Source organism: Furipterus horrens, unplaced genomic scaffold, assembly GCF_987537825.1.
Source record: "Furipterus horrens unplaced genomic scaffold, mFurHor1.1.pri manual_scaffold_33, whole genome shotgun sequence".
In the NCBI taxonomy this organism is placed as follows: domain Eukaryota; kingdom Metazoa; phylum Chordata; class Mammalia; order Chiroptera; family Furipteridae; genus Furipterus; species Furipterus horrens.
The window spans coordinates 304,752-375,115 of NW_028327203.1; the positions used below are offsets into that span (position 1 = coordinate 304,752).

Genomic DNA, 70,364 nt, shown 5'->3' on the forward strand with positions numbered 1-70,364 from the left:
TTCTTTGTGAGCCAGAACTGGACACCCAGGGCCCGGTGCTCCTTCTGTGATGCCCACGGCCCGAGCGCTTAATAAATATCCGATGAATGGATGATTAAGTGGAAAAATACGGTAGAGAAGGGTAAAAATGAAGCCAAATTTTCCGGTCATTGGGGCAACTCTTCCCCAAGAATGGCCCGAGGTTGATGTTGCTGGGCTCATCCTCCCACCACTGTCCCCGCCCCTGAGGCTGAGATGAGGGCTCCAGGAAGGGCGCCCCTGGCCTGAGCTGACTGCAGTGATCACAACAGCAGACATGTAACGTACTTTACAAACTTAATATGATATTTAAAACCGAAAAATAACAAAGAAAGTCACGAAGGAAAAAAATAAATTGAGCCATAACCCCACAATGTCAATACAATCAATTACAGTTATTTTCAATTTCCCTTCCAGTCTTTTCCCTTTGTCTTGTGAAGGCCAATTTTATGTGTCAACCTGACCAGCTAAGAGAGGAAGAGATCGCTGATGAAGCATTCTTCGGGGTGTGTCTCTGAGGGTGTTCCCGAAAGAGTTTAGCATGTAAATCAGCAAATTGAGTAAAGAGGGCCCGTCCACTAAGGGCCTGGAGAGAACAAGAGGCCGAGGAAGGGTGAATGCTCTCTCTGTCCTTGAGCTAGGACGTCCACCTTCTCCCGCGGCCATCAGCCCCCGCACCTGCCCCACGCCGGGCTCTCAGGCCCCGGGGCTGGATGCCGATGTACGGCTCTCCTGTGCAGCTTCTCCATCGTCCCACGAGCCAGTTCCTTGTAGCAAATCTCTTTCTCCAGCCACCTTAAACGTGCTGTACACTGTCAACGGACACAGTGTTATTTATAAATAATCTCTCTTTCTATGCATCTGTATATTTCCTACTGGTCCCGTTTCTCTGGAGAACCTGAATAAATGTCTGGAGGTGCAAACATGGTTTTTTAAATATAGCACATGAGTGGAAAATAGAAATTCTTGAGGTGTCGTCTTTTATTTGCTTCCTAGCATTCTGCATACAATGGGCGCTTAGTAAGTAAGTTTAGGCAGACTGACAGGTCACCCCAGCATTGACCCCTCAAGAAGGAAGCTGGTAACAATGTCTCTCCATCACTTTTCCCACCTCGACCGCATCTCCCTTTCTTTAAATCGCATCTTTCATCCCTTCAATCAGTTCTTCAGTCAACGAGCATTCGGCGAGTGCTGTCATGGTGCCCACTGGCCTGTAGCCTGTGTGTCCCGCCCCCACCGGGACCCCCCAGAGGCAAACACTGTCCGGCTGTCCCCAGAACAGCATCAGTTGTGATTGTGTCAGCCAGCCTGTGCTCAGTTCCTGTGAAGAACGGCCAGTTGGGTAACAATCCATCCCAAGTGGAAAACAGGCCTTTCGCAAGGCCCAAAGCAAACTATTACCACACCCCCCGTGAAGCCCACGAACAGTTCTTAACTGCGAAAGAACCAGCTTAACTCACTAAAATGAGTCTACAAATGTCTTTTGTAGTTTAAAAAAAATGGGGGCCACGGCCTCCAGGACGCCCAAAAGAGAACCGGGTGTGTGCAGAGCCTGAGAGCAGAGTCAGGCGGTGGGAGCAGGACCGGCGCTGTCCTCAGAGCGGAGCCAGCTGCCCAAATGGCCTGTCTCCCGCTGCCGCGAGGGTGGGCTTGGGAAGGCGATGCCGTCCCAGGCCGGTGCTCCGAGGAGGGCCCGCTGGGACGGAGGTTCGGCCACATGGAGGCAGGAGCTTCACCTCCAGCCCGGAGCCCTGAAGGACCGAGGGAGCCTGTGGCAGGCTGGGCCTCCTCAGAGACTCACAGGCCCAGGGTGGGGCAAGAAAGAAAGGCCTCCTGCGCACCACGCTGCGACAGGGCTCAGACGCGCCCCTCACCCTCCTGTGTTGAAGCCCTAACCCCCAACACCGCAGAACGTGACTCTGTTTGGAGAAAAAGCCTTTAAAGGGTTGATTGAGGTGACATGAAGGCCATATGGGTGGGGTCCTCATGAGAAAAGGAGCTGGGACACAGACACGCACAGCGGGGGCACCGTGTGAGGACACAGGGAGAGACACGCCAAGGAGACAGGCTCAGAAGGAGCCAAGACACTATGGGCGCCTTGGTCCTGGACTCTTGGCCTCTGAAATGGGAGAAACTTATTTTCTGTGGTCTGAGCCGCCCCGTCTGGGCGCTTTGTTCTGGCAGCCGAGCTGGCTGACATGCACACTCACACACACACACTCCCACACTGTCACACTCGCACCCACAAATGCTCGCACTCACTCGCTCTGACGCCCACACACTGCTCCCCTCGCACGCCTGCATAAACTTCATGAGCCCAGAGGCTTGGGCTGCAGGGGCTCGGGCCCACAGAGGTCTGTCCCTTCCTTGAACTGGGGGGCCTTTGCTCTCTGTCAAGCTGCGTCCCCTCGCCAGATCCTTGGGTCCCCCTGGCCTTTGCTTGGAGTCTGGCTTCTTGCCTGGGCACCCGGCACTTTGTTCTCCCGCCTCCCGGCCTTGGTCTGGCTGTGGGCAAGGACCAAGCCCTCCGGCCTCAGGACGCTGCTCTCTGAAATCCAGTTTAGGTCAGCACAGCAGTTCTGAGGCAGGTGCCCAGCCCAAGGCCTCAGGCTCCCCTGGAACTTGTTAGAAACACGCTCTCAGGCCCCACCCAGACCCATTAAACCAGAGCTTCTGGCGGGTGGAGCCCAGAAACCTGCGTCTGAATGTGACCTCTGGATAGTTCGGATGCAGACTCAAGCTGGAGAACCACTGAACTGGACGGTGACGACAATTCCTCCCCGACTTGCTGGAGACACTCAGTGTGATAATTATGACGGGTATTATTTATAAAATGCCTCCAATGTGCCCAGCCCTTTCCAAACATTATCTCTACGACAACCATCTAGAGCAGCTGTAATTAAAAGTGTGTTCCAGGTGAGGAAACTGAGGCCCAGTGAGATTCTGTAACTCAGCGGGGAACAAATGGCTGGAGGTGAGTGGCAGAGGATTTGAACCAGGTGCCTCACTGTGCTGTCTCTGCTGCCCCACCTGGGCTACCACAGTGACAGGCATGTGGCCCGCTGCCAGCCCTCAGTCAACGTTCCTTTCTGGTGGTCCCTCAGTTTTCCCCACACCCACCCCAGCCCTGCCTTCCTTTGATTCCAACGTTGTGAACAGGGAGGCATCACAACCATCCCACAGATGGACACAAATATCTGAGTCAGCTGAGCTACTGAAGGACAGGCCAGCCTCATGCTGAAGAGCTGTGGCAGCCTGGACAATGTCCCCTCTCCCCTCAGACTTCCCCTGAAGGAGAAACCTGCAGGCGGTGAGACTTGGAGGCACTGACGCTCACAGATGCAGATGGAAACTCCCCTAGAGTTTCCACAGGTGAAGCCTCGGGAACGTGTCCCGGGAAGCAGAGCCCTCCACAGGCTGTGCGAGGTGGGGAGCCAGACCACCCGGGGTGCGCCCTGCCTCTGTGCAGTTTGGGAGGGCTGGCCTGCCTGGCCCCTGACCCCTCACCCCATGCCCCACCAGGAGGACAGAGGTTTGTCTGTCTGTCTTTTCACTGCTATGTCCCTGGTCCACACGCGAGGAAGTGCCTCATCAGTATTTGCTGATTGAATGGGTGAATTCTGATCCCATTTACCAGCTTCTGTCCTGGGGCAGCTTTGCATACACACTTGCACAGGCACACGTGTGCTCCTGCTCTGGGTCTACAGAGATTGGGGTGGGGGGGTGTGCAGCTGGGCAGAGAGGGTGCAGCGGCAATCATGGGTGAGAGCGATGCCCAGAGGGGCAGAGGTTAAGAGTGATCCTCTCACTGCTGGGGCCCATCAGAAAGAAACAAAGCGAAGGCTAAATGAAAAGCAACATAAATTGGAAATTGGGCCTGAGACCTGATAATGGATGCTTTTCAAATCCCGAATGAGGCCTGTCTACAAAAGCTACCATATTATTGGTGTTGAGTGCAGAAAGGGCACTGATGTGGCCAGAGATGGTCCCCAGCCCTGACTGTTCCTGTGAGTCTGGACGTGACCCAGCTGTGGGGCTGCCTTGCAGACAGAGCCACCCAGGCAGTCCCCACAGGCACACCACAGGGGCTTGGGGGGCTGGACTTGCACTGACATGATGCCGGGTTTGGTTCCATTTCTGTTGTTAGGGAAGTCCTTCAAGCTCTCGGGGAACACCTTCTGCACAATGTCACACACAGTGTGCCTCGCACAAGATTTCACTGCAACACGAGCAGGCTGGGGACTCCATGCCTTCTATGCCCAGGTGCAGGTGGAGTCCTCCTACCCCCACCTCCGCCTCTCCGCCTGGGCTTGGCCCTCGTTTGCTTCAATGGGTCGCCTGGTCACTCCTGGGAATTCCCTGGCCTGGCCCAGCCCAGCAGTCTGTGGACTGGGCCTGGTTCTCGATGGCTGTGCCGCTGTCACTGTGCTCTGACTGCCTGCAGTTCTGGGCCATGGCCACAACTGCCCTCGAGGCCACTACTGCCCACTTCGACCAGGTGCCCCCAGACAGGAGCACGGCTAACAAACCTCTCAGGCAAGCACAGAAACAGCCTGTCAGTTCCTGTGTGGGTGAGGATGATGACCGACGTCCGTCGAGGCTGGGCTACAGGCCCTGCGCCCGCCAGAGGCCTGCCCGCTTTCGGGGAGGTCCAACAGCGCAGCTCCGGTTCACAGCGGAGGAGGAGGCTGGAGTGACAGCGGGGGAGCTGCTGGAACCTGTCCCTGACTCCTCTTCCCTTCCTGAAAACCCAGTTACAGAGACAGCCCTGGGTCCTGGACAGACTGCCCCAGGGGAACTCAGTCCCGCAATGGGTCTTCTGGGCGCTGGCAAAAGCCACGTGGCCAGTTCGACTCAGCTTCCTGAGCTGCGTCCCCTGCTGAGGGGCACACGTGGTACAGCTGGGGCTCTCGGCTGAGCAGTGTGTCCCCCCACGGGGAGTACAACACGGGAGTTCGGTGCTCCCTGCTCTGCAGCCGGGCACGGGGGTGCCGCCTCCTCTTCTTGTAAAGCCAACAAGACATTTCACTGGGAAAATTTTAAAAGATGTTATTTATTTATTTATTTATTTAGAGAGAGGGGAAGGGGGGAAGAAAGAGAGGGAGAGAAACAGCAATGTGTGGTTGCCTCTCGCACGCCCCCAACTGGGGGCCTGGCCTACAACGCAGGCATGTGTTCCAACTAGGAATCAGACCTGCGACTTGTTGGTTCACAGGCCGGCACTCAATCTGCTGAGTCCCACCAGCCAGGGCTACTGGGAATTTAATAGCTGTGAAGGGATGAGGGGGTCAAAAGGTACAAACTTCAGCGGTGAAATAAATCAGTTCTAGTGAGGTATCATATAGCAAGGTGACTATAGTTAGTAATACTGTATTGTGTGTTGGAAAGTTGCGAAGAGAGCTTGAAAGTTCTTATCACAAGAGAAACATATTTGTAACTATGTGGTGACGGGTGTTAACTAGACAACTAGACTCATTGCGGCGATCGTTTCACAAGATATAAAAAGATCAGATCATTATGGTATATAGCTGAAACTGATATAATGTTATATGTCAGTCATATCTCAATGAAGAAAAAAGTTTTAAATAGCTGTGAAGTGTTGACAGTAATATATAAGCACTGAGTGAGTATTTGTGTAGTAAACGAGTAAAATACTGTGGCAAAGTGAGTCTAATCACTGTAATCACTAAACCCACGTTATCATTCCTAATTCCCTGAGATGGTTTCTTTTACACTTTTCAAAGGAATTGTTAATAAAGCTGATGCTAAACTGCCCTGAAGGAGGGGGAGGTCAGTTTCATCTTTGCTTAAACTCTAGATGTGAAAGTCAGTTTTATAAAAATTAAATCTGTGATCAATAACTTCTAGCTTTGAAAAACAGAGGAAGTATTCCTCCACCGTGGCAGGAAATCAAATATTGAAGGACTGAGCTCATAGCTGGGATGATCATAAAATCCAGCTGAAAACTTGACTAAAATATAGACTCTAACCACAGGAACCTGCTTCTGCCCGTTGAAGGGGGAGTCAATGATCTGAACTCCCCCTCCCAGGTCAGGCCCTGGGCAGAGATAACCCAGGTAGCCCCCTATCCCAGCCCTGCAGGCACCCACCTTGTCTCTGAGACCGTCTGCTCTGCATACGGCTGTTCTGTTTCATTTTCCACTGCCCCTTTCAGCCAGGGTCAAGGGCGCTGAATACGATCTCTACTAAGCCTTTTCAACAAAGCCTTCCAGAACACCGCTCTCCTTACCATACAGAACATCGATTTCCCTTAGGGTATGGGCAACTGTCCCCATTTCTTTTTGGAAAGAGATGAAATATAAAATATGTACATTCATTAAATACAGTTACTTGTCCAAGAAACGCATAAGTCAGCTCCCCTCTGGGCAGATGGTCTCATTTGCAGGTGGTGACCAGTCTGTGTGTACTTAGAGCCCTGACGTCTGCCAAGCAAGATGCGCCCTTGGTGAGCACACCAGTCTCTCAGCCCCTGCCAGCTTTCTTCTAGGCCCTCTGCTGCATTTAGTCTATTGAGCGCAGTCAGGTGGGATTCGGCAGCCCGACAGCCTTGGCGGCCTCCGCGGAGCCGGGTGGGCAGGGGAGCCAGACCTGTGGCCGGTCTGTTTTCCATTTAGTGATGCCTTGTACGTAGTGGCCGATGGCTCTCCGGACCCTGGATCCCCATCAGCTGGTCAGCAGTTGCAGGACTGGGAGGCTGTTCCCTCTGGGTCTGGGAAGGTCTGGAGCAGCCAGCACCCCCGCACAACCTCGAGAGATGGGGTTTCCCTGGAGACCTGCACCCAGCCCTAAAAGAGCAAAGTGGCCTCTTCTACGATGGCTTTTCGGTGGCAGGTGTTCTCGCCACCCACTGGGGTCCTGCTGCCCAGCACAGTCATGCTTTGTCACACCCGACCTTCCTCCTGCTGCATTCCCCTGCCCCAGCCAGGCTGCTCAAAGCAGGGGTGAGCCGCAGCTGCCCTGCCCGAGGAGTGAGGTGAGGCCCGGGACAGGGAGCAGGTGGGAGCCACAGCAAGGCTGGGAGGGAGGAGGGCTGAGCGGCCGAGACAGAGAGCTGCTGACTGAAGGAGCTTCTTCCAGAGCCTGCCCTGGCAGCCTTCCCTGGGGCCACGGAAGAGTCTCTGCACTTCGCATTTTCTTCACCGTAAAGACACAAGTCAGACCCTAGTGGTTTTTCCCCTAGTTTTCAGTGCCTTTTAGGAGATAACAGCAGGCCTCCTTCGCAGTGCCCCAGAGACCAACAGACCAGGCTGGATCAGATGTTCCCAGGGGCTCACTCAGGCCCAGACAGCCAACAAATGAATCCAGCTGACCCCATGGGTGGCCAGAACCCAGATTCATCTCTGGCAGGACCTTTGTGCAGGCCCAGTCCTCACGTTCAGTATTCAGAAGCAAGGATGCCGGGCACCTAGATCTCAGCTAACCGAGCCGGCCGACCTGGAATTCCTTTCTGCTTTCTCTCGCCTTCCCCATTCCTACCTTAGATGGCTTGGTTCCAGGACTATCCACTCACGACTCCCAAGTCAGAATACATAAATACGTAGTTTCTCTTTCCCCATACCTTGAAATTCACTCCAAGTCTTTATTCAGGGAGACTGATCTGAGCCTTGTCTCCAGTCGTGTGTGGCTGCCTGATGGATAAACCTTATTCTCTGTGGAAGACCTGTTGCCTCAGACATTGCTGCTCCGTTCCTGACCCACTGATTTGTTCGGTAACAAACCTCTGCTAGTGGCTGTTGGTGTTCTGCTATTACGAGTTGAATTGTGAAGTCCTAGCCCTAGTACTTAGAAAGGAAACTTATTTGGAGACAGGGTCTTTACAAAAGAGAACACATAAAAATGAGGTCATTAGGGCCAAAACCTGGACACAGACGTGCACACGCGTGCCAGAGAATGCCCCGTGAAACTAAAGGTCCGTTAGCCCAGGAGGGAGGCCTGGAGCAGATTCTCTCTGGCCACCGCAGAAGGAACCAGCCCTGCCCACGCCTTGGTCTTGGACTTCTAGGCTCCAGAGCCGGAAGGAAACCCATTTCTGATTCAACCCCTCATGTTGTGGTGGCTTGTTCTGGCCGCCCCAGGACTCACACGCACCCCTTGTGGGCCTCTGCCTGGCCTGGGGCTCTCTTGACAGGACAGCACAGTCCTGTGTCTTCAGTGACAATTCCAGCACTTTAAGCTCCAGTCCTGCAATGAAACCTTGAACTTTGTGTTTTATTTTATTTCCTTTCTGACATTTCAGGACAGGCATACGTGCACAACTGTGTAAGTCGGTTCCCCTGTTATCATTGAGTTAGTGTGGGACATTAATGACAATGGATTAGGTGGTACTGTACATTGTTCCTAAGTCCACAGTCCGCATTAGGGTCCACTCTTGGTGCTAAATATTCGATGGGTTCTGTCCAGTGTTTAAAAACACCATTACAGTATCATACACAATAGCTCCACTGCTCCAAAAACCCTCTGTGCTCCACTTATTCGTTCCTCTTTTCCCCCAAACGGCTTTTGTTTATTTGTTTGTTTTGTTTACTGTCTTCATGGCTTTTCCTTCCCAGAATGTCAGGGAGTTGGAATCATACAGTATGCAACCTTTCCAGGATGGCTTCTTTCACTTGGTAATACGCGTTTTTTTTTCCCTCCATGTCTCTTCATGGCTTGATAGCTCATTTCTTGTTAGTGCTGAATAATATTCCTTTGCCTAGATGTACCATCATTTACCAGTCACCTACTGAAGGACATCTTGGTGGCTTCCAATTCTTGGCAACTATGAATAAATCTGCTATAACACCTGTGTGCGGGTTTTGTGTGAACTTCTTTTCAACTCCTATGGGTAAATACCAAGGAGTGTGATTGCTGGACTGTATGGTAAGGTATTTTGTAAGAAACTGGCAAATCTTCTTCCAAAGTAACTGCACTGTTTTGCATCTACACCAGCAATGAATGGGAGTTCTTGTTGCTCCATGTCCTTGTCAGCATTTGATGTTGTCAGGGTTCTGGCTTTTGGCCATTTTCATGTGTGTATAGTGGTATCTCAAACCCTGGCTGGTTTGGCTCAGTGGATTGAGCGTCGGCCTGCGAGCTAAGTGTCGCTGGTTCGATCTTCCAGTCAGGGCACATCAGAGAAGGAAAACTCTGACTCCAAAAAACCTCCGCTGCCTTGCGGCATACCTCTTCAGGGGAAAGGCTAAGGGAGTAAACCCCGACAGAAAATCCGGAGCCGTAGTCCCTAAGGCGGTTTGATGTTGTAGTCAACACTGGCAACTCCTGCGGCGCACCTGAAGCCAAGCTGTATTGACTCCGTCTTTCCCTTGGACCCTTCAGCTGCGAAGAGAGGGGGGGTCTGCTGCATGGGCAACAGCAGACCCTCCATATCACCCTGCCCAGGCTCTGTAGTTTCAGCTTCACTGGAGAGGACACTCCAGCGTCATCGCAAGATGTCGATTCAACACGGGAGGAGACAGATACCATGTCACTCCCGAGTCGGACTGCACAGCCATTCTCGGCGGTGCAGATGGACTCTTAAGAAGCTACACCATCGTCTCTCGAGACGGACGGCTGCCGATCGAGTGGTATCTCACCATTGCTTTAATTTAAAATTCTCTAATTATATATGATGTTGACCATTTTTTCATATGTTATCTTCCATCTGTGTATCTTCTTTGGTGAGGTGTCTGTTTAGATTTTTGTCCCACATTTAAAGTTGGGTTATTTGTTTTCTTACTGTTGAGTTTTAAGAGTTCTTTGTGTATTTTGGATACCAGTGCTTTATCAGATGTGTGTTTTGCAAACATTTTCTGCCCACCTGTGGCACGTTTCTCATTTTTGTAAGCCTGCTCTGTTTTTACACACTCAGGAGGGCCAATGGGGGCAGACACCAGTGTCTTCAGGATGTGCTGTGTGTGCGCGGTGAGACATGTCACTGGGCAGCAGGCTGATTGTGGGGCCACTCCCAGGCAGTGGGAGAGATTCAGCTAGAGGAACGTTTCTGTTGGGTGGGAATATGTTATCTTCTGTTATATTTGCACCATCTGTCCATCCATCAACATTTAAGTGGACTCGGTATACGCTGTATGATTCTAGGCATTAGGAAAGCAAAGATGAGTGGAACAGAATTCTTGACTTCAAAAAACTCGCAGCCCAGTCTGGGAAGCGCACAAAGAAACAGGTCATTTCAGTGCAGTGTGAGAAGTGCCCAGTGGAGGGAAGGGTGGGTGAGTGGGGACAGGGGTGGCTGGTTGTTGGGTGGGCAGTGATGACAGAAGGAAGGAGACTCAGAGTGAAGGCCTCTCTTATTCCGTGGTCTCCAGGGGCCCCCGAGGCAGCACCAGGGAGCAGCCCGTGGCCTGCTGAGCTGTTGCAGGGAGCCCAGGAGCCTCCCATCCCCAAAGGGCAAAGGGAAAATGGCCCTCCCGCTTCCCCACTCTTACTGTGACAGCCACAGCTTCCTCTTTGTCACTTTCATTGGGTGCCTTGGTCCCCAAACAGGGACTGCTGCGGGGCCCAGGGATGAAGCCACTCTGGGGATGTGGTGAGTGGCCTACATGGGCAGAGGGACAGCCTATAGTGTGATCTTGAGGGCGGCAGCTCCATGCCACTACTGTCAGCCTAGCAGAGTGCTGGGGAGTGGCAGGTGCACACCTGCTCCTTTAGCTGCGCATCTTCCTCCCCTGCCCCCACCCGGCAAGGTGCAGCATGTTTGGTGACCGCTGAAGGGCGGAATGACTCCACAGTCACCACAGTTGTGAAGGGGAACCAAGGAACCTCCCATCTGCAAGGTTGTGTAATCAGCAGTATGGGGACAATCTTTCCCCACTCTCTCTCTCAGCCTGAAACTCTTTTAATGGGAAAGGGGCTGAGTCCTAATGACAGAGAGGGGAGTCCTTGACGAAAGGTTATAGCCCTTCTTACTAACCCCCTCCACATCACCATCCGCAGAGAGAGCCACGCTGAAGAAACAGTGCCTCCTTCCAGGGCTCCCCTAGGTGCAGACACATCTGTCTCAGTTGGTTCAAGAATAGGCTGCAGGGCAGTTCCTGTGGCGTCCTCATCCCCTTGTCTCTGCATTTTGGACAAACTTCCAAGTTACTATAGATAACCTGGTCACCCTTTGGTCTTTATCACCCGTCTCTTTTTGAAGGCAACGGATTTGGTGAAGGACCTGCCTGAAGCTTAGAAAAGGCTGGGGCTGCCAGCGCCTTCCTAGTGAGATGGGGAAACAGAGGGGAAGGAAGCCGCAGGAGACAGACAGGCCAAAGTCCAGCGTGCTCCCGCCAGCTGTCCGCTTCCCCGGTTTCCTTACCTGTCTTGACTCAGATACCACGTCAGTAAAGTGCAGATCATACATGATTTAGGCTGTGAGCCAGATCATAACAGTTGCTCAAGAAATGTATCTATCTCTCTCTTTTTTGGTACTTCTATACTTTTATTAGTTTCTTTTAATTATTATTTTTTCAATTACAGTTTACATTCAATACTACTTTGTATTCATTTCAGGTGTACAGCACAGTGGTTAGACAATCATATACTTTATACAGTGACCCCCCTGATATCTCCAGTACCCACCTGGCAAAAAGCTGTGGCACATATATACAATGGAATATGACTCAGCCCTACAAAAGAATGAAATCTTACTATTTGTCACAACATGGATGGACCTAGAGGGTATTGTGCTATGTGAAATAAGTCAGCCAGAGAAAGACAAGTATCATATCATGTCACTTATAAGTGGAATCTAAACCACAAAATAAAGGGAAAAACAGAACAGAAACAGACTCATAGATACAGAGAACAGACGGTTGCCAGAGGGGAGGGGTTTGGGGAGGCTGGGTCATAAAGGTGAAGGGATTAAAAGTACAGATTGGTAGTTACAAAACAGTTACAGGGATATAAAGTACAGCACAGGGAATGTCGTCAAGAATACTGTAACGTAGCTCTTAAATAAATGGGGAGAGTGTCTGTGTTGGTGACGGGAAGCCTCAATGTTACTAAGAGGGCAATTCTACAGATGCAACCCAGTCCCTATCAAAACCCCATCATGAATTTTTATTTTTCCGGATTTTCCCTGATGGTTCTCACTTTGCTGCACACTGGAGTCACGTGTGGGGAAAACTACGCCCAGCCTCAGAGGCTCTGGTTGAATATAGGGCTGACACTGCCTAACTCAACTGGAGGGGGAGAGGGCGGTTCTGAGTTCTGACAAAGCGGGGGTGGGGTGGGGGCTCCGAGTAGGCAGCTAACACTTACAGCTAACGTAGGTTTCCTTCTGAAACCCATGTGCTCTTTGATCCCAGGAATTCAGACTGCTAAGAACTGGGGTGGAACGTGTCAGGTGTGTATTAGTAAACATGTCACAGGTGGATCGGTTTCCTGAGGCTGTTGTAACCAAGTACCACAAGTTTAAACAGAAATGTGCAGTCTGCCAGCTCTGGAGGCCAGGAGTCCAAGATCAAGGTGTCCTCAGGGGCGGTTCCTCCTGAGGCTGTGAGGACGACTCTGCTCCTGGCTTCTGGTCCCTGAAGAAAGGAACACACGCCGAGGACTGCTGTGGGCTGAGTGCCACCCGATGTCCTAAATGTTTGCTGAGTAAAGAGATGACATTGGAAGGCAAAGTGCTGGGCCCTTTGGGAGAGAATCTGCGTTGAAATGGAGACGCTTGAAGACATTTGGGAAGCTGGCGTCTGGACTTCCTTCGGTAACAGGTTAGGCAACTGACCAATATTAAGAAAGTCCTTGAGCAGGATGATAAGAAAGAGCATTGCTGCTTTGGGGGAAGTTATTGTACCTGTGCCTGCTGAAGCCTCGCCCCTCAACCCTCCCCCCGCGGCGGCCCCCTCCATCGCTCTTCCACCTCCACCCCCATCCCCACCCAACAGGCATTGAGAGGCGTCTCCTGCCCTCTAGTGGTCGCTTCTGGAACTGCATCAGAGAAGAGCCTCCGCGAGTAAAACCTGCATCACATCCGCTGGAGAGGCCAGGCTGTCCTGTCACCTGGGCTCATCTCTTGCCACCTGTGCTTCAAGCAAGCAGGAAGCCTGTCTTTCAAGCCTTTTTGGACTTTCTATCTCTTAAGTGCGTGTGTGTGTGTATCCTCACTGAGGACATGTTTTTATGGATCTTAGGAGAGAGATCAATCTGTTTGTGGCCTCCCATACGTGCCCGGACCAGGGATCAAAACCGCAACCTTTTGCTGCACAGGACGATGCTCCGACCAACTGATCCACCCAGGTAGGGCTTAATTGTGTGTTGTTTTAACAAAGGCCCCTCGCAGGGGTTGTCTCCAGGTAAGGGACGCTGATACTTGGGACTGGACGGCAGCTTTAGGCAGCATCCCACACTCTGACTCACACAGAAAGGGGGCAGCAGGGTGACTTCAGAGCCACAGTCGGCAGTAATGGCCCCGCCAGGAAGGACTCCGGGCCCTGTCTCCCCTCTTTTCACATCTCCAAATGTGCTGTTTGAGTATCTACTAACAGAAGTTTGCACCCATGTTGCCCCTTACATTTTCATTGTCTTGGGCTTTGCCTAGTTACGGAGGGATGGAACTGCAAGCATTCCATGTGGGCATTTAAAAACTAAGACACACAAATGTGTCCAGCAGCACAGATGCAGCAGTGATTCACGCCTACCATCAGCATTTGAAGAGGCTGGAGTCAGCCCCTTCTCTCCCTGTCTTTGTATTCCCATTCAACCACAAAACCTTACTGTGAGGTGATGTGTCTTTGTCCTTGAAAGTCTTTGACTGCCCACCCTAGACTGCATGACCCAGACCAGAAGCAAAAGAAAATATCCAGGAGCCTGTCAAGTGGGGTAGATCGCAGGGCTGGGTGTAGACGGGGCAAGGATGGGGGTGGGTAGGGCTGCTTGGCAGGGGGGTGGGTCTGTCACCCTCATGCAGTACCTGGGTGGTGCCATGAAAGAAGGGAGAGGATCCGGGAGTGACTTCTGCTCTGTGGTCTGCCCTGTCTCAGAAGCCCTTGAGGAGGAAGAGGGCAGCTGTGGGCCCGAGGGGCCAAGGACGCTGGAGGCCCCGGGGCGTGGAAAGGATCCCAGGCCAGCAGGACCAGCAGCCGCAGAACAGCTTGGCACACATGTGAGACCCCCTCCCTCCTGCGGGCTGGACATCCCAGGGGCAGCTCCTCCCCAGCACCGCGCCTGGCACCAGAAGAGCCAGTCCCTGAGTGGACATGAGTGGACATCCCTTACCTGCTCTCTCCCAGCTGATGAAGATCGGCTGCACAACCTCTAACGTCGCTTCCTGCTCCCCGTTCTTCAGGGCAGCTCCAGCCTCCTGCTACACACTCGCCTCAGGTACAGCACTGGGCCCACCCAGGCTGCACACGGAGCCTCTGCTCCCCGGATTGGACACCGTGAGACTGCTCATTTCATGTCAGGGTTACAAGTGCTAACATTTACGTTTTGGGTGTCAAGAGACTCAATACATCTAGGTAGTTTTTTATTTTATTTTATTTTATTTTTAATTTATTGGTTTTAGAGAGAAAGAGACAGGAACATCTATTTGTTGTGCCACTTGTTTGTGCATTCACTGGTTGATTCTTATATGTGCCCTGACTGGGGATCAAACCCACAACTGTGGTGCATCAGGAATGATGCTCTAATCAACTGAGATTCCTGGCCAGGGCTTTGGACGTGGTTTTTTAATGCAAGTCTGTGAGTGGAAACAGTGGAGGCCTCCTGGGGTGAGCAATCAGAACTGAAAACCTGTGCCCCTTGGGGGAGAAAAGATAGTGGCTATATATTAAAGTGGCTTAAGTGCCAGAGAAGGAGTTCTCTAGCTCTAGGACCACTGACTGAGCAAATGTATTTTCACAGCATGTGTCTTTTAAGATCCTACATCTCCCTCTGAGAAGTGTTTTGGGATAGTTATGTCCATATTACTTCTTTACTGGACTGTGTGTGTCTGTGTGTGTTAAACTGATAATTTGAGGCATTACCTATGGGGTGTCCTTTCTCTTAACCTGTCACCTGTGGCCTCTGTCTTTAGGACCACAGCACAGGGACTCCATTTTCTCCCAGCAGGGCTGTGGTTAGAATGACCTTGAACAAGGGTGTGAGACAGCATAGCCTTGCCAGGCCACGAGCACACAGAGGAGGCCTCTCCGTCCCCCATGGCCCTCAGAAAAGCCCAGAGCAGAGGGGGAGCTCGAAGGGGGAGGGGAAGGCAGAACCACGCTGGATTAGCGAGAGCTCTTGCAGGTGGAGTGGAGCCTGCCAGTCGGTGGGGACCCCTCACATGTCCCCATGGACCTCTGCAGGGCAGCCTCCCCGAGAAAGGGCAACAAAGGAGGAGGCAGCCCACCTACTACCCATGTAGGGAAAGACATTGCCCCTTCCTTGTACATCTGTGTCTGCAGGGGGTAAAAAGGGACTGAAGAAGCTGCTGCGGGTCCTCCCACATCCAGGCGGCCAGGAGACCCCAGTGGGGCAGCTGCGAGCAGGCCCACCCTTGGAGGACCACCTGCAGTGGACGGCCAGCCTGATCCCATGCAGTGGGGCTGCACTGGGGGCGTCTTAAGTAGCAGGGCTGCAGCCCCAGGGGGTCAGATCTGGGACTGGAGAACTCTGAGCTGGGACGGAGCGCCGACACTCCCGAATACAGCCGAGTCTGAGCCCAGAATGACATAGAGTCCCCTATGAAACCAGAATTCCCCAGGTGAGCAGGTTAAGCTGTCTGCCATCAAAGGCTCCCCGGCTGAAAATCACAGCGAGCGAAACAAATAGGGCTTTGTTGTACCTTTGTGTGTGTGTGTGATTCATACCTGCCAGTTATCTGTAACTAACATGCTTCCTAAGTGGACATGAATATATGTGATGTGTGATTATAAAATAGGTTTTTAATGGTTTTTTAAAAAACTAAACTGCAGACATCTTCAAACATATTCAAAAGTGGAGGTCACAGAGTTATGGCCTCATGTATCAGCTAGGGTTTCAGTAAACAACGGTGTATTCACATTGGGAGAGTTTGAGGCTTAAAGTTATGGTTGGGGAGTGGGGAATCCCCTAGGAACAGAGCAGCCCAAGGGGATAGTGCCAAGGACTGTGACCTCCCCGAGGCCCAGAGACCAGGGGACGCAGTGGCTCCTGGGACCCTGAGATCGTGGGGAGGGGACACATCCAGGGAACATTCCTTTGGGTCTGCCTGGGAGCAGAAATGCTGGGTCATGTGGTCACTTTATATTCAACTTCTTGAGGAACCGTGAGGCTATCTCCCCTGAGGGCCACGTGATTTTATTCTGACAATGTGGTTCCAACTGTACCCGCGGGTCTCGATTCTCCCCATCCTCCTCAACACGGTTTGTTTGTTTTTTATATCTAATTGTGGTTTTGATTTGCATTTTCCTGAAGATAAATGATGTTATTAGCATGTCTTCATGTGCTTATTGGCCATTTGTGTATCTTCTCTGAAAAAAAATGTTTATTCAGACCCTTTGTCCATTTTTAAATTGGGTTTTTAACCTTGAGTTGTAGTTCTTCACATAGTCAGGCTATTGACCCTCTGTCTGAGTCCAAGACGTGGTCACTGCACCCAGCAGGCAGGGCACAGCACGGGTGCCGGCTCCGAGCTGAGCAGCGGCCTCGCTCCATGCCCAGCGCCGGGCAAGTGCGTGTTCCTTCTGGAGATGAGGAGGCAGGGAAGCAGCTCATCTTCGGAACTGAATCACGAGACTGAAATTTTTCTAAAAAAGGAAAACAATGTCCCAACGGGTGGTTAGGGGTCTATGACCGAGTTAATGTTTAAGTGAATTACAAGCCCCTAGGTTTTTTGTTGCCTCCCTTGGGAAACCAGCCAGTCCCGCAACACTGGGGTTCCATGGGCTTGCGGATCATCAAACAGCTCTTTTCACTGTGAATCAACCTCCTGACATTAAATTTCTTCATTCGAATAGGATAGAGGAAGATTTATTAACAAAATTTTTTATTTTTATTTTCTGCACTAGTATTTATACAGCTGTAAACTCAAAAGGGATTATCCAACACTGGTATAAACTGGGGGAACAGTTAGTAAACACCTTCAATGGTTTCCACAGTTTTAGAATTTATCATTTAAAAAAAGAATAGTTATAAAAATTATACAAACTCATGACAAACATTTGATATAGAGGGCTTGATACAGAATGATAAATATAAAAAGAAAATGAAACTAATGTATGGGTTGGGCTATATAAACAACACATGTGTTTCCCAAACCTTGTGATTCTTGGGAATATATTCGCCTCTGAAAACAAACTCGAATTATTCACATAAGGCTCTCTCCCAATTCAGGTCCAACGGGTTACGGCCCTGGCTGGTGTGTCAAGGAGCTGACAAAACGATGGGCGCGTCACAGTGACGCTGAGCTCGTAAGGCCACAGGAAAGGGGGCAGCTCAGGCCTGGGAGGTTCTGCACGCCACTGGGGTGGGGCATATAACCCTCGTTTGGGGCTTTACATGCTTGTCTAAGGGTTTGGGTGAGGGGCGGGGGTGTTCTGTCTTTGTGTAGGGATAGAGACTTCCCCATTCCAGAAGCTCAGGGCTTATGTTTTGGGGAACAGTGAGGGGCACAATGTTGAGGCTCAGGCTGGTGTCCACTTAGCCACCAGGTCAGATAGTTTTGTCTGGACCCTTTGAAGTAGGGTGTTGCTGTGAAATGCTCGGTGAGGGACTAAGGCACTCGGGTCTTCACTTGCGCTCAATACGGTCAACTCCCAGGGTGTTGTCAGGGCAACGGCAGGTCCTGCCTCCGGGGGTGGCCAAGCAGAGGTGGGTACAGCCGCCATTGTTCACCGAGCAGTAGTTGTGGCCTGGAAAAGGCAGCAATCAGCTCAACAGCCCTCTAAGAGCAAGGGTTCCATATTAAACCCCTTTTTCGTTTTCAGGAGGCCAACCTTGGGGGGCTCCAGGGGACCAGGGAAGGCTGTACCAGGCACTCAGCTAAGCTCATCTGCTGGCTGTTTCCTCATCATTCAGGATTTGCCAGATAGGCAAGAACCCTGATTCCTGATTTGGGGGCTACATGGATCTCAGCGAGAGCGATCTTCCTCTGACGATAACATGGAGTTGGGATTTCAAAGCACAAAGGACCCTCCCTCTAGCTTGCCCGGCTGGCTTTGCCCTCGACGGGGTGTGGGGGGCAGGGTGTGTGGGGAGAGGTCTTGAAGAAGCAGCACAGACTGAAGCCAGCTGTCTAGATGCCCCCAGCTCTGCCACCATCAGCCATGACTTTGGGCAAGCGGCTTCAGTTTCCTTATTTATAAAATGGGCACCATAATGGTACCGACCTGAGCAGGTCACTCGAAGATTAAATGGACTCATGAATACAAAGCACTTAGGGTGCTGAGTGAGTTCATCTGTGTAAAGCACCCACCTCACAGTAAGTGCCACGCTCATGTCTGTAATTATTCTGATTATTAATTACTGTTGTTGCTTTTGGGCCCAATAAATGGACTTTCAAAGCAGCGGAGATCCTAACACTGTGTTCCTGCCTGGAACCTGAAGACCACACGCTTCCCAACCCAGCCCCAGATTCAATACTTTTCCTCACCCTTGTCCACTTCACTCCCTTATGTTTTCTATTTATCTGGTTCGCTCATGAAATAATGAAGGCCCTTGGTGGAAGGGACATGTGATCAGGACCACTAGAGGCTGGACAGGTAGCAGCCAGAGCGTGGGCTCTGAGCCACAGGGTGCCCTTGGCCCCTGAACAGTAACTGTGCAGCTGAGTTACCTTGGGGACACTGAGGCAGGGCGGTGGTGATGCCGTACAGCCGGGTCTGCTTGTGGGGGCGGGAGGTGTCCGTCTCTTTGGAAACAGCAAGATCTACAGCAATCACGGAATTCCTACAAGAACCAAAGGGCAGAAAGTAAAACATATTTGATGGCTCCAACCTTCCCCACAGAGCAGCCTCTTCTGTAGTTTGGGGGTAAGTTGGAGGCTGTGAACAGATACACTGGTCTTGCTTGTAACCATCCCTCCCTACCTCCCTCCCCCCTCTAGGGTGGGTCAAGCCTGCATTTTTCTGTCTTCTTAAGAAAGGACAAAGATCAGCTGGCATTCCCCTCAGGCACTAAACTCTGAGCTGGGAAACCTGCTATCTATACAGACCCTGGCCACAGCACTGCCTTGCTGGCTCGGTTTAACCCTCCTTTCTTCAGGAAGGGGTGGTTAAGACGGGCCTGTGTTCCCTTTAGCCATGGCATTCTGCAGTTTAAGAACAATGAGGAAGTAGGGGCATGGAGTGGGCATGGAGCCCACCAGCCAAGGGATTCTGGGCCAGCTCCTGGGGAAGGCGCCGATGCACCCAGCACTCAGCAACCTCAAGTTCACAGACGGCAACCGCCGCCCATCCTGCAGTGTCTGCACGGTAAGTGGTGCTCCTGCCCCCCAAGACCCCGGCCTCCTCCGTGTCCCACGACCAGAGGGCCAAGGCAGAGGGGGCGTCTTGGAGGCTGGAGGCCAAGCCAAGAGCCCAACAGAAGGGCTCGGCCTCCCCGAGGCGGAGGGTGGCAGGGCCGGCCGCTGACGTGCATCTTCCGGTCTGTGTAACACAGATTCTTCCTGAAACTGGTGACCGCGAAAGGGTACTGGAGCCCTTCAAGCACCCCGCGTCAGCGGGGCTGGCCGGGCTGCAGGCACTCGGCCCGGCTGGTGCCCATGCGAGAGGGAACAAGTCGTTTACTGTCTGCACGAGAAATGGCCCTTTGTGTCACAGAACAAGAGCAGCAAGAGCGAGTGCGAGAGAAATGTGGCTTTTCAATGATGGGTCCTGGAGAACACAGGAGGCCAGCTCTGTCCCTTCGTCTCCTCTTGGCCCCGTTGGTCAATGCCCACCTCTGTCAGGCACTCACTCCTGGCTCTGCTGGGAGACATGAGTGGGGCAGAGGCCGTTCCTGGAGCTCTTGCTCCCAGATCCCCTCCCCAAAGCCTCGCCAGATCCCTCCCTGAATGCGGGGCCTGAGAACTAAACCGCCCTGCAGGTCAGCGGCTCTGAACAGCCTCGCACCCACGCCTGCACCCACGCGACAACAAGGCTGTGTTCCCTTTAGCTGTGCACGCCTTACCCCTGGTGCACCCCAAGTGTAAGACATGGTCCCTGCTCCCCTGCGGTACTGACAGTCTGGACCAGAGCAGGTTCTCAACAGACTGGGATGGATGACTGACGTTCCCCCCCCCCTGACTGAGCACCCTGCCCACAGCCCTCGTCCGAGGGATACCCCAAGTCTGCCAGGGCAGGGGCACACATCAGACTGGCATTACTTTATCTCCCTTGGAGCCATGCCCTGCCCTGGCCCTTGGGGACCAGTGGGAACTATAGGAATGTAAGTCACGAATTAACAGGTATTACAATGAGGACAGGCTCTGGGGTGGGCAAACTTTTTCTAAAGAACCGGGTAGCAATCATTTTAGGTTCTGTGGGCCAAGAGGCAAAATCAAGGACATTGTGCAGGCATTTATGTAACCAGTTAAAATGTAGTATTTAAAAATGGAAAACCGTTTCTAGCTCCCAGGTTACACCAGGTGGTATATAAGCAGGTGGCAGGTAGGACTGGCCTATGGGCTGTAGTTTGCTGACCCCAGACTGAGAGGATCGAGACCCGTCCCCAGAGCACATTAAGCCCAGAGAAACAATGAATTTCAGAGCAAGGACATGCAGCTCTTTTTGTGCAGGCAAAGCAAAAGTTACGCCCTTTTCCCGTAACATCCTCTTGAGGTACAGACTGGGCTGGCTCAGTGTGGGCAACAGTAATTGTTTGGTTAAAAACAAAACAAAACAAACAAACAAACCCTACCCCACCCCGCAGTGACCTGCGTCCACCCAGCAGAGCTGGGATGAGTAAGCATCAAAGGTCAGCCCGTTGGGCAGGCCCAGGTCGTCCTGCACCGGGACCCTCCGGTTGGTGCCGTCCATGTAGGAAGTTTCAATTTGGGGGCTGTCTCTGTTACGGTCTGTCCAATAAAGGTTCCTGGAGGAGGAAGAGGAGGGGAAAGAGCAAGAAGAATAATGAAGACACATGAGAGAAGGTTTGTTTAAAAGTCCTGAGTAGGAACCACAGACGGAGACATCAGCAGACATGAAAACTCGGACGGGTTAAAAAGCACCTGGAGGTGCCGAGACGTGCTTTGCCTTGATTCTTCCCTTGAATCGGTTATTCTGTGAACACCGAATCGCCTTCCCCTCAACATCCCAATAAAGTTGTTAAAAGAGAAAAACAAAACAGAATGGCGCAAGCAGCATGAATGCGTGGGAAGCCCCACAAGCTGTCACCACCCAGGGAGGCACAGCACACCTGTCTGTGGCTGAGGCCCAGAGACAGATGCTGGCAGAGGTGGTGGTGGCCCCAGAACAGGGGGTATGTGGCCTCAGAGTGTCCAGACGCCCAGGGCCTGGTGTGTCAGACTCAGAGCTTGCAGCAGAGAAGGGAGAGGAAGCCCCGAGGCACTGATGAAGACCATTGGAAGGGGAAGGGGTCTCCTTGGCCTTCACCTTAGCACTGGGCGGTCCCCAGGGAAGGGGGCCCTGAAGGTACATTTATACTGGATGCTCTTCTGAGGTTCGTACAACTCAGCTGTTGATCCACATCCAACCCACGTGGAAATACCCAACTTACAAAGTCTCATGGGAAAAGATCTGAAAGTGGAACATGGCAGCGAGCCCCAACTGTAACAGACATTCTGCCATTTCGCTGTGGGTAGCTATCAGCCACCAACTGCTGGCGTTGATGCCAGGAGAGTGGTGCTGGAGTCAGAGCCTCACACTGAGCACACCCAGAGGGCGGGAGCAAGGACAGCGGACGCACACAGACTGACACCACATACCCTCTCACAGAGTCTGTCACAATGCCTCTGGGGTTCACCAAATCAGTCTCAAACAGCACCCGGCGATGGGTGCCATCCAGCTTTGCGACTTCTATTCGATCCAGGCGAGAATCTGTCCAGAAGAGGTTGCGGCCAAGATGGTCAAGGGCAATGCCTTCTGGGCTTCCAAGATCTAGAAGCAAATGCAGGACGCATCCGATTTTTTAACCAGGTAAGTATCGTTTTCTTCTGATCACTCTGTGCTATTTCACATGGTGTCCAATCCTTGCACTTTGAGAAAACAAACGTGAACGTGACAGGCTTGCTGTTTATAAGATAAGCAACATTCAAAGTGACAAACAGATGCCGCTCAGTCACTTGTGAACCCCCCGTGCACCACATTGGGAACCAGGTCCCAACGATGCTGAAGCTTTGGCTCTACCTACAAGGAACCCACAGCCAACTCTGAGTTGTGGGTTCCTCAGGAGCACAGGGAGGGACACTGGACTCAGCATAGGGACACCAGGAAGGCTTCCTGGGGGAGGTGACATTTGGGAAGCTGGCTCCTGATGGACAACAGGAGTCTGTCAGGCAAAGGTCCTAGAGAAGGGTTTTCCAGGTTGTGGGATGGGCACGTCAGTCTAAAGGAAGACCGGACATGGTTTAAAATGACCTGGGTATAGTTTTGTGTGGCTGGAAACCGTGGGGGTGCAGAGTGGCCAGAGATGAAGTTAGGGTTCCCCTGTTAAAGAGCTTACAGCTTATCCCATAGGCCTAGGGGAGGCACAGGAAGATACTAAGATGAGGAATAAAAGGAACAGATTCACCATATTCATTAATCATTGAAGGGGAAAGGTCATTTCAGAGGAAAAAAATATATGTAAGAAGTCACAGCTTTTTTGTTTGTATTTTATACAAGTACTAGGAGTACAAAAGAGGAGTGTTAGGGACCCAAAGTAACACTCCTGGGAGTCTTTACTAGGTTACAAGTAAGTAAATTCAAGCCGGGATCGCCCCAGGGCGAGCTGACTGCCGTGCGAACCTTCAGGGCCCACCCAGCCCATCAGACGGTCAGCACTGCAATGGCTCCCTGACCGCGAATGAAAGCCAAAGCCCGCCAGGGGCTTACTGGTGTCGCGCGGGGTTTCCTCCCCTCCTCTGATTAGAGAATTGAAGGTGGTTTATTGCGGCCGGAAGGGGGAGCGGCCCTGGGGGGGTGGGGGGTGCTGGTGCAAAGGCCTGCGGATGCCCAGGGCGCAGGCACCGTGACCTCGAGGCGTGCGGCAGCCGACCACAGCCTGGAGGACAGTGCCGGTCACCGCCCCGCGGCTCTGCATCTGGGCCAGGCTCATCACTCAGGAAGCTTGTGAAGCTCCTACTGTGTGCTAAGGACTCAGCCATCAGCAAGAGCACCTGCGTCCCCTGGGGGTGCAGCCGCAGAGGTGCAGCTCCTGGCCTTGAGGGGGCAGGTACAGGGCACAGAAGCGCCCTCTGGGCACCAAATAACATGGACGCCTGGCCCCGCCCCTCCTGCTGTGGGGGGTGGGGGTCACTAACTCCCTAGATCCTGGGTGACTGCGGCAGGACCAGGACTCGCCCCACTGCCCTGGCTCCCCCCTCCCCCAACACACACACACTGCGCTGTGCATCTGCACCAGGCGGCGGCTGCAGACCCCAGGTGGCTTCACATCACTTAGATGGAGCAACACTCGAGCCCACGGGGACGGAACACAAGGTGAGACTGTGCTCCACATCCCCACAGAGCAAACGCCCACACACAGGACAGGGCCACAGCCAGGCCCTACGTGACCTTCGCTCTGTTCCCCAAAAGCGAGGCCACAAACATCTCTCCTGCTCACGGTGTGCGGGGGCTTTAGCAGGAGTGTCGTCGGGGTCCCTTCCTCCACTGTGGACACACACGTGGCTCCGTCCCTCCCCCCAACGGAGGTCGGAGGCCAAGGGGCTGCAGTCCCGGCTGCAGTGTCATCACGAGGGGCCCTCTGTCCCCGGCAAGAGGCCTAACAGGCCGTGCAGGCTCCGGTGGCTCCCAGAGGCGCCCCAGCCATAGCCTGCCCCCACGGCCCCATTCCTGGGAAGCTAATGATGGCCCCGGGCCAGCTGGAGGGACATGCTTGTTACCGCGGACGGAGGCTGGGCCCCGCTGGGGGACTCATTAGTGGGCAGAGCAGTGACACGGGACATGCGATTCAAAGTCAAACCTGCCTCACAGAGGAGCCCCTCCCCCCCACTCGACCCAGGGACCAGGCCCCTTCAGCCCAGCGTGCAGACCCCGAGGTGCCAATAGCATCAACAGCACCCCCGCCAGGTGCGAGAGCCTTTGCTTCCGCTGACAGTCACAGGCGCCCCAGCACCCACCCCAGTGCCTGCCTCAAACAAGGAGCTTAGTGGCCTGCACACAGTTTGGGGGGGTCTCAAGGTGAAAGGTCGCTCGAGCAGGCAAGGGGCTGACAGAGGGTGAGGAGGAGGGCAGCGGTGGGCAGGGACCGGAAGGAGCTGGCTGCCTGGGTGTGGGGTGGAGGGCCGCAGCGACCCCGGGTTCCTCCTGTGACGGGCACTGAGGTCGGGGGCAAAAGGGGGCCCCCCGCCTGCCCCAGTCCAGCTTGGGCACAGCCAGGGGGCTCACTCCGGGCCCCGCCAAGCACGGTCCAGGTGGAGGCGGATGCCTGTCCCCAACGCCCGCAGTGGTTTTCTCAGCCCAGCAGGGTCCTCGCGCTCCACACAGAAGTGGCGTGGCCTGTGGGGGTCAGACCGGGTCGGACCCACGCTGACGCCTCCTGTGCCCATCATGAGCTGTTGCTATAAAGAGCGCTGGTGCCCTCGGGCAGCAGGTGGCGACAGCGTCACTGACCACACACCCCAGCCTGCAGGTGGACGGAAGCCCGGGCAGGACTAGGGTTCACGGGCCTCGGGCGCAGCCGAACCTGGTGCTGGCGGCCAGCGCTGCAGGTCGGGCCACAGGCCTTCGGAGCACCCAGCTCGCTGCCACCGCGGTGGGCTTGTACCCGCTTTTGCCAATGGACGGCACAAGTGACACAGTTCCTGAGCTGGGACTCTGTCCTGGTGCCGCGGGGAAGGCCCGGCCACACGAGCGGCCGAGTGCGGGGCAGTGCAGTGGGGCCTGGCACCAGGCACGGGAGAAGGCTCCAGTGACACCACCCCGCGGTCCCAGCCCCGCCCCGCCCACCCCAGGGTCCCAGCCCCGCCCCGCCCCGCCCAGCCTGTCCCAGGGTCCCAGCCCCGCCCAGACATGCCCAGCTCCCCAGAAGCCTAGTGCTGGGGACAGAGCCCCGGGACCTGCCCGCACCCCGGTCCCCTGGGTCCGCCCACAGAACCCCCAGCTGCCGTGCTCCCCACTAGGCCGGGGCTGATCTCCGAGCCGCGGGCGACTGGAAGGCCACCGCTGTGAAGGGAGCACTGGGTGGTGGTGCTGGGGGCGGAACCGAAGCTCCGGGACTCGGGGCTCCTCCGGACGCCCCAGCGCTCAAACCTGCACTCTCCGCGTAGGTCTGGCTGTTACAACAGCGCCGGGTGCGTTTTCGGGCACACGGCCCCGCCCCGCAGGCAGCTGGCAAGGCTCCCCCGTGTGGCTTCTCCGGACGCCACGTGCCCAGAACTGCCATGACTCAGCTCCGAGCCCCTACCGAGCCCCTACTCGGGAGCCCCCAGCATGGCTGCAGCTCCTGGCCACTGGCCTTGAACGCTTCTAACAAGCAGCTGGTCACTGCAGGCCACACGAGCGTCCTGGCCACTTCCTGAATGAAGCACCGAAGCAGCCCCAAAGCCAGGCCAGGCCACCCCGCGGGCACCGCGCAGACATTCACACACTAGCACGCGCTGCATCGGGAGGGACGGACTGTCTGTTCCAACAGCCGGCGGAGACGGCCGGTGGTCAGGAGAAACCAGGAATGACGGACGGGGCCTGATCTCCCACCCCTGCCGGAAGCCCGGGAGGGCGGCTGTCCGCCCCCTGTGAGCAGGCAACCTCTCCCTTCTGTCCCAGGGGCCCGCGCTGCTCTGTGCAGCTTCCTGTGTGGCCTGGACCACCCACAGCCAGATGCCCACCAGGTGCAGCGACTCTGCGCCTCCCCCAGGAAGAAGCTGTGCGCCCCAGCGGTCCTTGGATGTGGCTGGGCAGAAGAGCAACGCTTGTCACTTGAAGGCCCCCTGGGCTGTGACACAATCCAGGGACAGGTGACCATGGACCCTAACAATCCTGGCGTCACCTGGGCTGGGCATGTGGCATTGGGGGAGTTGGGGTGTTGGGCTCCTTTCCCCACACCTGCCGACCAGCAGTTTGCTGACCAGTCCCAAGTCCTGCCCTGCGCTGGCCGGGATGGAGCGCCCCATTTCAGGGGTGACGGCCACCTTCTCTCATTTCCTCCTTTAATCCTGGCAAGCGCCCTGACCAGCGGCTTGGTGGATTGGGCATTGTCCCAAAAGGTTGCTGGTTCCACAGCACGTTAGCTGGGGCACCAGGTTTCCATTTCCCAGACAAGGAGACCTGGGAGTCTCCCGAGAAATGCCAGGCTTGTTAGAAAGGCAGGTTCTGGCCTGTCAGCGCGGCTGCATCAGAACCTCTAGGCTCTGCACTTTCTGGGGAATCCTGGTCCCAAGAGCTCTTGCTGAGCCAACGGGTTTGGGAGGAGCGCGCCTCAGGCTTCCATTCCCGGTCGGCTCGCCTCCAAGTGCCCACTTTCCTGGGCGTTACAGAAGCCCTGTGCCCGCACCCTGAAGCGGTGGTGGCAGGTGACGAGGCCAGGGAATGGAGCTCTCCAGGTAGATTAGTGCCCGCTAAGGGCCACCAGGGGTGCGGGCGCCTGCCGCTGTGAGGACACGGCCTGGAAGTGCCCACAGCAGGACCCCACCTGCTGGCGCCCTGACCTCACACTTGGAGACGGTGAGACATAGATGTGTTCCTTCAGCCGCCGGGCCCCTAGCCCATTACAGCAGCCGGAACTGAGCAGACATGGGAGGCTCCCCTGTGTCCTGGCCACCTGGGCGCTGACAGGTCTCTCGGCCCTCTCTGCCCAGCTAGTTACTCGTGTTATTGTTTTGCCTGTTGGTGTGCTGGCCTGTGATAATTCAATGAGTACCGGGGGCTGAGAGACGAGGTGGGGATAGCTGCCTGCAGGCCGACCCCACCTGTGGGCCAAGCCAACATTTCAAACTCATTGTGCCCAAACCTGAATTAAAGACCCCCACCCTCCACTCCAGGCAGCCACAGCCGTAAGTAACGACTCCTCTCTCCTCCGCGCCATCCTGTGAGACACCCTGTCCACCGCGTTATGACAGAAACCCTGCTCCTTAATCATGCAGGCTCACCAGCTTGCTGGTGGCAAATCTGCTCTGACCTCTGTGTCCTGAGGTCCTGGCTGCCTCCTGCCTCATTTGGTCCCCTCCCTCACTGGGTCACAGGTAGGACAGCAGGACAGAGCTTCTGAACCACCAGTGGCCATGCCTCTCCCATAGGCCCCCTCCCTGCCCTCTCCCAGAGCCCACCTGTCCTCCCCTCCCCTATAGGCCTCCACTCTGCTCCACAAAACCCAGTATGTGCCACAGATACTCGGGGGCCACAACCGGCCACTCAGAGTGAGTCATGTTCCAGAAAGAAGCCTCTCTTGAAGGAAGAACCGAACCTGGCAGCCACTTAGGGGTGGTGAGCACTGCCATCCAGTGCCCCACTCTCAAGGAGCAGGACACAGGGACCCCACTGCAGGCGCGGCCCCCGCAGGGACCTGGCAGGGGAGCCACGTGGACCCTGGGCGCACCGCTCACTGCCCACGGACCAGAAAGGACCGATGGACCCACAGGACGAGCAACGGGCCCGAGGCCGCGTGATCAGTGTTTCAGAGTCCCCGGGGACGGGGGTGGACACAATGACACGGGGTCTCAGCAGGTGAGAGTGCTGGTGACCTCAGGTGACAAGGAGCTGCATCTCCAGTGCCATCGGCATAACGGGAGGGGACGCAGCGCAGGGGATGCTGTGCCGAGGCCGACGGAGGTGCCTGGTCACCAACACGGGCAGGGCGCCCGGACGGGGCCACCCTGACGCCAGGGCCGAGCACGGCAGACGGCCCGGAGGCGCAGCTCCCTCGAGCTCTGTGACAGAGCAGGCCCTGGGGGCCTGTGCCCCCGCCCCGCTCTGGGCCAGGACGGAGAGGAGACCAGGCGAGGATGGTCGGGGCCAGAGTTCCAGAAGGGATGAGCCAGGAGCCCGAGTGGCATGACGGCCTCGCTTATTTATTTCGTTTTTCACCTCAAAAGAAAGAGGAGTTAATATTATGAAAGCAAAGCTGTTTTTGAAATGAAACAAACCGCCAACGTCCTTAACAGAGAGAAGAGAAAGGGACAGACCAGGCTCCAAGGGTCACGGGGCAGCGTCCGGAGGCCGAGGGGCCCTGCTCGCGAGAGGACGGCCGGGGTCAGCTGTGTGGTAGCCCCGCACCGGCACGTTTACACTGCGCGTGCGCACAGTGTGTGTGTGGGGGGGCACTGCTGGGGGCCGGGCGGGTCACAGCAGGATGTACTTCAGCGCCCGGGGCACCCTGTTGACCACCAGCCTCCCGTCGTAGCTCAGGGAGGCGAAGAGCCAGGGGTCGGCCAAGGACCACTCCACGGCGTACACGCTGTTCTCGTGCTCCTCGTACGTGGCGATGACGCCGTCCTGCGGGGGCTCCTGGCTGCTGCAAGGACCAGAGACGGGCGTGAGCGTGTAGGGGCCTCAGGCTTCTCATCTGCATGACGGGAGATGCGCTGGACCTCCGCCGGCCGTTGGATCCTCGTGGCGACCAGGGGAGCGTCGGGCACCCCACGCTAGCGCCCCGCACCCCCCGTTTCCTCTGGGCCTGGGTGGTGGGTGCTGGTGACCTATGACGGGCTCCTGGTTCAGGGGGTGACCAGAAATATCCAGGGCACCGAAAGGATGATGTAAAAATGAGAAGACCCTGCCCATGCCGTCTGAGCAGAAGGGACCCTGGGGACCGGCCGTGCAGCCCCTCCGTGCACGGAGCAGCCTGCGGGGACAAGCTGCTGGTCCTCACCCTGGGCGGCGCGGTGCCATCATTTAGGACGCTGCCCCACGTCACCCCCTTTAAAGCTTTCCTTCTCCGGGAAACGTGACCAGATGACCCCCACCACACCCACGGGTGCTTTCCGTCCTTGGGGCCGACACCCAGCCCCTGTGCAGGCACCTGCCACCCCGGCACAGACGTCTTTGGCACTTTCTCCCTTTTTCACAGAAACCGACGGAGCACCCACAGTGCCAGTGCTCCTGGGTTCTCCGCGGGAAGACACTTCCCTCTGGGACACCCTGCCCTGCCCTTGAGTCCTGCCCAGTACTCAGCACACACAGTCCGGCTCCCAGGGGGCTGACCTGCCAGCAGTCACCTGGGGTTCCATTAGACACCAGGGAAAGTCCTGGAAGGGATTCTGACCGTCCTGGCAGTTTCAACAGACGGGGACAGACCACGCGAGCAGGACTGCAGGATGTCATGGGAACACCAGGCGCTATCACGGCTCCTGGAAGAGCTGCCAGTCAGCAGCTCCCCTTCCTTCCTAACACGCTTCTCCTCGGCTGCTGCGTGGACAGCAGGGTGCCCGTGAACTTCACAGGTGCCAGTCGGGGGCCAGCCAGCTTCGTCGGACAGAGCCAGGGCGTGGACGCCTGCCTGGCCGTGAGCAGAGGGCCTGTGATGAGCACCAGGCGCCGCCGCACAGGGGTGACCGACAGACGCAGACCACAGTGATCGTGTCTCTGTCCTGTTTCCACGTGAAGGGACAACCAGCAGACTTGAGAGAGACCCCTCAGGAGACCCCCCCATGACCAAGGGCCCAGGGCGGCGCTGCCGCCTCATGCAGCTGTCTCTGGCTGAGCTCGGAGGTGGGAGAGGAGCCAGACCACAGAATGTGAGTCTTGAAACAGAGGGACCAACCCCATTGGGTTTTAGGGCTCAGACTCCGACTCAAGAACCGTCCTCCTCTGGGCCTGGGAGACGTGGCCTCCATGGTCACGTCTGAATCCTGCTCACTCACGACCCGGGTGCAGCTGCCCACAGGAAAGGAACCTGATCCAGAGGCGAGAGGGTCCCTTTCACACGTGCATGGCTGACAAGGGACACGATCCCCATCCATTTCTCTCCTGCGCTGAGGCCGCAGCCCCGCACGGGCTGGCCGCACGCCACATGAACCAGCAGGGTGACCTGCAGGGGCCTGGACCCAGCAGCCCGTGTGTCTCAGGGACAGGGCCCCGATGTGGAGTAGGTGCCACAGCCCCACTCGGAACCCCACACCACAGCCAGAAAGGACACGGAGGAAGGGCTCTCACAGAGACACCACTGAGGTTTACATGTGCAGACCAGTAACGGTTTTAAAGACACAGGTAAGGAAATAAAGACATGGACGTAGGGACGTCCTCATGTCCACACCGAGAGGCATGCGCCAGCCTGAGCCAGCCCTGCCCGTCCTGGGGGCGCATGGCATGACCTCCAGAACTGTGGCCCCAGCGGCTGCAGCGGGGCTCCCACCCCAGCCACGTGCCAGACATGGCTGACTCGAACCACAGGACCCAGAGACGCTTAGGGGGAGGGGAGAGGGAGAGGGAGTCCCCACCGCACCCAGAGCGCGTACTCGTCCTCCAGACGGCGCTCCTCCTAATCACTCAGGTCATCATCGTCCGCCAGGTGGCTGAAGGGCTCGGACGAGATGGACACCATGTTGGAGAGGATGACCCTGCTGTCGCTGCTGCCCATGAGGACGAACTGGTCGTGGGAGTGGTTATAGCGGACGTTCCACACCCTGGGAGCAAGGAGCAGGCGGTCACGGGCTGGGGCCCTCCCGCCGGGAACCCCAAGTTGCCTGGTCGGAGGGGCAGGCTTGTTGGTGCTTCTCTGAGCCCATCTCTTAAATCCCAACAACAACAGAGACGAGGCCCAGCAGTGGGAGCGGAAGGCCCGGGACTGCACACAGGCTCCCGAAAATCCCGCAGCCAAACCACAGGGCACTGGCCCACGAGCAGCAGCCTCAGGAGGGGTGAGGTGCCCCCAACAGAGGCGAGGGTGCTGGGAGGGCTGAGCGCCCAGCGTGCCGGGCAGCTGCCGGCCGGTCCAGGCAGCGGAGAGCGCCCGTCAGCCCGCACGCAGCACCAGGCGCTTCTCACGCAGCGGTCCTACGGCCACTTACTAACTTTGCTAACACTGCACACGAGTGTCCTGGGCTTTGCAGTTTCCTGGCTGCAGAAACAACACAGCTTCCGGTAAGTGAACTGAAAGGATTCAGAGACGGAGACCACAGAGCGTCAACGCTCCGGGGATGGGCCCCAGCCTAAGCGAGGGCTCCTCACAGCAGCTGGGTCCTCACTCTCCTAGATGCTCCCCCTGCGTGCACACACAAGCAGGCACGCCCGTGCGCACAGGCTTTATCTGAATGAAAACCGCTGCTGCCAGCACAGCGCCGGGCCCTCTGGTCTCACCGACTCACCCGCGGCCCACGTCCCGACAGCGCTGCAGCACAGGGCGGCCCTGGGCACGCACCGGCCGTGCACACAGCGACCCCCCCTGGCACAGAGCCCTGGGCCCCGGCACGGACCCCTCCCAGCGGGCACGTGGGGCTGCCTAGCGCCCCGCGCAGCCAACAGTGCGCCAACAGCTGCGCACATTCACGTCTGCATGTTTGAACTGCACCGTTTCCAGAGAATACAGAACCTGCTGTTCTCGTCCCTTCCTACGTTTATAATAAACACAAACATCCAGACTCGGAATTAGCGTTTCTTCAGAAAAACAGGACTGGGTTGATTGAGTTGTTCACGGCACACAGACTAAGCTGGTCTGTGCCTTTCCAAATGGTGACGTAATTAGCAAAGTAAACGACGTGACCCTCCCCGCCAGCCAGCACGCGAGCTGCCCCTACCAGTGGGAGTGCTCCTCCAGGGTCTTCACGGGCACGGCGATGCTGCGGGTGTCCCAGAACTTGACCTTGCAGTCGTCCCCGCAGCTCACCAGGTAGTACTACTTGTTGGGGTTGAAGTCCAGGTCCCGCACCAGCTGCCCGTGGGCGTTCTCGATGCAGTAGATCTGGCTGAGGGAGAGAGGCATGGACGTGGGGCTCAGGCGGGGATGGCCGGACTCCTGGACCCGCAGTGTCCCACTGCCACCCAGGGCTCGGGGCACCCGCCTGGGGCTCCCGCTCCAGGAGGCCAGGCCGCACCGGAAGTGGCTGTGAACACCAGGGAGCCTGGCGCCCACCCGTGCCTCCCACAGCGGTGACGCAGGCTGTGGCTTCCCCAGCAGCACACACGGAAGTGACGCAGGTCTATGGGTGTCAAAATGTGACATGGAACCCTGGGAATGAGAGCAGCCAGAGGGCCTTGCCTGCCCTGAGGAAGCAAAGACAGGCTTTGGGAGGGACGCTGGACACGTGGCTGGACGGACGACGTGCAGGTGGGGAGGCGGAGTGCACTGTGGTCACGATCGGGAGAGTTGGAGGAGCGAGCGCAATGACAGACACAAGCCAGCGTTGCCGCAGCCGGGCGTGTCCGCTCTCCACGCGCACCGTTTGCTGCCGACGCCGCGGGGCCTTCTCCAGGGTCCCGCACAGCCCACTCCTCCGCACCCAGAGCCGCAGGCGGGGACGTGCACACGCACATATGCACGAGCACACGGGCACACACGCCTGCCGCCCTGACTCCTATGGCTCCAGGCTGCTCCTCACGAGGTCTGGAACCAGACTGTGCCTCTGATGTGGGAGCCCCAAACGATGGGCATGTGGGCGGGCGCGGCGGGACAGCGGCCGGACCTGAAGGCCGGTGCCCAGTCAGCACAGGGCGAGGCCTCTGCCAGGCCCGCGGTCCAGCCCTGTCCCCTGTGCCCCTGCTGTGCACGCTGCCCGTTCCACTCCCAGTGCGGGCTGTGCCTGCCTCTGTCCCGCAGCCCAGCGTCCTTCACTCCCCGGCTCCGGGGCCGGTGAACGCCTGGAGCGCCCTCCTCGTCACTGTCCTCGTCCCTGTCCTCCACGCGTCTACAGACCCGCATTGGGGGCTTCACGTTCCTCTGTTCTCCCGGGCAGATGAACTCTGTCCCTGCACCTTGTCCTCCAGGTTGGATCTTCTGGCCCTAAACCATCTTTAAAGCTTGAAACAGGTTACATCTGCATCTTTCCAATGTGCTAGTATTTTTTCCTAAAATGAGATGCCTTAAGCCCGGACACCATCCAAGTGAAACAGGCAATGTATAAAATTAGAAACCTGAACTGGGCGGACAGTCACGCATGCACGAGGCATTTCCTGGGGCTTCCTACAGGCGGTGGTGACATTAATTGCGGTACAGAGCACGACACACTGTTAACACACACAGGGCACCCTCCAGGCTCACTGACAACCAAAGCTGTTTGCAGAAGACGTGCTGGTCAGAGAGGAGCCGCGTGTCCCCGTAGCTGCTCATCGCCCCAAAGGGCCGGCGCGGCAGAGGCGGGAAACGCAGGACGTCGCCCCCCAAAGCCACGCCTGCCAGGTGTGTCTGGGGTCTGCACTGTCGCTCTTGGAGCACCTGGCCCTCAGACCCGAGCGTCTGCCCTCGTTAGAGGACAATGACGATGGAGGAGGAAAGGCTACCAGGTCCGGGTCAGGACAGCGAACGTACTGTGGGCAGATGTGCACCGGCCGCCAGTAGCCGCTGCCCCCTCATTGGACCAAGGGCACAGAGGGGCCATGGGACTTGATTTAAAGCTGCACCCCCTCCCTGGAAGGCAACGCAAGTTACTTTGCGACGCAGCCTTTGCAGCTCAGTGATAGATGACAGGAGCCGGGGGCAGGCTGTGTCGCAGAGGCTGCAGGGCTCTGTTGCCATGACAACAGCAAGCACACCTGTGCCCCTCTGCCTGTCAAACCCTAGGCTCTCCCGTCTGTCCCAGGAGAGCCGCCGGCTGCCGCACAGCGTGACGGAAATGGCCACCTCGCACCTCCCGAGTGCCGACAGCGCCCCATGCTTCACCAGGGGCCACCATGTCCACTCAGGGTCTCCACTCATGGGCCCGAATGGGCGGTGACACAGGAGCCCGATCTGCATCTCCTCATAAACTGCCAGCACTCAGGATGCCCCCATGGAGCACGGAACAGCCAACCGAGCCCAAACGGGACGCGGCCACATGGGAGGAGGAACAAAACGAGACAGACACCGTGCACCCCGGACACACCTGGCTCAGGAGGGCCCGCGGGGGTGAGGGGCCAGAGAGGAGCCCATGCACCTGGCACCCCTGGGCCCGCACCCGTCACTGACCTCATGCTGCGCGTGTCCCAGCCCCGGACGGCAGTGTCGCTCACGGTGGCCACCTGGGTGCAGCCGTGGTGGGGGCTCCACCGCCCCGAGGTGAACTTCGGCTGCCCCTTCCCCTCCAGGGAGGCCGAGCTGGCCAGCTGCCAAATGAAGACACTTGAGCTCGTTTCGGGAAATGCAAGAGGACATCTCCCATCACAGGACAGCAGTGGAAATAATTACTGAAAACAATTAGGAAACCCGGTCTTTGTTTCCTTCCCTTAAAAGGCAAGAGTATTTGAACCCGGCCAGGCCCTCGGGGTGTGAGGACCTCTCGCGCGCACTGGACCTGCTCCAAGGTCTCGGGCACCGTGCTGCAGGGAAGGAGCGCACCCGGGTCCCCGCAGGTTCATGACGACGTCCCGCTCTGGTGGGGGTGCCGGCTGTGGGGGCGGCTGTGCGCGTGGGGGCTGGAGGGAAATGGGAAATCTCTGTACTACTATCCCCTCAGTTCCACCGTGTCCCTGAAGCTGCTCCAAAAAATCAATTTATTTAAAACTTCTAAAAGTTTTGCTCTGCAAAAGACCCCGTAGAAGGATGAAAGGACGAGAGAAGGGGCACAAAAAGGAGCCCCGGGCGACGGGGACGTCCTCTCAGCGAGGGGCTCTGACCAGAGGCCGGAAAGACCCCTTCCACCCACGCCTGCTCGTGCAGCTGCACCGCGCTGCGAGGGAGGCTGGTGACCGGACCGGCGTCCTGGGCCGCGTCCCCGCAGGGGGACCAGGCACGCCCCCGAGATGATGAGGACGGCGCGGGAGCCAGACGAGAGCGCAGCCTCCGTCCGGTGGGCCCCTCGCCCCTGGCCAGCCGGTGGAAGCAGCGGGGCCCGCTGGGACCAGCCTGGCAGCTCGGACCTGAGGTCCAGACGTTAGGCCCAGAGCGGGAGAGAGACGTCCTCTGCCTGCCCTGCCCTCTGGGCCCTGTCTCCAGAACAGGAAGCCAAGTGTCAGGTAGTGGGGGTGGAGGGGGGAGCAGTGACCGAAATTTCTAAAAGCACACGGTGCCCTTGAAGCGCATTCTCTTCCTTCAAAGAGGTGCTGCTGCACGGAAGTGCTTCAGGCCCGGAACCCTGAGCAGGTGACGCTGGATTCTTGCTCGGAGGCTCCCACACCAACGCAGGGACAGGGCGGGGCAGCAGGTCTCACGGCTGCCGCTTCCTTAGGCTCCCCCACCCGTCACACCTTGAAGGGGCCATTTATTTCCACAGCCAGTGAAAGCTGCTGGAGCCCAGAGATGAACAAGCACCGATCGAAATGGGGGGAGGGGGGCGCCCCGTCTGCCTTCGTCGGGGTCTGGGACCCCCGCGGACCCGCCCCCAGGCCTCCCCTGGGCTCTCGCTAATGATTATAAATGGCAAAGAACCTCTGGTTTAATTGCAAAGGGTAATGATGCAGCAAGCCTGAGATTAACTCCTCCATGCAAGGCAATATCCTCAAACAATAAAAAAAATTGAGGAGCTGGGTGTGAAGACGGCCAGATCGATCAGAGGGTCTCGGGATGAAACGCAATGGCTGGGGTCACCAAGTGATATTGACAGAGAGCTGACGGCGGACGGAAGAGGGGCCGAGAAAACTAAATGGTCTCTGCAGAAAACAGGCTCCACCGCAGAATCACCTCAAGGACAGAGGGTCCGGAGATGTGCGCTAGGGTGGGGGTGGCTGCCGGGTTCCGGTGGGTGCGGGGGACCCCCTCCTGCAGGACGGCCCGGCCGGGCTGCACTCACCCCCTCCCAGACCAGCCGCCGGGCTCCACACCCCGCTCGCCCCACGCCTTCCGCCAGGGGAGCCTCCTGTCCCCCAGCTGCCAATCCTGGGCACAGCGACTGCCCCGTAGCTGGGAGAGGGGGACGGAAAAGCAGGCCCTCGCCTCTGACCCAGACGCCCCAGCGAGCCCCTGAGGGTGGGGCGTGGCGCCTCCACTCCAGACCAGGGGGCCGCAGGAGCCAATCCCGGGTGCTGGGCTTCCTGCAAGGGCCCTGTCTCACCCGACACTGCGTGTGCGGGGGCCCGTGTGCTCCGCAACAGAGAGAGGTCTCGTTTTTCTTCAGTAAAAAGTGATTTTCCCCCTTAAACATTACTTACATGTACAGAAAACAGGACAGCTCTTAATTCCACTTGGAGGCCATGAGACTCCCTTCCAATCACGGGTTTTAAAACGTTAACAGACAGACGCTTCGTATGTTAAAAAGCCCGAGTCTGTGTCACATATTGGTAACAATCAATCACTGCTCCTGCCCCCTCTTCAACCTGGGGGGCAGGGGTGACGGAAGGATCTACTGCCACGGCGGGGCACCACGAGGGGAGGGGCAGCAAGCAGCACAGGCCCCAGCACCGCGGGCGCAGCCCTGCGCGGGGCCCCTGCCCTCGACACCCCGTTTCCTGCGGCAGCCTGGCCTCCCACCCGTGTGAGGAGGTGAGAGCCCTTATCATCGCAAAGTCCTCGTTCTCTCTCTAACGTTGTTATTGTGACAGAAGCAAACGCAATGGAATTATGAACACAGGTAAAAATCACACTGTAAAGGAGGACATTTTAAGGAACCAAACAGGAACATCCATACACCAGTCGGCAGACTGCTTCTCTACAGAAGGCCAAGCATGGAAAGCGAAGATTATTTGAAAGAGAACTGGTTGCAAGAGCCGGTGCTCAGCAGGAAGCAGGTCCGAGGGGCGGCATCTCCTGATCGGGAAGCGTGAGGACCAGCCGCCAAGCCCATGGAGGCCGACCGCTGAGCGGGCCCGGCGGCCCCTTTCCCGTGTGCACAGGAGCCGCGGACTGTCTGACAGCCCATGCCCTGAGCCCAGGGCACGCGAGGGAGGGGAGGGAGGCATGCTAGCTGGAAGGTCCCAGTCACAGTCAAGTTGCTGCCACAGCGCACGCGTGGGCTGGAGAAACGCTGGTCAGCACCATGAATCACAGCCTTTCGCCAAACGGACTGAGAAGCCATTCGTTAAGACAGTCCACTTGGAATGGAAGCAGCAATCTCAGCCCTCCCACTGCCCCTGCGGGCACGTTACGACAAGGGGCGTTCTGTCCACACTCCGGGCTCCGTCCGCGCCTGCACCTGGCCCGGAGGCCCCACACAGCGCGCCTCTCACCCGACGCGGCCAATCACTCAGTCCTTTCATTGGTAATTCAACCCACTCATCAGTCATTTCATAATTGATGTCAATATTCTAAACACGTACGCGTCAAGAGGTGTATTCTCAATCCAGCCAAAAGCCCAATTAAAAAAATCAGAAGCTGAAAACTTACTCCTGTTACGTACCACGGCCTGACGGGAGCTCTCCTGCAGGTCCCACAGCAGGACGTGGTTGTCTGCCAGCGAGATGGCTCTCCTCCCGTCTCCCGTGGGCTCCCACACGACACTGAGGGCAGAAGGGGCAAATGTGAGCATGGACCGGAGATCGCCAAGCGTTGGCTAAGAGCCCGTCCCGCGCCTGCCGTGAACCAACGGGGCCCCATCCCAGCCATCGCTTGGGCGGGTTGATCTGGAACAGAAGCAGCTCAGTGCGGGTGCCCTGTGTACCTGCTGGGCACGGATCTCTGTTCCCATTCACCTGCTGCTAGGACGCTGGGCTCTGGGGGACTGGGTGAGGGGAGGTGGTGAGGATGGGCCCATGGGGGATGCCTTTGTATAGACTGGCCCCAGCCCTGGTCCCGCCCCCTCCCTGTGAGCACACAGCAGGGAGCCGTCTGTCACTGGAAGATGCCCTCGCCAGAGGACGTGCCCACGCTGGCCAAAACTGAGAGAAAGAAACATTTCTGCTGTGTAAGCAAGCGCCTTGCCGTGGCGCTGGCTACGTTAGCCGAGCTGCCTGAGACCCTCAGCAACCCGTCCTCCCAGTGACTGACTAGACCAAGAGTGGAGCCCTTCTGGCCACGGAGACAGGAAGGCGCCTGCGGCTGGGTCCCCAGGAGACAGACAGGTGCTGGTTTGGAACCTCCTGCAGCTGTCCCCAGTGCACGGCCAGCACCAGCAGAGGCGGGGCGCCAAGCTCAGCCTGCCCACTGGGATCTCAGGCCCTGCCCCGCGGTCCCATCACCTGAGTCACAGTCTCCCATGACCCACAGCCATGACATCTGATGCCACGCACATGTGAATGACCAAGGCCAAACATCACAGTGCCTCTGGGGGCAGCCATGAGCAGAGGACTGTCCAGTCCGGTCACTAGGATGCATTTCCGTCCTTCCTGATGAAGCCCATCAAGTGCTTAAAAGGGGAAAATCTCAGGCCACGGGCTCTAACACACACACTGACGATGCTGGCGAGGACACACAGGCCATTTCCTCTTCACGCAGAGCAGGACAGCACGCGGGGCTCCGCCCTCCCAGTGGCTTTTCCAGGCTCCCAACACAAGGCCACAGTCTCGCTCCTTCACAGTCAGGAGACATGCAGGAGGCCGCGGACTGTGACCCAGGCCCATCGCTCTCTCCCCAAGAGCTCACTGTGCCTTTGCTAATAACCACCACTGGGAACATGTGGTTATCAGCAAAAGGGAAGCGGGCCAGCAAGGAGACGTGGCCGGCAGGTGGTTCTGAAGTCCGTGCTGCTGTTGCTAAGGTCACGTCCAGTGCTGATCTTGAAGACACTGGAGGGCAAGAGGCTCAAACTGCTCTCAGCGTCCTGTTCTCACCGACCTGAGTCGATTCTAGACAGCTAGCCATGGAAGCCCAAGGGAACGGAGGGACAGGGTAACCCACAGCCCTGTGCCGGGGAGACGCGCTCACCTGCCGGGGCTGCCGCCAGAGCACCGCAGGCCCAGGCTCCATCAGCGGACAGTCCCCCATGGCTGCGGTCCAAACTCCGGTGCCAGGCTAATTGGGCTGTGGAGAGGACACCTCCCGGGCCACAGACAGCTGCCCCTGCTGCCCCTGCGATAAGGCCACCAATCCCACTGTGGGGGCCCCGTCCTTGTGGCCTACTCACCCCCCAAATGCCCCACCTCCCAATACCAACACCCTGGAGATGATGGTTCCCACACGCACAGCTCAGGGGAGGGACAGAAAACACAGCACGACACTAGCTGTTAGGGCAACACCCTCCGACCGAATGATTGGGTAACTAACCCTCACCTCAGCTTACACCTGACACACGTCCCCGCCTGCAACACAGACACAACCGGGACAGGGCGTCTGCCCGGCCACAGCAAGGAACACAGTGACGGGCACTGCCCAGCGGTCGTCATCCCGCAAGACTACAGCCTGCGAGGACAGTGTCACCACACAGACACGTGGACCTTGAACAGGACTCCAGCGCCAGACTCCCAGGGAAGTCGCAGATCACAGACGAGACTCAGCCACAGAGGTGCAAGGATCAGCACCGCGTGATGAAGCGGAGCGGACATGCGGACCCAGGACACGGCCTCGGGTGCCGGCAATGCCGACAGCAGCTCCCCCGCCGGGTCAGAGGCTGCGCAGGGCAGACCCACTCTAGCGCAACGCTCTGACCTCCTCCAGTGACTGGCCGCGCTCAGGGTGCGCCGCACCGCAGGAGTCCTTGCTTGGGAACGAGAAGCAAGAGTGAAGAATTCCAGGTCCGAGTGGGGACCTGCATGAAAAACGAGGCCACCTTCACACGCGCTCAGTTAGCCGTAGGCGCGTTAGGACTTCGGAAACAGCCACAGCCTGAACACGAGAGAAGCCGTCAAGGCCCGTGAGCAGTCAGGCCCACACAGTAACACGCGCGGCTTACTGTAGGTTTTCAGTCGCTGCACACAAGCGTCCTTGCCCGTTCCTGTTGCTTCCACTTCTAACTGTGGGCTGACTTCTGAGTCCACAAGGGAACAACACCGTGGATCACGAGAGGAGAGAGGCTGCCTTAAGCAGGAATACGCACCACGGGGCAGGCTGTAAAACCCGGTCACAGGAGGGCGGGTGGGCGGCCGGGAGGGGCCGGGGGGGCCGCAGTGCTGGTCCGGGCGTGCCGTGTCCAGTGGAGCCTGCAGAGCCTCAGGAAAGCACCGACTGTCGGCCTGGAAACGCTGTGGTCTGTCTGCTGTACACTCTAATTAAGAATCAGCAAATATCAGAGTGTGTTTTCAAAAACTTTCCACCCCAGTTTTTTAAAGTTTTGATGTTTAACTTCAATAAAACTCAGTAATTAAGAAAACTTAAATTATTCAAAGGTAATTTTTAAGATTTCAGGTGGGGAAGTTCTAAGTACAGTCAAAGATTTGAAAACCAGCGCCGAGTTCACCTGTGAGAAAACATTAAACCATGTTGCATTATGTCCTCCGCAGGGAGCCGGCGGCGGAGTCACCGCGCCCCGTGTAGCACCACGTTCCCACGGAAGCAGGAAGAGGCGAACACTGAAAGTTACGAGTTTCACGGCAGCTCCTCTGACACAGAGGCCAATGCCTCGTACCCTGAAGCAGGCGGGCAGCCTCCCTGGCCCACCACCCAAATCCTACAGGCCCCTGCAGCTGCAGGACGCACCCCAAGGAAGGGGACCGTGGGGCAGGGCCTGAGACCCCAGAGCTGACAAATCCCCTCCCTCCATTCCCACAGGGTGGGGAGGTTATGTCCCTGCGCAACACCAGACACTCCAGGGCACTAGCAGCACGCGACGGCCTGGGACACGCAAGAGCACTGACAGCAAGTCCAGCCTGTTCTCCACAGTCAGGTGCACACGGTGGCCCCAGTATGTTCCAGAACATCTCTGATGTGACACTGAATGCCAATGCCAGATGCCCATGACAACTAGTTTCCCAATTCCCCTCATTTCTGTTTGCTTAGCAAGTGGCAGACATGCATGTTTGCATGAGGATCAATTCCAAACTTGTAGAGAATCCAAACTGAATCACACGCTCACTCTAGAAACCAAATCCAACAGCAACAGGATGCTACGAGGAAGCAGCGTGCTCCCAAGAACATTCTTCCTGAGACGCGACCACAGGCAATTAATGACGCCTTCTCCCCGCAGCTTAAAGAAACGGGTCACCTTGGTCTAGTTCTGTTCCAGGAGAGGGGGCTCAAGGGTCCCCTGCAGGAACCTGCGGCTCACTGTCCCTCCCCTCTTCTCCTTATTCAACAGAACTTGTATGTGCCTGTGAGGGCCAAGGGATGTGTTTCTCAGAGAGAAGGCTGATGCTTCTCAGTAATATTATCAGAGGACACAATCAAACGAATTTCAAGTGGCTGTAGAAGTAACTTTTTATATCTAAAAAGAAAAATTATATAATTGTTCCAAAAGAACCAAAAAGCCTGAAGAACACAGGAGGGAACACTGGTCTGCTTCAGAGAATAACGGCTTGGGGCCCCAGGAGGCGACAGTTTCAGGACACGCTTCCCAACGTTCCTCAGGGAGCAAAGTCTCTGCCACGTCTGGGAGTCGCAGAACACCTGACCTGGTTCTAACGACGGCAGAGAGCACAGGGAGACGGGGGAGCGCGGGGTCCTAGGAGCCTCCTGCACCGAGTCCACGGGCAGCCGGCCATGCAGACGCCAAGGCCCCCGGCCACTCACAGGCTGGACACCAGCGCTGGCTGAGTGCACGGTGCACCGGGGGCCCGCTTTCTGAGGAAGACGCATCCTTGCTATGGTCTGCGGAACCCCCTGCCCAAAAAGGCTCACTGAGTTTCTAGAAAACAGTCATGGGAGGTTACGCACTCAGAACAATAGCAGGCAATTCCCTAAGCAGTTGTGGGTCTGGGGTGGCCGGACGTCCAGGAGAGGAGGGGCGGGGCCCAGAGAGGCTGCCCCGGGCTCCGGGCACAAGTCAGCGCTGGGGGAGGCTGCTCCCCTGCAGGGCCAGGCCTGGTGCTGGGAAGACATGCCATCAGACGCCGTCAGGAGAATGACTCATTCCTGGGCCGGGACAAAGGCTGCTTTCTGGGAGGTGGAGCCCACTGCTTCTGCCAGGGGGCACGCTGCCAGGGCTGGGCTGAAACACCGCTTCCTCCTGGGAGCTGTCCCGACCCCCGGACCACACGGGCCACCCGGTCCTGTCTCGCACACGCGGCACGCTGGTCGTCACTCACGTCTGGCTTCCCGGCACGGCTGTAAATTCTCCTGGAGCACAGACGCCCCCACTGTCTGTGCCAGGCGCCCGCACAGAAGGTGACCTGCACGGCGGAGGCATTTAAGCAGGTGCTGAAAGGGGAGGGAGGGCAGAATTAATTCTGGCCCCTCTCAGTGTGCGCCCAGGGCATGGTGAGCGCATCAGAAGTGACGGGGAAAAGGACAGCTGGTCACGAGCACTCGGTGGAGACGGGCGGCCGCAGCCGGCTGGAGAGGGCTTGTTCCTCGGCATCTGAAGGTCCTCATCAGGCAGCGGCCTGGCTTGTAGATCAGGCCCGAGAGGACTGCCGCCACGTCAAGGTGCTGCACCAGGGACACGTGGTCTCCCTCCAAAACGCCCCCTCCCCACCTCTGGGCGGCAAATCCCACGGCGCCAGCCATGCCCACGAAGCCACACTGAGCCGTCCAGCTTGGCCCCCGGCCCCACAGGCGTCTCAAGGGTACAGTCACTCCACCTGAAACCCCAAGGCAGCCGCCGAGCTCTGCTGCCTCTCTGTCCTGGCGCCACCCTTCTCCCAGGGACACGAGGCAGCGAGCCCTGCCCTCCCCGGCCCTCCCACACGCTGCACACAAGAGCAGTGAGGCTGCCTCCCTGATCCATCCGGCCCACAGCCTGCGCGGCTCACCTTCTCACAGCTCACGGCCACAATCAGTCCGCCCGTCCCGCTCGTGCCTGCCCACTCTGCACGCTCACCTCACAGCGCGGCCACCAGGAGCCCCTGCTCAGCCCCATCCTGGGCCTTCGTGTGCTGTCACAGCAGAGACGCTGGCCCTGGCTGGTGTGGCTCTGTGGGCTGGCGTCAAGGCCGCCGGTCAGGGCATAGGGCTGGGCTGCGGATTTGGTCCTCGGTCAGGGTGCGTACGAGAGGCAGCTGATCCATATTTCTCTCTCCCTTTCCCCCCCCCCCCCCACCACAGGAAGTGGGTAAACAGAAGCTGACATCAGAGCAGAAACGGGCCTTGGAGATCAGAACACAGAAAACCTAAAGCACGTTCTTGGCTGTAAACGGTGACCATGTGCCCTGCTGTGCTGGGCCGTGGGCCGGATCAGCTCCAGGCGCCCGTCCCCGGGAGGATGCACCAGCCCCACGGCCGCGCGAGCCCGGGCCGCGTCCCGTGTCAGCCAGGCACACTGGTCTCCCAGCGCGGTCCCTCACCTCATCCCTTTCCTGACCCCCCTCCCTTTCGTCCTGTAACGTACACTCACGTAGGTGCTGCTGCCTCTCCAGGGCATGGAACCCCGCTGCCAGCCCTGCCTCCGGAAAAGCGTTCCTACGGCGCTGGAGCAGAACCACATGCAGCGCGACCTGGACCTCACGCCTCCCAGGGCACAGCTCTGTGTGGGAGCGCCCGCCGTCCTGCTGTCTGTGTCCGAGCCAGAGCAGGGCTGGCACGTGCTCCAACTGATGCCTCCTGCCGGCCTTCAGGCCCGGGTGGACGCTGTCTCACCTGTGCCCTCCCCAGCGTGCAGAAGGCAGCAGGCCAAGCGACCGAGCACCGTGGCGAATGCTCCTCCTGCACGGTGGCACGTTCAGTCAGGCCAACCCCTCCCTGGTGTCCCTGTCAGCTCAGACACATGCTCAAGTAACAAACTCTGTCTGAATTCCAGACAGTGGTTTTGGCTTCTCCTCTCCTTCTCCTCCTGCCCCACCTGGGTGTTACACGGGATGAAAAAAATCAACTGTAGTTAAATATCCTCACACAGCATGCCTTCAGGTTTAAAGCCTTTTAATTACTTAAAATTCAAGCTTTTTTGTTTTCATATTGTTTTAATAGTGGCCCTCAGCAACCAGGTCTTTTTTTTTTTTTTTTTAAGTATATTTTATTGATTCTGCTGTTACAGTTGTCCCAAGTTTTTTCCTTTTCCTCCCCTCTGCCCAGAACCCCCCTTCCCTCCAGCAATTCCGCCTCCCTTAGTTCATGTCCACGGGTCGTGCATATAAGTTCTCTGGCTTCACCCTTTCCTATATTATTCTTAACTTCCCCCTGTCTGTTTTGTACCAACCGATTATGCTTCTTAGTCCCTGCAGCATTTCCCCATTTCTCTCCCTTCCCCTCCCAGCTGGTAACCCTCCAAATGATCCCCATACCCATGATTCTGTTCCTGTTCTGGTTTGCTTAGTTGGGTTTTGTTTTTATTTTTTAGATTCAGTTGTTGATAGTTGTGAGTTTGTTGTCTTTTTAAAGTTCATAATTTTGATCTTTTTCTTAAGTAAGTCCCTTTGACATTTCATATAATAATGGCTTGGTGATGATGAGCTCCTTCAGCTTCACCTTCTCTGGGAAGCACTTCATCTGCCCTTCCATTCTAAATGATAGTTTTGCTGGATAGAGTAATCTTGGTTGTAGGTCCTTGCTTTTCATCACCTTGAATACTCCTTGCCAGTCCCTTCTTGCCTGCAAAGTTTCTTTTGAGAAATCAGCTGACAGTCTTATAGGCACCCCTTTGTAACTAACTCTCTGCTTTTCTCTTGCTGCTTTTAGGATTCTCTCTTTATCTTGAACCTTTGGCATTTTAATTATGATGTGTCTTGGCGTGGTCCTCTTTGGGTCTAGCTTGTTTGGGATTCTGTGCTTCCTGGACTTGTATGTTTCCTGTGAAGGAAACAGACATACAAGTTTTTTCATTACTTTTTCAAATAAGTTTTCAATTTCTTGCTCTTCCTCTTCTCTTTCTGGCTCCCCTGATTCAGATGTTGGCCCTTTTGCAGATGTCCCAGAGTCTTCTTATTCTCTCTCTCTCTCTATTTTTTCTTCTTGAATTCTTGTTTCTTCATTCTGTTCTGGTTGAATGTTTATTTCTTCCTTATGTTCCAAATCGTTGCTTTGAACTTTGGCTTCCTTCCCTTCCCTTCACTGTTGGTTCCCTGTGGATTTTCCTTTATTTCACTTAGTATAGCCTTCAGTTCTTCCCTTATGCTTTTGCTGTACTCAGCGAGCTCTCTGAGCATCCTGATCACCAGTGCTTTGAACTCTGCATATGATAGGTTGCTTATCTCCATTTCGTTTAGATCGTTTTCTGGGGTTCTGTTCTGTTCTTTCATTTGGACCCTGTTTCTTTGCCTTCTCAATTTGGCAGCCTCCCTATGTGTGTGTGTGTGTGTGTTTCGGTGTATTGGGTAGAGCTGCCTTGCCTCTGTCTTGGTCATGTGGCCTAATGTAGTAGGTGTCCTGTAGAGCCCAGGGGCACCGCCTCCCCTATCACCCAAGCAGCCCAGGGCCCCACTCAGCAGCAACAAGATGTTGGCTCTCAGTCCACCCGAGAGGGTGACCACACACAACACACAACGCGGAGGTTTCAAGGACCCCTGCTCGCCTCCCAGAAAGTGAGACAGGCTGGCGACCTGCGGGGCACTGGGCTTAACTCTCTTACCTCAGTTTCTTCAACACAAGGAAGTAGGATGACGTCGACTTTACATGCTCCAGAAAGAACCTAAGGCAGTGCACACATAGAACCTGGAGTATGACCGGATGGAATACACTGAAATGGTTAAAACATCACAACTTGGCAAAAGCATTCCCCGTGATTCAGTCCGACCACCAGGGCCGTGCAGCGGCCACTAAGCTGACGCCATCCCAGGAGGGACCACCCCGCAGGACGTCTCCGCGGCATGTCTGAGGGAGGCAGCACCAGGTGACAAGCCAACAAGCAAAGCAAACACACACACGAGCCCACCCACACGTGCACACACGTGCACGCACCCATAGGCACTCACATGCACGTACTCACACGTGTGCATGAACCCACACAGACGTGTGCACGCACGCACTCTCACACACGCACTCAAACACACTGCGTCTGACCCTGCACAGCAGCCCGCACAGACTGCATTTCCGAAACGCGACTTCCTCGTCCAGTGACAACACCGGGGCGCCACCCAAGATACTGAATGCACGTGCGGGACGCAGCCGCGTGGAGGAGACGGGACACTCACACCGCTGGTGGGGCGCCGCGGGCAGCCACTCTGGGGAGGGCAGAGGCTTCCACAGAACTACCAGCTGCCACACGCCACGCACGTGCAGCCGGAGACAGGGGCACTTAGGCTCGTGCGACACACTGCACCTTCGTGTGCCGAGCAGCTCTGTTCCTGACAGCCAGCCTGGGGGGACCCACGTGTTGTCTCCAGTGGGTGAAGATCCCACTCACTACAGAGGACACCACTCAGAACAAAGAGAGCTGAGCCGCTGATCACAACAACTAGGATGAACCTCCCAGGGAGTGACAACTAGTGAGAAAAGCCACTGTCACGGGTTACGCTGTGCAGGATTCCATTTATAGGACATTCTGAAAGTGTCAAGCTCCCCGGGGGATGGAGAGACTTGTGGTTGCCAGGATAGAGCTGAGCATGGCGCGCAGTGGCTGCGGCTGGTCAAGGCCCCACGGGGAGCCTGGCTGGGGACTGGGACCACGGCAACAGGAACCTACACCGTGATGCGATGCAGCAAACTCCATGTGCACACGTGAGCACGCATGCAACATGGGCCTCTGAACCCGCATGGGGGCCCCACTGCTCACATGGGTGGGGCCAGGGGAGTCCTGAGATCTCGACCCTGTCCCTGCCTCTGTGCGTGGGTCTGCAGTCACCCCGAAGTGCGGCGCACAAAGCAGTGTCCCAGGCCTCCGAGAGGAACCGAAGAAACTGAACCATGGCAGCAACATCACAACAGCTGGTCCTGGCGGATCTGGTGCCCTTAGACAGGCACGATGACTTCCCAGCATGTCCCCCGGTCCCAGCTGTGCAACCACGGTGTGTGATCCACACCCAGCACTTCGCCCTGACGTTCGTTTCCGGTGACGCGCCCACGGACGGGCTTGGCCGGCAGGACGCTGGCCGGAGTAGCAGAGCCTCGGCGGGGATTTGCGGAAGCCGGCTTGTGGGCCCTCCGTTAGCTCCTGGTCCCCGAGCAGGCGAGCTCCCTCCATTGAGCTCACCCCACCTCTGCACTCACCAACGCTGACCACCCCTGGGGGACTGAGGCCTGCACCTTATCTTACACACCTGGAACACGTGCACACATACACATGTGACATGTCCGCACACGCACAATGGCAAACACATGCAGGGGTCTACTGGGGAAGTGTGGCTGCTGTGACATGTAGAACCCCTCACCGCGCTGTGTTCTTCACAGCATGCGCTGCACTCAGCTCTCAGCTGCCCGGCGCGTCCTCCTGGGGCTGCAGGCCCCCTGTGTCCCCCACTCTGCGGGCCCCTCTGCGTCCCCCGCTCTGCATCCTCCACTCTGCAGGCCCCCCTGTGTCCCCCACTCTGCGGGCCCCCTGTGTCCCCCGTTCTGCATCCTCCACTCTGCAGGCCCCCCTGTGTCCCCCGCTCTGCGGGCCCCCTGTGTCCCCCGCTCTGCGGGCCCCATGTGTTCCCCACTCTGCGGGCCCCCTGTGTCCCCCGCTCTGCAGGCCCCCCTGTGTCCCCCACTCTGCGGGCCCCTCTGCGTCCCTGGCTCTGTGGGCCCCCTGTGTCCCCCGCTCTGCGGGCCCCTCTGCGTCCCCCATTCTGCAGGCCCCTCTGCGTCCCCCACTCAGCGGGCCAGCTCTGGCCCCTCTGTCAGGAGCACCATCATCAGCTGCAGCTGCTAGAGCCGCAGGGACCTCCCACTCCACTCCCTTCACAACTGCAAGACCCACGGCTGACGGAAGCACGCTCCATCCTGGCTCCCAGGGTCACCTCCTGGGCAACTCGCTCAGCAGCCCCATCAGTGAAGTGACCGTGCCTTCCTCGGGGCCCATGCACACGGGCCCAATGGCTGCAGGGGAGGCCACAACCTGTCCCACGTCCCAGTCAGATGCTTCCAGCATTATCTCCCAGAGAGAGAGGGTCGCTCCTTGGGCCAGGTCACCTGACCCATCACCGTGGCCTCTAGAGCCTGGGAGGCGTGTGCAGCAGATGCTTTTCAACGCCTGTTGGGTCCAGTTTACTTAACTGGTCGCGTTGGCTAGGACAGAACTAACTGTCCAGAAAGGGCGGCGCTGTCTGTCTGACGCGCTCCCGGGGCAGTATCACCGGGTCAGGCAGCACAGTATGACACTGGGAACTGTGGACACCCGTGGCAACACTATGCCCCACAGTCCCTTCTCGAGGCAGGGCTCCTTGAACGTGGGAGGGTCCGAGGACTTCAGAGCTGTGACTTCTGGAGGAGGGTCCCGGAGACCGCGGTGGGGACAGCAAACCCTCATCATACACGGGCAGCGAGGCCGGGAGCCCTAAGGCAGGGTCCCTGGCGCTGCAGGGGCCTACGGGGAAATACGCCGAGGGTGGCGGCACAGGGGCCCCGGGCCCAGACCCTGGCGCACAGCACCGCGTTTAGCCCCAGGAGAAGCATCACGGCTCCACCTGCAGTAACACCTGACTCGCGCGCAGACGCCGAGTCTAAGATGCTCGCGGGTGACAAAGCGCCGCGCCCCAGAGCTGCGCTGCGCCGAGCCTACGCCAGCGCTCGGGCGGGTGCCCTGGCAGCGTGTCCGGGATGGAGGACCCTGCGCACAGCTCTGGAATGTGTACGCGGCAGGGCTTCCACAGGCGACCAACCTGGGAAAAACTGGGACTAAAACAGAGAGAAGGCAAGCCCTGACCAGCGTCTCTTCACAGCTGGGGAGGCGGGGCTGTGCACGCTGCTCTGGCCCGGGAGCGCGCACAACCCGCGTTCTGCCCGCCGGCAGCCGGGCGGAGGGACCCACAGCACCTACCAGGCCGTGCTCCCGAGTCCCGCGTGGTCCAGGTCGCAGAGCCGCTCCAGGGAGTGCGCAGTGCTCGCAGAATCGTCGGGGGCGTCGAGGCTGCCGGGCTCCGACTCCTCCGGCATCCTCCACACGGCGGCGGGCGCAGGACCCTGCCCTCTGCAGCTGAGCAAGAGGCACGGTCAGCAGGCAGCCGCTCCTCCCGCAGGCCCGCTGCACCTGCCGGCGCCCCGCGCGCACCCAGGACGGGGCCACCGCTCCCTGTGCAGGCAGCAGGGAGCAAGGACCGGCCAGGACCCACACGGACCCACAGGCCCTGACCAGCAAGCAGAAGGGCCGCGCTCCCGCTTCACCACTTCTTCCTGGTTTGAAAACCATCATTCTGTTTCACTTCGTCAACAGTCCTTCAAAAGATAGAGCAGGGCTGCGGGGCGGGGCACACAGTCCACACGAACGCAGCTCGCGTCCGTCTCAGGCTGGCATCACGGGCGCACCCGAAAGGGCTCCGCTTGTGCAGAGCGTGGTGGGTGCTGTGAGACCCGGGTGGTGGTCGGGGCCAGGAGAGCGCAGGACGGAGCCCAGCGGTGCCGTCCCGTGGGCCCACCAGCCACAGGGACACAGCACCTAGGAGCCGCGTGTCCTCACAGGCCTGCTGGCACCTGCTCAGACGCCCACCCCAGGCCGAGCCTGCGCTGTCAGAGCACCTGGTAGAGCGGCTCTGCGGACAGAGACGAGGCTCAGGGGAGAAAGGCCGGGTCCCTCGTTTTCTGGGGATGCGCAGACTCTAGGTCTCTGCCTCTCTAGACACTTTTTCAACAAAAACAAAGAGCGAAAGGAAATCAGATTTAACATTCTGTGATAAAAAGTTAATCATAACTTCGCGAATATAGATCTGCTTTCCATTCAGTTCTATGTTGCACAGACGGTAAACAGGGTCCCCCTTAAAGACCACCTTTCATGCACAATGGTAGGAACACAAACAAGCTTCAGCATTAAGTCAACGACGAGTACCGAGCGAAGACCAGAACAGACCGTGGGACGGGGAAGAACACCTTGTCAGTCGTGTTTTCTATGCATGAAACAAGAGAAAAACAAAGGGCCTTGCATTACATTCGAAATACCCCACTTCTGATTGGCTACAATGGCCCTTCAATCAAAATGCCAACTAACCAACCAGGAAGCAGGGCGGGGAACCCAGCGCACCGCCTGGCTCGCAGGTGCCACCACTGGGGCCACCAGCTCCGCAAGCACATGGTGAGGAGCAGCAGCAGGGTCCCCGCCTGGCCCTCTGCTCCCAGTCTCAGTGCTCGCTCACAGGCCGCGTCGGGGCTGAAAGCCGTGCGGCCGAGGCTGGAAGAACAAGAACCGCATGGAACACACGATGGTTTCTGTCTACGTAAGAAATCCATTTTCTGCTGAAGTTTTTGATTGCACAGTCTGTGTGCAGAGCCTACAGGGAGGGCAACGCTCTCCTGAACACCTGAGAACCGCCGGAGAGACCCGGCAACCATGCCTGTGACGAGGAAGGGAGTGCCTGGAACAGCCACCGGCAGAGGCCCGACGGGTCAGCCTTCCTATGTAACAGCCAGCGTCTGCTCTGAACAGCCACGGCACTGACGGCGAGGGAGCGGGTGTGGCTGCACACGCAAGGCCGAGGAGCCCAGACGACAGCAGGCGCGGGCCGTGCTGACAGCTGCCACGGAGGCCACAAACGATGGGGCCGGCCTCCCAGGCGAGCCAATTCCTTCCCTGGAGTCTGCTCAGTGTCAGGAAGATACCTCCTTCTATCTGAGTCCCTATTCAGTGGGCAGACCAGACAGGTGGGGGTGAAGGAGCCACTGCTGCCCCTCGAGAAGAGGGGAGACAAGAGGGCCGTGTGTCACCACTTCCGGTTAATGTCACACCAGCTGCGTCAATGGGGAGACACAAGGAAACGCAGGTGTAAACATAGGACAGGAAGGGAAATAGTAGCATCACATGCTCATAATTAGGTGCATAGAAAATTTGAGATTCTACATTATACTGTTAGAAATAAAACAGGAAACTTAACAAAATTGCTGAACACAAAGCTGATAGATAAAAATCCATTGGCCCTGGCTGGTGTACAGCTCAGCGGGTTGGCGTGTAGTCCTGTGAACTGAAAGGCTGAGGGTTTGATTCCCGGTCAGGGCGCGTGCCTGGGTTGCATGTTCGATCCCAGTTCAGGGCGTGTACGAGAAGCAACTGATGGATGTTTCTCTCTCACATCGATGTTTCTCTCCTTCTTTCTATTTCCTTTCCCTTCTCGCTAAAATCAGTAAGCATATCCTCAGGTAAGGATTAAAAAAAAACACTTTAAAAATCAATTGTATGTCTATAGATTAGCAAAACATTTAGAAAACGGAATTTGAAAACATATTAACAATCCCATTACAAGTCAAATACCCATCAACACCTGAAGCTAGAGGTGTACCAGCTGGACGCGGCCAACGAAGAACGCAGCACGTGGAGGGTGCACCATGTTCACGGACTGGAAGCTCAGTGCTGGACAGAGCCCGTGAGCTGCAGTCAGGGCTCCTGCAGGTGTTGTGTGTAGAAATCAGCAACCTGCTTTTTTTTTAATAATTTTTTTTAAAGATCTTATTTATTTATTTTTAGGAAGAGGGGAAGGGGAGGACAATGAGAGGGAGAGAAACATCAACGTGTGGTTGCCTCTCACACGCCCCCAACTGGGGACCTGGCCTGCAACCCAGGCCTGTGCCCTGACTGGGATTCAAACCAGCGACACTTCGGTTTGCAGGCTGGTGCTCAGCCCACTGAGCCACACCAGCCAGGGCCTCGGGCCCCCTGCCTCTGAACTTCTGGAACTCTCCTGGCAGTGAAAGTTGCCAGGCAGCCCGATGGGCAGGGAGGCTACAGTGGAGGGCCACGAGCCACGGCGACGCCAGTTCAGTGTGGAGCAGGTAAGCAGCCCAGAGGAAGAAAATGGAGTCCAGACAGACCCGAGAAAGACGGTCCCCTGATTCACAACAAAATGTCACCAACCTGGAGTGAGCAAGGGGTGGTCCCTCCAGTAAGAGACGCTGGAAGAACTGGACCTCCATGAAAAAATGATCTCATGACCTCATGACATGCTCAAACCTAACCCCAGAGAGACCAAGGGTCAGAAAACTAAGACAGACCTTCGCTAGCCACAGAGCAGGAAGTCCTCACAACCTCGGCATCAGCACAGATTTCTTACCCAGGAAGGAAAACACTAGTCACAAAGGTAGAGACTGACAACACTGGACACGTTACAATCAAGAACTTCGATTCACTAAGACATTGGACTTCATCAAAATTAAAACTTCTGCTCTTGGAAAGACACTTTAAAAAATAAAGCAAGCCCCGGCTGCTGTGGCTCAGTGGACTGGGCACCGGCCTGGGAACCAAAACGTCGCCGGTTCGATTCCCAGTCAGGGCACAGGCCTTGGTTGCAGGCCAGGTCCCCATTTGGGGGCTCACGGGAGGCAACCACACATGGATGTTTCTCTCCCTCTCTTTCTCCCTCCCCTCCCTGCTCTCTAAAAATAAATAAATAAAGTGAAATTTAAAATAGCTGAAAAAAATTTTTAAATAAAGCAAAACTGGGAGAAATATTCATAATACAGATGTCTGGACAAAGGGCCTGTACCCAGAATGTATTTTAAAATTCTCCTAACTTAATACGACGAATGACCCCCTTTTTTTAACTGGGAAGAAGGCTGAACCAGACACCCCAGAAAAGAAAACATAGGAGTGCTCAATGCTCAACACCAACACGAACTGGAGAAATGCAAAATAAACCAAGATGAAGAGCACTGCACCTGCCAGGACGGCTGGGGCTTAATGTAAAAGGATGAGCAACACCAAGTCCCGGCCAAGACGCCGAGCGGCTCGGCCTCGGCCGAGCTGCTGGGAAGAGTGTGAACCGGACACATGCGTCGGGCATCCGCCGGCCAGGTGACCCAACACTCAGGAGAGGCTGCATGGAGCATGGCTGGTGGACCACACGCCCTGGGACCGCACTTGGGCTGCAGAGCAAGAGTGGCCTGGTGAGGTTCCCAACTGCCCGGAGGAGTGGCCGAGCCAGGCAGCCGGCCCAGGGAGGCCACCTGCCTGGGAGATGTGGAGACGGTGCCCCGGAGCACAGCAGACGACACTGACCCAGAGCGCTGCCAGCCTGGTGTGTGCATGCACGTGTGCGGACAAACTCAAAGGAAGCACGAGTGAACGAGCAGGAGGCCAGGGGAAGGCCCCCCTCAGAGGCCGGGATCCCCTTTCTGCTTCCTGTCTGAGCCCGCTCACGGCAGTCGCCGCAGCCTCCTGGGCAGCCCTCAGCACAGGGCTCACGCCTGGTCCTGCCTGCGCACCTGCCTCTGCTCCTCTGCCTCTCACCGGCACCCCGTCAGCAAGCCCACTGCACCCCCGGCCCTACGCCAGGCCCCCAGGAGGTCACCGGCACGCCAACGAGGGGAAGGGAGCCGGCCAGCGGCACAACCACACGTTTTATTTACATTTTCTCATTTGTCTTCTGAAAACTCTTTTACTTTCAATAAATAACCTCAGTCTCAAAGCTTAAAGCACAGGCCCCTTGGAAAGGGGCCCCACTGTCCTCCCTCGCCAATTCCTGCCGCGTCCGCCCTGGACAAGCGTCGGCAGTCCTTCCCGCGGGGCGGCTGCCTCTCTCCTGCTCTAGGCTCTGCCCTAGGCTGTGGTGCTTGCTCTGTCAACGCGGTGTTGGCAGATGTGAAACCGCCAGAGACGTGACTCGCCGCGCACAGCCAGGCTGGACCGCGCAGACGTGTGCCGTTGCCATGGCAGCGAGGCCCAGAGAGCCACTGCTCGGGGAGGACAGACCGGCTGGCAGCTGGGAACGAAGCCCAGGCACGCCCAGCGCAGACCAGCCGACGTCCAGCCAGCAGCGAGCCAGGACAGAAACCCAGGCCACCTCTGCACCACTCCGTCCGTAGGAGGGAGCTAGGCAGCTGAAAGCTGACCTGAAGTCTGTGGCTGCTGCTAACAGACCCACCCGCATGCGTGCCGGCCCCCTTCTGGGTCGGACAGACACTCCCCACGGGGTAGGAAACATGACCAAGCGGTCACAGAATCTGAGGTCCAGGTCGGCCAGGACCCCCGTCGAGGGGCAAGAAGAAGGTACAGGGAGAGAAGAACGCGAGGGGGCCAGGGAGACTGGGCCGCGGAAGCGGATGCAGAGGCGTCCCAGAGGCCTCCTCTCCTCCGTGCCTCAGACCCTGCACCGTCACAGCCACTCCCCAGCCGCCCTCCCACCTGGACACGTCTTCGTGGGTTATGAACGGCGGACGTGGCTGCCTAGTGGGACTCTCTGATGCACGTGACGCTTCTCTCCAGCCTGGCGTGGGTCTGATAGGATCAGAGGAGCTCTGGCCCGGAGTCCAGGCAGTGAGGAGCAGCGCCCGCCCAGGGACGTGGCAGGCGGGGTGCGGGTTGTGCCCTTGAAATGCACCCGCGTTTCTCCTTCCAGTCTCCTCACAGGAAGATGAGGGCTGCTACTGTCGGCCACCCCACTTCTCAAGGACAGATCGCCACCTCATCGCAGAACAAAAAACAGAAGCTCTGAGTTTGAAAGGTGTTTTGGAATCATTTACTAGTTTCAGGAATCTTGAGTAAAATGATCCAAGCCCTTCAGCTATGAAGTGCCAGCATCACACAGGAAAGGGCCTCGGGTCCTGCGCTGGCTGGCGTGCTCGGAAAGTTCTCTCGCTTCTCTGACTGGCAGGACCAAGTAAGCAGCGATTGTTAGGGACGGAGGAACACATCGCAAAACACAAAAAGTACTTTCATTACAAAGCCAGGCCCTCCGTGAGGTCCCTGGAAGAACAGATGCAGACTGGAACTGGTTGCTTAGCAACAGGGCCAGCCGCCCTCCCCCAGGTGGCTGACCTGTCAGCCCGTGTGGGGGCAGCAGTCACTTGACTGGGGTCCAAATGCACAGATCCTCGTCGATAAGACCACCCCTCACCTCTCAGAAAGGCATCTGCCCGAGGCCTGGCCAGACCCTGCGGCACCGGGAGGCACCTCTGAACACAGATGGGTCTTCTCAGGCCAGCAGCGCAGGGCACGTGCCTTCTGCACTTCGACGGTGGGGGGGCTCTTCACACGGGGTTCCACCCGGCCAGTCCCTGCCGCCAGGGACGGGCCAGCAGCCACAGTGCGCCGGCCCCACCCCAACGGCGCCGGGTGCCTGGTCCAGCGCACATCTGACATCCCTCCTGAGGCCACCCCCCAAGCCACACGCCTTCCGTGCGTCCTGTCGGAGCCGACGCCTGTCCAAGTGCCCCCCTTGTCCACGACCTCCTTTTGTTAAAAGGCGGTCTTTCCAAGCCGTGCTTCTCACGCATCACTCAGCTCTCTGTGGTTTTAACTGCCTGCTCTGCTTTCTTCCCAGGCAGCAGAACCGCACTGTGAGTGTCTCTCCCCGGTCTCTGTGACGGGGGACAGGAAGCGCGTCTTTGTGCTAACTGGCAGGTCCCTCTGCTGCCTCTGTCCCTGGCCTCCGGCGCTCGACTCTGCCTCCTTCCTCCCCGTCAGCCCTCGTTACTCTCTCCCTCCATCCAGCACCTCCCCAGTCCCGGTTCTAAAGCAAAGACCACCAGCCTCAGAAAGTTCTTTCTCTCTGTGCAGACGGGGGGAGCGGGGGTTGTGCCCCGGACACCAGTAAGGGAGCCCAGGGACCCCGCGTCCTCCCCTCAGCACAGTGGACGCCCTTCCATGTGCACCGGCGTGTCCTGCCCCCAAGCTGCCCTGGCCTCCTCAGCGTCCCCTGACCTCGGCGCTGCATGGTCAGGGCCCACCTGTGACCTTTGTTCTCCACGCAGAGGCGTGTCCATCAGTGCTGAACCCCACAGACACACCGGCCGCACCCCAAGTCTCCCCTGCAGCGCTCCAGCCCGCTGCCCCACGGGGCTCCCACAGCCCTGCTTACCAGCCCAGGACACAGCTTCACCGCGTGCGCAGCGCTGACTCTAGCCCCCTCTCCCGCCTGGTACCCTGGGACATCCCTTCTCCGTAAGCAGCCAGGGTGACAGTGACGGCCCCCTCTCAGAACCGTGCACCCCCCCCCCGCCACCTGCTGGCACTGCCTCTCCCAGGGCAGCCCCAGGTCGCTGAGAGCCCCGCCACCGCCCTGCTCCGCCCTCTGCCAGTCTCACCTGCCCCCTCTCCCAAGGACCCGCGCCCTCCCTGCCCCCAGCACTGCACCCCAGCTGCCACGTGCACGGCCCCTGACCCCCAGACAGTGAGCTCCAGGGGAGGGCTTTGCTCTGGACGCCTCCCACCACAAGCAAGCCCCACACCTGTCCTCAGCACAGACTGGCGGTGGCGCATCCCTCCCTGTCCTCAGCCACACCCCTGCAGAGCTGCTCCCCTCCTGCCTCCCACTCAAGCCCACTCCTGTTCCCGGATGTGGCACCGGCCAGCCTGGCCCTGCCGTCAGCCCCATGTCTGCTGCTTCCTCTGACATGCCACTCTCCCAGATCTCTGCACAGTGCACCCCCCACACGCATGCACGCACGCTCATGCACACACAGGTACACACATGATGCACATGCAGACCGGCACCACATGCTGACACTCTTCCCCACGTCAGCAGCTTCCTCTGGGACGTCACTCTCCCAGATCTCTGCACAGTGCACCCCCCACACACATGCACGCATGCTCATGCACACACAGGTACACACATGATGCACATGCAGACCGGCACCACATACTGACACTCTCTTCCCCACGTCAGCGGCTTCCTCTGGGACGTCACTCTCCCAGATCTCTGCACAGTGCACCCCCCACACACATGCACGCGCATGCACGCATGTGAACACGCACACACTGACACTCCTCCCCTCATCTGCAGGCGCTCAGAGCCCACCCCAACCAGCACAGTGCCCGGACCTCTGAGGACCGCGGCCTTTACCCTGCCCCACCGCGTCCCTCATGCACGTTTCTCTCCCCGAAGTCGCACTGAGACGCACATGCTGCGCACCGTCCTCGCCCACACGGCCCCTGGCGGCACCTGCCCGAGGCAGCGCTGCAGTCCCATGCCTACAACGGCTGACACTCAATGACAGATGCCAGAGAACGAGGACGACGTCCCCATAAAGCACTGAAAGGATGGGGCGCAGGACCTTTTTTAAATGCGGAAGGATGGCAATGACGGCCCCTCGTGAGAGAGGCCGCCTTTCCCCCAGCGTGATGGGGCTGGGCCGAGGGCTGTCACCCATGCAGTGAATGTTCCCAGGAACCTAAGCCACAGTCGAGAGAACCCCTTCCCCTAAGACGCAGCCACGGCAACCCCCACGACTCAGGCTTCTTCAGGACTTCTTCCCAAGCGTCACTTATTCCAGCTCCGTCTTTACGGCAGCTGACCATCTGGCCATCTGGCCTGAATTTAAGGTGCCCTGTGGCTCCCCAAGGGGAAAGCGAAGGGGCAAGGGGAGAACAGGGCAGAGGCGAGGAGCAACAGGAAGAGAACGTGTCCTCAAAACGCAGGTGTGCCTGGACACAGAGGAAACATCCCCTTCAGCAGGACCGAGCAGCTGTGGTGTGACAGGGAGTCAGGTAAACCTGGGTCATCACGGTCCTTCTACCGCAGCCAGGTTGACCGCCACCCAGATCACAGGCGTCAGCAAGGACAGGCGTGCTCCTGTCTCTGCCTGAACACAGGACACAGGGAAACCCGCTACCTCCCAGTGCCTCGGCCAGCCAGGGAGTGTGTGAGGGGCCAGAGTGGTGAACTCCACACACCAGGAGCCAACCTGCAGATTTCTGATCAGCAAGTAAAACAAGCCCAAGTCCCTTAGGTCCCCTGGCTGTGGCATTGGCGGGGGCACTTGGCGGACCTGATGCAGGTCTCCACACTGAGGAGCCATGTCTGAGTGTCAGCGTCCAAGGCAGTGGAGGACAGCTGGTGGGGGATGGGGGTGGCCACTGGAAGCGAATGACAGTCACACCCAGCATTACTACACAGGCATCTGGAGGTCAGGCATTCAGTTTTTTGTAATTGGGATTCACAGTGATGCACAATGGGATGCTGTCTTAGGTGCCTGGTGCCCGTGCACTGCACACTGAGCACCTGCCTGTCTCAGACTCTGCTGGGCATGGGCTACTGGGCTTTATCACCCACCTACTTTGCAACTAAGAAGGAGGATTACTTGCTAAATACATTATGATGTGGATCAAAATATAAGAAATAAAATATACCATACTTTCAAAAATAGTTTTATCTAAATGCACACCTCCTAAGCAACTGTTCTCACCATAACCAGCATGCACGCACACGCAGAGGTAGCATGCACACAGGTAGCACACAAACACATACAGGTAGCATGCACACGCATACAGGTAGCATGCACGCACACATACAGGCAGCGCACACACATACAGGTAGCATGCACGCACACACAGGTAGCGCACACACACAGGTAGCATGCACGCACGCACACAGGTAGCGCACACACACAGGTAGCACGCACACAGGTAGCGCACACACACACATACAGGGAGCGTGCACACACGCACACACAGATAGCACACACACATACAGGGAGAGTGCACGCACACACACAGGTAGCTGTTTCACATTCAACAAGAGAAGCCATTCTAAACCAGCAATATAAAACCTCCCCGGTCCCACGCAGGCCTCCAGGCCAATGACAGCCGTGTCCTCCTTCAGCTGTGCGTCCCCCCAGCACCCGCCCTCCTCTGTCAGCAACTCTGTGGTTGGCTTTCACTCCATCACAGAAGCCACCTCTGAGATGTCATCACGTCGCAAACCTATATGCTGACAACTCCGGCTCAGAACATCCTAGTATGTACAAGGGGCTCACCACGAGCCCCTCCTCTCACAGGAGTCCCGGGACGGTGTGTTGGGCACCAAGTCAGGGCATCAACCCCTGGCCAGTGGCACCCACGGCAGGGAGACCCCGGGACGGCCTCCAGAGGCACGTGAGGGCAGCGAGAGTGCTGGTCCTGCCTCCCGGGCCAGGCCAGACAGGGCCCTCCTAGGTCCGGAAGGTCTGCTGGCTGGCTGTCTTGTGACAAGGCAGCACACTCCAGGGCTGGGAGATGCAGGACAGCACGACCCCCGTGCCTCTGCGCACCCGGGACCGCCGCCCGCCTTCCTGCCCCTGGGCCCGTGCAGCCGACTCCGTCCGCCTCCTCCAGGAGGAGTGACCGGGGAGAGGAACGAAAGAACAGGACGTACGTCACGCCAACCAACGCAGCCCTTCCGAGGCCCGTGAGTAAAGACAACACTGTCCACTCGTTTCCAGAGACAGTCGGCTCGCTGTCCAGACTCACTTTCTCCCCCCTTTTTTCTTCTTCTTGATGACACAGAGCACCTCATTCTGGAGCCACCAACGTGGAGCGGGTCCACGGCCAGCCGTCCCTCCACCGATGAGCACCATGAGCTCGGGACAGAACACAGAAGGCAGTGTCCCTGGATTCGGGAAGGAAGCAGCAGCGTGGTGACTGGGGACGGAAGTCAGAACTGGACAGGTGACCGGCACGGCGGTGAGCGGGTGGGTTTCCTGCGTGCACCTCGGCTCTGTTCTGATGGCGGTGAGTCTCAGCACGGCTCCCTGCAGGACAGGACGGGCTCAGAGAGTTGGATGGGAGAGGGGCTGTTGCAGCCAGAGGGGTGGCTCCTGGGGACCCTCCCCTCTCGTCTCCCCTCCCTGCTCCTCTCTGGACCCTGCTCCTACCCTGACACTGTAGCCATGGCCGCCGGGTCAGCTCCTGAACTGCGGAGGAAACACCCGTCTCCGGCTGGCGAGGACCTGGGAGACATGACCCCCGTGCTCTACCATGTGGGGGAAGCCGGCTCAGTTTCCCTCTTTGCCTCTCACCAGTTTGCCCTGAAAACCACCCCTTTCTGGGAAGCTTGCACACAGCACACGGGGGAGAGGAACCTAAGATCTCAGAGAAACCAGAGCTTGCAGCTGAAGGACCGGGGAAGGTGGCGGAGAGTCCAGGAGAAGACGCGCTGAGGGTGAGCGGGCCCCCCGCGGGGTGCACCCCGGAGGCCACCGTCGGCTCTCTGCCATGCTGGTGCTGAGGTCACCTCCACAGATGCTGATACAGACCTGCGCTCCTGTCATCACAGACTTAACTGGCGGTCTCCCGGCCTCTGCCGCCCGGTGGTGAGAAGACAGACCTTGGAACCCTGTATAATAAGGGAGTCGGGGCGGCACGTCCATCGGTGGCATCGTCCAAAGTCTGGAGGGAGAAAGTCCTGGGACTGGAACGGGCACAGAGCTCCGTGGGAGGAGGCCGGAGCTCCGGAGCACCAGCCTGCTGACCCGCCGCGCCCTTGATTCTATTTCCGAGAACAGGTTCATTGTTACAAATAAATCTATTTCCCGTTCACCTTTGTAGTGGTTCCCTGTGTTTCCTGTGTGAAAGACTCAATTTCTGGCCTGAAAGGTAAACCTAAGCAACAAACAGAAGCTTTCAGCCCTCGGGTGGCTGGGGGAGGGAGGTGCTGACCGCCCGCCCACCCACTCAGTCACGCCTTCCTGCCCGTCCTGCCCGCCTGCGCGCCTATCGTGAGCGGGTGGACCCAGGTGATGTCCCGTGGACATTCTAGCACGAGGGGCTGCCACAGCCTCCGGGCCAGAGAAGGAGCCGCCGTTTTGGTCAAGCCGCTGCAGCCAGCCCCACGCAGCCCCACAGACGCGGTGGCCCTGAGACACCGCTCACCAGGGGTGGAGTGGGACACCTGGGGAGCAGACTCCTGCTTCTGCCCTGGCCACAGCCTGCTCACCGCCCTGAGATGCCCAGCCGCTGCCCCTGGCCTGCCTCTGTTTCCAGGGTGTCAGAGTGTCACAGAACCCCTGGGCTGCTCTGATTGAAACAGAACCCACGGGCTGTTTAGTTAAGGGCCCGATTGCCCGCCACCAGAATAATAACTCTCAATACCAGAGTTTAGTGAGAGAAAAAAAAGAACTGTTTATTTAACAGTTATATAGATTTAGATTATTTGCGGATTTCTGCCATTAAGTCTTATGGTCCTTAAAACACCCAGAAACACATAGTTCTGCCTCCCCTACTAAACCAGGTCATTTTTAGAAAACTCAAGATATACAGTTTCCTTACTTCCTAGACACAGTTCAGCTTTACCGGTAGCTGCGAATCATTCCATTCTGATTGGGGAGGGTCTTGTCTGTGTTATGCTGCTCGTCAGCTTTTAGTCCAGAAGCGCGTAGATTCCCAGCCTTTCCTTTCCAGAACCACAAAGGCATCCCCTCCTCTCCAAGCTGCAATGTGCTCTCTCTTATCAAAGCAGTATGGTGTACCTCTCTTTTCCAAACCGCATGGCGTACCCTCCTTTCTAATCCGCATGGAGAACCCCTTCACCAAAACTGTATGGAGAACCTTCCTTTTCAAAACCGCAGGGTCAGTCCCCTCCTCAAAACCGCATGGTCAGACTGCTTCTTTTCAAAGCAGCACGGTGTGCGTTTGTTTAAAATCTCTGCCACTTAATTTTAAATGACTGACTGCGTCCCATGACGCAGAGAGCATGGCACCCAGTTCTGACGATTCACAGAAGCTCACGCAGGCTCCATGTGCTCTTTCCATACCATCTCCTGGTCCAAGACCCCTCCCATCTTCCCGAGCCTGGGATGCATTAAAGTCATTTGCATAACAAAGACACTAGTCCCTAGCCTCAGGCGAGTGAAGGCATCCCGAAAGCTGCCTCCTTCTCCCCACCCCCCAGCCGCAAGCTCTGAGGGTTTTTAGACACCCCCTCTTCTGTAACAAGAGTGCATGGAGGGGTTTCGTCCTGGTAACTTGTGGGAATTCCGGAGCACACAGTCAAGAACTGTGGGTGCAGGCTTGGACTGGCGTCCCCTTCTGTTGGCTAAGGTGATTGCTACAAACATGCACTTAATTTGGATTACCATCAGGGGCGGGGACACAAGGCACGGGAGCAATTTCCCCTTCACGGTGCAGACAAACACGGGCTGGGAGCTCCCAAAGGAGGCCAGACAGACGCCCGCTTGGCCTCTCCTCCTGCGAGGCTAGAGCCCACTCAGACTCTGCGGACTGAAGTCTGGGAGTCGCACAAAAGGAGGAAGTAACGTTTACTCACACATTCACTCAGAGGTTAAACAGTTTCACCCAAGCCCCACCTAGGCCTTTGAGGCTGGGCCATCAGGGCTTCCAGCAGCTCCCGAGTGTCCGCTGAAGGCGCAGGCAATTTCTCCCAACCGGAGCTTGTGGCCGCTGTCCTGCCACATGTCAGTTAGACACACGGGACCGCACGGAGCCCCGGGGGCGCACCAAAGGCGGCACTGCCTTATAAAGGCATTACAGTGGGTGAAGAAGATAGATTCTAACAAAGAAATCAAGCCAGTGGGGTTTTGGGAGAAGGAGGGGTTTTGGCTTACTCTCCGGAGGAGCGGGGAGAGCAGAGGACTTTAAAGTGGGCCATTCCCATTCACAGAGAGCACAGAGCTGGTTTGGGGTCACTGCGTCCCGTAGAATGAAGCCCACCTCCTAACATCCAGGACGTCTTTAAGAAAACATTGCAAAGGCGTACATGTAGCACATGAAGCAGGCTGAACGGACAAGACAACGCTTAAGACAGACCCGTTCTTGTACGAAACAAACGACACTTAGGACAGACAAACCTGTGGACACCGGCCACCGTCGTGGTCCGAGACCAGCTCTCGGAGGTAACGCCACGTCCGTCCCTCCCTTGAGAGCCCCCTGGCGCGCCCCTTTTCCAACCCAAGGATTCATTTCCCTCAGAATCCAAGTCCTTCCCAGTAAGAATCCGAACGGCTCTATGCAGTCAATCAGCATAGGGAGGGCGCCCGCCGGCCAGCGTCCCACTCGGGGCTGAGGGACGTCTCTCAGAGACCTCCCCCTGAGGTGAGCCCGTGCCCAGCCAAGGCTGGGGATATCGCTGGGGCCTCCAAATGTTGTGGAGCAAGTCTGAGAACCAAACGGTCGGAGACAACCAAATTAGAATTTAAAGAGCCTTTGTTAGGTGGCCGGCGACTACCCACTCTCACTCCACGCAGGGATTCAACGGAGTAGCCCCGAGCCTCAGTACAAAGCTGCTTCAATAGTATAAACCCATATCCTGGGTTGGTAGCTGGGGCAGTGGCACAACATAACCGTTTCCATGGGCAACGCAAGTAACAAAACTATAGAATATAACATCCATTATAGTGGGGTAGTTGCTACCTACACTTGGCTGATACATGACTTCTTTGGGGGCAACTGTCCCCATGGGGTTTGCAGCCACAAAACTAACATTCTGTACTTGTTTGGGGGCAGCTGTCACCATGGGAGTTTTGCAAAACTTTTCCACTCTAGTTCAAGCTCCAGCCCAGGCTAAATGCCTAGTGAGGCTGTCCTGCCGCCAACGCCCCAGCTCGGTTGGAAACTCCCTGTCCAGCAGAGGTTTCATGACCATGGCAGAACAACAAATTTATCCAGGACAACGCTGTCTTTGGTCTGGAGGGATGGGAGGTAGCTAATCTCTTTAGGGGAGAAGAGCACAAAACTTCCGTCTCCCGTGCCTTTTATTGAGGAAGGGGGTTCGGGAGATAGAAGGTCAGGACTTTAGAGTCATCAATGAGCTTTCAGACACTTGGGTTACAGCTGAGAGTTTCTGATTACAGATGTCAATATAGAGAACACAGGGACCAGTCTGTGTCAGGGTCTGCCAAACATCCGGACGCCTTTCTGACATCGGGTGCAAGGCTTCATACAGTTTTAGCTACAGATGGATTCTAGTTAACTAAGCAATAAGAAAAGTGGAGCAAGCTCTAAAGCATAATATGCGTTCTTCAAATCCAATGGCCATGGGAACCCTCTGAGTGGCCTTTGGTCCTGTCTGGCGCATAGCCTTCGGGTTTTCCACTGAGACAAGAGAGGCCTTCCCGGGAAGGCAGTGGGGCCTGCTCACGGTTTGGGCTACAGTTCCTGAAACCACAAAGAGGGGTCCCCTACAGCCTACTCTGTTTTAGGCATCATAGAAGCATCATCATATTAATGATGCTTAATTTGACCATAACCAATCGCAAAAGGTGTGATTATTCGGGCTTTGCCGTTGAGGAAACTAACAGTCTGCAGGGTTACGTAACTCAGTGCCCGTCCAAGAGCTATGAAGGGGAGTCGTATCTAGGTCAGCTGCACGTGAAGACATGCTCTGCTTCCCCAGCAAACGTCAAATTACAATACCTGGCTTCATTCATTCTCAGCAGCTGTTCCTGATTATCAGCCTAGGACCCACATTTTGTTGGAGAGAGAACCGTACCCTCCTTTAGCTCAAAAACCTCCTCATGCCTCATGAGCGGACTCTATTGCATACATATTCCAGAGTTGGAGCCCACCAAAACCTACTGAAAGAGAGCCCTCGAGGTGAGAGGAAGTTGTGGCGAGTCCGTGTAGCTAATTCCTCATAAGAGCCTCGGTGATTGCGACGATCAGGCTAAAGCGGGAGGAAAAGTGCTGGGATTCGTCTCCTCACCCACCCACCCGTCCGCTTCCTCATCTTTAAAGTGAGGAAATGCCAGTGCCCAGCGTACGCGTTCCTTTTAAAGGTTAAATGATGTTGTGAAAGCTAAGTAAGACTTCTACCTGGGTACTTCCTCTGGGCCTGGCTCTCTTCTGTTACCAGGGACACCGCAGAGACAGACAGACAGACAAGGCCTTGGCCCTCCTGGTGCTGACCACCTATCTGAAATGAGCACAGATTTTGGCATCAGACGAAACTGGATTAAACTCCTGCCCTTGACACTTACACTCAGCTGTGAAGATTAACAAACTACTGAACTTCTCTGGATCCATTGCTCAAATGTGAAGTGGGGTGAATAAAATTATTATTAAGTAACAAGTGTTTTGCAAGACTGGGGCTCAGAGAGGCAAAACAACTTGCGCGAGGTCACACAGCTAGTAGGTGGCCAAGCTGGAATTTCAACCCACGTCCAACAGACTCTGGGTTACCTGCCCTGTGCCATGGCTTCCCACAGAGAGAGGTGGCTCGAAAGCTCACAGGGAAAAGGTGCAAAGGATTATAAACCCAGTAAAGGCTTCACCCAGCTGGGGAAAACCTGCAAACTGAAGCGCATTACACTGGGGCCTTGTGGAAACTCTCCTGTGGCAAAAAGATGTCAAGACTTAGCTCATTTCCCTGAGCTTCACAATGAGCCAGGCTTGCTGAGTCTTCTGGCAACATGGGGATTTGGGGAGTCCCTTGGAGAGATGAGGTTTCTCCAGTCTCACCAGGGAAAAAAGGGATTTGGGAGAACTAAAAGGCAGCAGTGTTTATTTCCTAAAGAGGTAATGGCAAGCCATTTGGAGGGAGTGGTGGCAGAGAGATGAAAAGGCTACAACACAGTTGGAAGCTCGTTTCCTTCAGAGTGGTCAACAGCAACCAAAGAGGACGAAAAGGAGAAAAGAGTGCAATGGGTGCACCTGAGAACACAAATTATCCCGGAGATATCACACTGCGTTGCGCACCACCGTGAACAGTTTGAAAAATTGTTTATATCTCTTAAAGGCATAAGGACAGACGAAACCCAATAACATGTCTTGTGTATGTGCGTGTAATTGCATTTCTTTTGGTCTAGTGTTCTGTGTTAGTCACTTCTTTGAGCTGATGTATTCAACAGTGGCCAGACTGAGCCCACATAATGCAGAGTGAAGTACATGCTCCTCCCCCCTGGGTAACCCATATTTGGCTGAACTATTGATGTCTGCTGTGCTGCAGAAGGGGCTCCGGAAATCTGGGTGCTGATTCGAGGCAGGCTGATGGGGGCAAAAACAAAACAAACAAACAAAAAGACTTCAAATCTGGGAGGAGAGAAACCAGGAGGACTGTGAAGATGGGAAGGACGTGGGGGAACTGTGTGTTCCCACTGAAAGAGCGGCCCATGGGAAAAGGACAGGATTTAGACAATCCGCAGCCTGTGGGAGACCCCTGGGGGAGATTCACGGTGTATGGAGCCAGTTGGAGGCTATGCGACTCTTGAGACCAAGTGATCTCCACTTCGACTTAGCTCCACTTTTCTCAGCCTCTGACCATAGGGTAAGACTTTTAAAGCTCTGATTCCTTAGAGAAAGCTTGCAGAAATAGCACTTCTAAGTGATAAAACTGAGCAGAGCTGTTAATCATTGTAACTAAGAATGTAAGATAATCACACACGATTAGCAGCTCAATTATTTTAAATGAAACGATTTGTTGACTTGGTTAAGTAACATCAAATTAGGCAATCTTCCGATTTGTTCAATGTTTCTTTTCCCCATTTTAACTGGTTTACTATTGGATTTAGGATTCACACACATAACCAATTGAACTCTTAAGAGATGAATTCAGTTTTGAACCCATTACTCATTTCTGTAGAATGATTAAATACACCAGTGTGGGAATCAGATATGGCAGCTTTATATCCTGCAACCTTCACTTCCTAGAGGTGTAACTTTGGGAAAGCTCCGAACCCCTCTATTTCAGTTCCAGTCTCCTCACCTACGGACTGAGAATAATAATAATTGGACCTATTTTATTGGCTTGTGGGGATTAATTGAAATAATGCAGATAAAAAACTGAGCAAAAACTGGCAGAAGGCGAGTTCCTAATAAATGTTGGTTATCATCATCATCATCATCATCATCATCATCATCATTCCCATCATCAGAAGGAATGGGTTGAGATTAAAAGGTGTACTGTAAATCTTTCTTCCAGTCTTAGGGATGCTTGAGAAAAGCTGGACTCTCTGTGTTATCAATGCATTCATTAGAGATAAGGGATGGTCTTGCTGGGGATGGCTATCGGCTGACCACTGTCCCCACGATGTCCCTGAGCACACTGTTCTTGGTTGTGGGTTTATTTATTACATAGCCTATAGCTTATGGAGTGCAGTTTCGGAAGGATGGGAGCATAGCATGCACCCCTCCAAGTACACTGTCACGAGTGAGGTATTCCAGCCGAGGGACCCAAAACCCTGGAGCTTCCCTCTGGATGGTCCAAAATGGGGACTCGGCAGCTTCTGCTCCCTGGGATCTCTGCAGGACAGTCGGCATATCTTCAATGATGAAAATCCACTAGTGACAAAATATAGGAGAGTGTAGCTCCCTCTTTTCGCCACTGAAACTTACCAGAAGGTCATATGATCTTTGTGGTGGAAAGGAAATATCCACCCAAGAACATAGTCAAAGTTCTGAAGGTGACTTTACAGACAATTCTGGGAGACCAGCAGATGCACACGATTTTAAGTCCTAGCCTGAGCAGCAAACTTGAGGCCTGGTTTTCTCTGGATAACACCACTGGATTAGAAAACCCTCATCAAATCCGGACCCAGAAAGAGAACTAAGGAAGTGGGCACCAAAACGACCAATGGAAATCTCCAGAAACCAGCAATGGCCGGCACTGACCTGAACAGACACTTCTCCAAAGAGGACATACGGATGGCCAAAGACGTATGGAAAGATGGTCATTGTCACTAATCATCAGAAAAATGCAAGTTAAAACCACGAGCTATCACCTCACACCTGTCAGAATGGCTACCATCACTAAATCAGCAAACGAGTGCTGATGACGATGCGGAGAAAAGGGAATTTTCAGGCACTGCTGGCGGGGATGCAGACTGGGGCAGCCGCTATGGAAAACAGTGTGCAGTCTTTCAAAAAATTATACATGAAATTGCCTTATGACCCCGTGCTTTCACTTCTGAGACTATATCCAAAGAAACCCAAAATACAAATTATTTACAATAACCAAGATTCGGAAGCAGCCCACATGCCCATCAATAGATGAGTGGATAAAAAAGAAGTAGTACGTTTATACAATGGAATACTACTTGGCGAAACAAAGAAGAAGAAAGAAAAGAAAGAAAGAAAGAAAGAAAGAAAGAAAGAAAGAAAGAAAGAAAGAAAGAAAGAAAGAAGAAGGAAGGAAGGAAGGAAGGAAGGAAGGAAGGAAGGAAGGAAGGAAGGAAGGAAGGAAGGAAGGAAGGAAGGAAAGAAAGAAAGAAAGAAAGAAAGAAAGAAAGAAAGTAAGAAAGAAAGAAAGAAAGAAAGAAAGAAAGAAAGGAAGGAAGAAAGAAAGAAAGAAAAAGAAAGAAAGAAAGAAAAAGAGAGAGACAGAGAGAGAAACAGGGGGGAAAAAAGGAAATCTTTCCTATTGTGACAGCATGGATGGACCTGGAGGGTATTATGCTGAGTGAAATAAGCCAGTCATTAAAGACAAATACCATATGATGCCACTGATATGTGGACTCTAATGAACAAAGTAAACGAAATAGAAACAGACTCATAGATACAGAGAACGGACTGAGAGAACTCTCAGGAAGGAGGCAGGTTGGGAGGCTGGGTTAAAAAGGAGAAGGGATTAATTAAGCAAGAACAAACAAACAGAAGGGCACAGACAACAGAACGGTGATGCCGGAGGGAAAGGGGGTGGGGAGGCAGAGGAGGGCAAGAGGGGACCCATGGGGGGTGAGAGGAGTCCTGATTTCCGGTGGTGAGCACAGAACACGGAGTGCAGATGACGTATTATGGAGCTGTGCACTTGAAACCTGTACGGTTTCATTAACCAATGTCACCCCAATAAACTCAATTTTTCGAAAAAAGAGTTTCGAAAAAGAAAAAAGGAACGTGCGGCATACAAACTTCACATTTGAGATGACGGGATCTTGGTATCTGTCACATTCCAACACGTATCTTTTAGACACTGGAAATGTCAACTAGGTCACTCTCTAGGTCCAAAGAACATTCATTTGCCTTTCTGTCGTGGGACAGTTAAGGAGAACGAGCAGACAGTTCAGACTATCCGAGACGCAGCGCACCGGGCCGGTTCTGAGTAGCAGGCTTCCCAGCTCACACGGCACGCTGAGTTGCAGGTCTGACCCCGACGGAGCCGCGTAAGGGCTGCCTGTGCCTGCCCCGCTTCACTGCTGTTGCCCTGGGAACCAGCACCGTGCCTGGCACACAGAACACGCACACACTTGAATAACGTGAATGAGTCTTAGCATATGTTTTAGAAATATTTATTCAAAAACAGGTCACAGAATAGTAAAGAAATACATACAATAGTACTTAAAGACATCACTACAAAACATATCACTTCATTAAGGTGCAATTAAAATATTCCAAACAGCACATATCTATTATTTCAAGCCAGTATAACAGGTTTTACATTTCTTAAACCTAGCTTACTTAAGTCTTTAACAAGTCCAAAGTTTTTTCTCTTTGCGATTATTTCCTTTAGCCCATATCTAAATTTTTAGCTTTTCAAGTTAGGGATACCTCATGGACTTGTATGATCGATTTACTATATTGTGGCCTTAATATCCTTACTTTAGTTTTCCAAGTTTTACTTTCCCCAGGTGTAAACTGAAATAACGCCGCTAATCTTGCAAAAGATGCTGCATATAATGCACATCAGGTACTCGCATACAACAAATATTCTATCATTAATGTTTTACAAACCTAAGCACTACTCATCTGTTCTCGATAAATTCCTATCCTATTTATTTCCAGACAAGTGTTCCAACTTGTCAAAATCTTTTAGAATTCTAATTTCCTTACCTGTAATTCCCTACGTTTGTTATCTGTATATTAGGTAAACTTTTCAAAGCCATTAGTAAGAATATTTGAATGGGACAGAAGTCTCATTGTACACCATTCAAGGCTGAAGAGCGGGTTCATGATTTTATTCAAAGCTCTTTGGATACATCTACTAGCAAGAATTAGTTACAAATTCATTTACCTATACTGTCATCTAACTGATCACTTTTTATTCATTCATGAAGATTTCAAAGCTTTCTTAACTAAAGACATTCTAAGTTGAATACATTCCTTTGATTCACTAATCTTTGGTATATAATGGTAGTTTTATTACGAGTGAAGTCAGCCTATCAGAAGAAGATACACCAAGATGAGTTTACAAGTTGAAAGGAAAAATTATACTAAGAACAGTTCTCCAGAAACCAAACCAAGAAATTTATAATCTACAAAGTGCTAGAGATTGTTTGAGGAGGGGGAGGAAGATGGGGAGCTAAGAGCTGAGTAAGTGCTTGCTATTGGCAAGAGACAGAAACGCTAACCCTTCAAAAGAGAAACAACTATTTACATAAACTGGTTACCTAAACAATACGAGGAAAGTTCAACCACCCGTTTCTTAATCTCTGCAGCAGAAATGAACATCTTCCTCAGGGTGGAAGAGGAATTCTATTCACCAATAGCTAAGTCAGTAGTTTTACTTGTTATCTGATGACAGTATGGAGACAGGAAAGTGTCCCATTTCTAGCTGTGGAGCAAACTTGATAGCTCAACTCTTCCTCTGCAACAAAACACAGAAATGCTGAAGAAGATGTAAGAAACAATGTATTACATGAAGAGGAGAACTCACAAGAAAGTAAGGGGACATCCTGAGGGCCAAAATGGAAGGAAACTGAAAAGTAGACATAAGCTGTGAGCTGACATTCTAGCTCTCCTAGCTGGCCTGGCACAATTTGCC

General features: G+C 55.9%; 1 protein-coding gene, 1 long non-coding RNA gene and 1 pseudogene across 3 annotated transcripts; 1 reads left to right on the forward strand and 2 right to left on the reverse strand.

Annotated features, from left to right (window-relative positions):
* Positions 1–17,636: 17,636 nt before the first annotated feature.
* On the reverse strand, positions 17,637–23,175 carry LOC149990045 (nidogen-like). The gene is made up of 5 exons (XM_090265693.1): positions 23,088–23,175; positions 21,845–22,016; positions 20,834–20,991; positions 18,755–18,867; positions 17,637–17,831 (listed from the first exon to the last, which is right to left on the reverse strand). Exons 1-4 carry the CDS (start codon positions 23,173–23,175, stop codon positions 18,857–18,859), a joined length of 429 nt encoding a protein of 142 aa, XP_090121819.1. The 3' UTR covers positions 17,637–17,831; positions 18,755–18,856.
* Positions 23,176–28,355: 5,180 nt separating this feature from the next.
* On the reverse strand, positions 28,356–48,991 carry LOC149990046 (EARP and GARP complex-interacting protein 1-like; annotated as a pseudogene).
* Positions 48,992–59,036: 10,045 nt separating this feature from the next.
* On the forward strand, positions 59,037–60,183 carry LOC149990047 (uncharacterized). Of its 2 annotated transcripts, none has more exons than XR_016508980.1 (3): positions 59,037–59,409; positions 59,740–59,879; positions 59,994–60,183. It is a non-coding gene; the product is annotated as an uncharacterized LOC149990047 (long non-coding RNA). The 2 variants fall into 2 exon arrangements; XR_016508981.1 differs by having other exon boundaries at positions 59,960–59,996.
* Positions 60,184–70,364: the final 10,181 nt, after the last annotated feature.

Excerpts from the sequence above, each read along its gene's own strand:
- LOC149990045 (XM_090265693.1), bottom strand. The coding sequence starts at position 23,175 with ATGAGCCTGGCCCAGATGCAGAGCCGCGGGGCGGTGACCGGCACTGTC. Across the intron at positions 22,017-23,087 it reads CCGCACGCCTCGAGGTCACG|ATCTTGGAAGCCCAGAAGGC; the intron begins GTGCCTGCGCCC and ends ATTTGCTTCTAG. Across the intron at positions 20,992-21,844 it reads GTGACAGACTCTGTGAGAGG|GAACCTTTATTGGACAGACC; the intron begins GTATGTGGTGTC and ends TTCCTCCTCCAG.